Source organism: Anabrus simplex, chromosome 2, assembly GCF_040414725.1.
Source record: "Anabrus simplex isolate iqAnaSimp1 chromosome 2, ASM4041472v1, whole genome shotgun sequence".
NCBI lineage: Eukaryota > Metazoa > Arthropoda > Insecta > Orthoptera > Tettigoniidae > Anabrus > Anabrus simplex.
Window position 1 is genome coordinate 777,438,467 of NC_090266.1, and position 72,089 is coordinate 777,510,555.

A 72,089-nucleotide genomic window follows, 5' to 3' on the forward strand; every position below is an offset into this window, starting at 1 on the left:
ATTAAGGCCACGATCACTTCCTTCCCACTTCTAGCCATTTTATCTCCCGTCGTCAGCTTAAGGCCTATCTGAGTCGGTGCGACGTAAAGTACACGCGGAGAGTGACAGAGAAAGTGCATGTGTGTGTTCTCTAACCTCATCAGGAAAGATTCCCACATATTCCTTACATTAAATGCGTGACAAGAAGGGCTGAGAAATACAATTGGCGAGACGCCTGCCTCCTGCGCTCAAAGACGTGAAAAGTCGGTTGTTGGTTAAATTCGAAAATCTGCAGCCAGTATAAGTATTGTGGCTTGTAGAAGAACCTACCTTTAGAGAAATAATAATAATAATAATAATAATAATAATAATAATAATAATAATAATAATAATAATAATAATAATAATAATGTCCGTTAGCTTTTCTTGAAATCATTTATGAACAGTTTGTAAACATAATGTGGAATATCAATATGAAATGTCTTCTCCACAACTATAAAGAGTGAAAATTTAGGTACGAATTTATACACAGAATTGATGGCGTATTCCTGTGTCACAGCTGCAGTACGTCTGTCTACGAAAATCATTTCTTACATCTGAACAATCACGGCTAACACCGACTTCAGTGATGTACTACATTCACTCTAGTAATGAATTATTATGATACTGGATTCATCACGACCGCTGTACGATGGTTGAAATGGTTGTTAAGATAGCACTAGGTTATAATTGCTTTATCGTGTATGTAGTTACGATAACGTAGGCCTGACCACCAAACTAGAAGTAGGGGAGGGTTTCAATCAGCACACGCTTCTCCCTCGTCTGCAACCAGTCGGGCGTGCACTAAAAGAGGGTAGGAAAAATGAACGCAATCTATATTCCCCGGAAAACTAAAGCGGACTGTGGGGGCAGGTCAGGATGCGAAGCGTGCGCCTGCTTATGTGGAGACCGCTGGCTTAGATGCTCACCAGCCACGCACGCAAAACAAGTTCCTCTCCTTCAGATTGCATTATCACTTTGGGGTGTCAGGCCAACAAACGTGATTCGGGTTTTGATATGCGGAGGTCATGAAACAAGACAACGCGTCTCTACTCTTTATTAGAAAACAATGGATTCCTCATTCGATATGAATGACTACCTGAGTTAACTTCGTCGTTGATTGCACAGTATGCTGTCCTGTGAATGATTACGTGTCTCCTGTTAACCACAATCAATGATAGGAATGGTTGACACAAGTACTAACATTCATATACGGGAAGGACGATATGAATGTAAGGGAATGTAGTTAAGACAGGTTTAAAATGCTACTTTCAGCAATTTTAATCGTGACTTTCCATAGATTCTCATCATCAATTCTTGATGAGGGATGACAAGGTCGCAGTCGCTTAAGTGCGGCCAGTATCCAGTATTCGGGAGATAGTAGGTTCGAAACCCACTGTCGGCAGCCCTGAAGATGGTTTTCCGTGGTTTCCCATTTTCACACCAGGCAAATGCTGGGGCTGTACCTTAATTAAGGCCACGGCCGCTTCCTTCCCACTCCCAGCCCTTCCCTGTCCCATCGTCGCCATAAGACCTATCTGTGTCAGTGCGACGTAAAGCAACTAGCAAAAAAAAAAAAAAAAGACCTTAAAACTACGATGTGAAACGACTCCAACGTAGCGCGCGGAGTACCTGCCTGTTTTTCGTGTATGTTCTAATAAAAACAAAGTACGTCAGCGTCGGGGCGTACTAGTCAACTTGCATCGTGACACTCTCAAGCATTCGCGTTTGCATTAAAATGGACTTCCTTTGGAAATATCACACAATGCTTAGGAAACGGGTTTTAGGCGTCACGTGTGTTAATAATTTACTTGTATTTTTTCACGAAATATCATGAAATACAGTAGGACAGTAAGTGCGATTAAGTGAAAATTGTCAGTTTAATGCAAATAACTGCGCTAAATCACAATGATTGGACATGCATTTTAAACAGTTTGTGCCCTTATACTTATTAACTTATAATTATCATTTCTTATGAAGAAGAATAATGCGCTTCTTTGTTTTCAATTCCTTTTTCTCAGTCAGTGTCCTTCAGCGAAGCATCATTCTGATCCTGTGATGATTCAGTGATCATAAAAGGGTAAAGTGAAATTCAAAATCAAACCAATGAAACTGTGTTGCAAGATGGAAAGAATAATACTTCGAAAGTTCTGACTGGTTCATTTGAAAGTGATTGTGAGTTTAGTGTCAGAGCACTTCAGTCAGTTTGGTATCCGTGTGGAAAATTCCACATCAAATGGGATAAAATTAACTTGGTTTTCTAAATTACACAAATTTCAGAATATATATATATTACAAAGCCCATATTTCAGTTATATGTAGAGATGGAAAATAGAATGAGGTTATATTTTCAAACATATAATACAGTATATATAAACTGTGCATTGTTCACGATATTATTGATATATTCATTAAAATGTTAATTTTATTTATTATTTCACAAGGCAAAGAATATTTGAATACTTCAGTCCTTTTAGTTTTGACAGTTGAATAAATCTTCGTGGTCAAATTTATGGGGCCTAGAATGATACACGAGTACAGCTTAGCTATGTCGTTGGTATTTAGCTGAAAGTGGGCGAAGCGAATTTTAGGGTTACGAATTATTTGTGTTACTTTGTTCTTTAGTCCTTTGTAAGACTCAAAATTTACAATTGAACTATCTTTACGGTTGATTTTATATGCCTTATCTCTATGAGTCACCTGTTCGCGAATGTATTGGACTATCCAGGAACTGCTGGGCGAGTGACCCGTGCTATTTTCAGTGGAGCGTGTCTATCCTACAGTGAAAACAAAAGGTGACTAAAGTGATGAGCTTTATCATTAACATCATTCAGATGCTGAATAGTGTGCCATGGCGTAGAAAGAGCATCATCAATGAAGGCATCCATCTTAATGTTTTTAAAATCTCTGGAAGTGACAGTATTCGGTTTATATTTGCGGATTTGGAGTGAATATACAACATATACTGCGTCATGATGGTCCGCCTCCGTAGCGTAACGGTTAGTGTTGTTAGCTTCCGTCCTCGGGAGCCCGGATTCGATTCCCCGTACTGCCAGAAATTTAAGAATGGCAGGAGGGCTGGTATGTGGTTGAAATGGTACATGCAGCTCACCACCAATGGGGGTGTGCCTCAAAAGAGCTGCACGATGAGGACACGAGTTTGCATTGCATTACTGCGTCATGATGGGAAATTCCAAGAACAGGAAGTCGTCCATGAGCTATGATCTTGTCGGAATTGTTTGTTACTATCAAATGCAATTAACTGTGGGATGTAGGTAGTGTGGGGGCAATATCGTCCTTGTGCAAGGTCTAAAAATGTTGGTCAGTTGCGTGGTCACATTGCTCCCACTAGCTACATTTTTACGGTTCGCGGAGACGCCTAGATGCTGGAATTTAGTTCCGCATGAGTTCTTTTACGTACCAGTAAATCTACCGACACGAGGCTGACGTTTGTTGGGTGATGAATTCGTGCATTAAATAAATTGATCTTAATGAATACACAGGAAGTTATCAGAAAATGTACTGGAAAGCGATAATGAACGGGACAGAAAAGGTAAATTCCGATCCTCTCGAACTATGTGTCCTTGAGGATGCAATTGCTACGGAAAGACATGTAGAATAGTCTACCCGTTAGTCCTGCTTCTTGATACGGCGTCAGGAATGAGGTGAGATCAATTTACATAGCATGGTTTTACAGCCGGATTCCCTTCCTGCCGCCAACCTAAGTTAAGGAGCTAATGAAGATGAAATGAATGATGAATGGAATTGGTTAAGGAACTGCAAGGAATCGGCTGTGCCCTGTGAACAGGAACTGTCCCAGCATTTGCAAGGAAGTTAAAAGTCGTAAGCTGCGCGTAGAGGCGCGCGGCTCTGAGCTTGCATCCGGGAGATAGTAGGTTCGAATCGCACTATCGGCAGCCCTGAAGATGGTTTTACGTGGTTTCCCATTTTCACACCAGGCAAATGCTGGGGCTGTACCGTAATTAAGGCCACGGCCGCTTCCTTCCAACTCCTAGGCCTTTCCTATCCCATCGTCGCCGTAAGACCTATCTGTGTCGGTGCGACGTAAAGCCCCTAGCAAAAAAAGTCGTAAGCCACAGAAATCAGAACAGTCGACGGTGGGATTCGAACCCACGCGTCTCCGGAATGCAGAGTTCAATTCAATAGATATACCGCGTTAACGCGTGGCCACTCTACTCAGTCATGTAATGTAGTAATGATGATATTTGTATAACATTTTATTTGGGGTCAGCCCAGCCAAGATAGTAAAGATGAGACTTGATCCAGTCAAAAGGATAAGGGTTTGATTTCTCATCAACAAGTCGAAACATTTCGAAATGCGACATCTATTTCTGGAGAGGCACATAGCCTTGGGGTCAATACAGCTTGTTGATTCCCTGCAGCAAAGGAGAAAGGCCTAGGTTACGAATGGGGTAAGCCATTACCTTCCATTCCTCCAACGGCCTTCATGGCCAATATGGATATCGCTTTCTTCCTTTCAGTTGCTATAGATTTTAAGAGACCACGGAGTGGTGGTATTTTACCCCACAGGGGGTCCTCAACGTTCCAGAGACCAATGATTGTAAATTTTAACACCTTCAATTGCCAACGACACCTCACCTGGGATTTCACCTACTATCTTTGGAACAGAAGGCCAGTCACGGACCCACTGCGCCACTACGCTGTCTTTGGAGACTTCTTGCTGGCAGGGATTTTATTACTGTGACAAAAGATGATACCCAGAGTGCTCTGTACTGGCCGAAGACAAACTCAAAGTTGTAAATATTTGAAATTTGGCCGAACGAGTTTCTACGTGATTTGGGTCACGTAGCTGTTAGCTTGTATTCGAGAGAAATAGTGGATTCGAACCCCACTCCCAGCTGTCCTCAACGTGGTTTTCTGTGGTTTCCCATTTTCACTCCAGGCCAAGGCTGGGGCTGTACTTTATTTAAGGCTACGGTCGCCTTCATCGCAGTCCTATTCCTGTCCTATCTCATCGTCGCCATAAGACCAGTGTCGGTGTGACGCAAAGCAAATGCTACAAAAATGAAGTCTTTGGAACTTAGAAATGGTTTTCGAAAATGACTTCTCTTAAAGTGGTTGCGATTCCAAAACAAAGGAGATGAAAATGTGATCACTCACGGAACAAATTATGTGAAAAATAGCAGAAATGTACAAAGTGTATTCTGATTATGTTCTATGTCATTTTTATATTAACGGTTTAATGATCAGTTAAGACTCTACTAGAATCTTATTACGAGGAACAATGAAGAATATATGATGCTTACTGCCATGACTGAACGGTCGAGGGCAGCGTGATCCGATAGTGTGCCCGTATTTCTACCTCTGCCATACGGGCGTTAATGTTGACCGCTGTGCGGTATCTGATAAGGAAGACGGGTGGGCTGAGGGGGAGAACAACGTTCGGCTTGTGGGGGTGATGGTCAGGATGCTCACTACTATGCTTCTACCGTTCTGATAAGTAATTCACATCATATCCCTGTGTATGAAGTTCGAAGACAATTATAGAATGTACACTATCTGATATATTTTAAACTGAACTTTCGACGACAATGAAGTGCATCTATCTTCGGTGACGAGTGCATTAGTACCACCTCCGCAGAGAGACTGGATCGAACTTGAGCTATTTGTACCACAGGCGTCTATCTGAAGTGTAAATTTCCTAGGTTTTAAAGCTGTTGGTTTATTGAAGGAGCTCGCGACATCGATGTTAATAATCTTATGGAAAGAAAAATAAACAATAACATTTGCTTTACGTCCCACCGAGGTGTAGCAACTTCCCCGCAGGAGTTGTTAAGCTTACCGGTAAATATTCCGACACTATGTTGGCGTATCTGAGCACCTTGAGGTATCACCAGGCCAAGCCGGGGACAAACCCATCAACTTGCACTCAGAACGCCAGTGCTCCAGAGTGTGAGCCATTTAGCTCGGTTGTATAAAGTCAGCCTTTAAAATACACCATACGATCGATCAGTAGTGTGCTATTCAAATCATGGTTGATTGGTTTGAACATAATAGAAATAAAATACACCCAAATAACATACACAAAATGAAAAAGAACACAGCAAAAGAAAAGAATGAACGCTTACTTAGACGTAGAGTTTGGCCAGTTGGCTCCTCGCATTTTTTAAAATCATTCACCACTGATCTACATTTGGGTCAGTCGCCTAGGTGGCAGATTCCCTGTCAGTTGTATGCCTAGACATTTCTTAAATAATTCAATGAATTTGGAAAGTTATCTAACATCTCCCTTGGTAACTTATTCGAATCCCTAACTCCTTTTCCTATAAAAGAATATTTGTCTTCTAGTTGAGTTTTATCATTTCGACTTACTCGATGACTGGTCAGCGTTGAGGCCTTCGGTTTAGAGGGTTCCGGGTTCGATTCCCGGCCCGGTCGGGGATTTTAATCACGTCTGATTAATTCTTCTTGCTCGGGGACTGGGTGTTTGTGTTCGTCCCAACACTCCAACACTCTCTTCTTATTCAGACAACACACACCACATTAAAAACCACCACAGAAGCGACCCTGTTCGCACCCGTAACCCCACAGGTGTGGGAGAAGCGATAGAAAAAGGAGTTGAATTGGATCGCATCATTTCGTATTTTTTCGCACAGCAAGTTAGTGCTGAAAAACATGATTCGAATCAAATTGCATTATGCACCACGGCGAACGGTTAAAACATAATATGTTCACGATATGATCTTTGCACTTAATACGATTTGAAACGATACTCCTCATATGGTAAGGCTGCTCCGTACCGTGCTCCGTACTTCACAGTGCCCCCGAACGTACAGTGATTGATACTTTTCTGTCCATCTGTGGTCTACAATATTAATTAAAATTACGAATGTCAGTATAATGTCCTTTCAGCTGACATATATTTTAAGAGACGACAGGATCTCAGCATATTGTTCCATAATAATTCTTCAACCTAGCTAGAAGTGAACGACACAGATTTGTCAAGCTTCAACACCCTTGAATGGCGCAAACCTAAGCGAGGATTGAACCCGCTATCTTGGGAACAGATGGCCAATGACTAACTGACGTCATCGCTGATTTCGGAAGGAAAGTAAAAATTTATTCACCTTTACTTCGAATAGTTGCCGTGATCCTTCTCAGGTGAGATGTAGTTTTCATAGATCACTATACCTTCTGGTATGGGCTAGTTTGTTAACTTGTTTCACTCTCAGATCATTTGAAAGCGATATGTTCGAGTGATATTATTAACACCATTCCTTCTGCAGCTAGTCCCAGCGATGACCGTATCCACTCGTCGGTAGGTGAATGCATTTTAATGGGCTTGACATATTCTGTCCCCATAACTAAAGCGACAGGAAACTACACCACTCTTAGTTTCCTTAGAACATCTCTTCAGTGATGTCTAGGTTGTAGCAGCTGACTGTGGATCAATCGGAGATCCAACCTAACCTTTGAGCCGAGTACATATCAAATAACCCAAAAATAATATTCCAAGCAGTTATCTGCACCGTTATCTCGTTGAAATTCTTGTTCCTGTGTTTAAAGAAACATGTTATTTTAGCAGCCACTGTAATAAGACAATCCAGAAAGCAAGAGCAAATGATCATAGCTCTTAATCGCACTACCGTCAGTGTTCAACAATGAGCTGAAGTACATCATACCTTTTAGTATTTTCTCGCCACTAATCGTCCTCTGATACCTCATGCTTTATGTACACATCAATATAGGCTACCTCATCCACAATATCGTCCTCACTCCATCTCATCATCATTTCAGAACTCAGTAGTGCGACGATTGGAAGCCCATTAAGAAATAATGAAATGTTCCAACCATACTGCAAGACAAATCATTGCTTATCATTAATTCATAGCTCTCATTACACACATCCATCACTGGAGGCAACCAACAGAACATACTATTGTAGGACTCATGAACTGAGTCACTCTTGAAAATACTCTTTCACAGTGATATTAAGACTTGTAAATACAAGTAAGGAACTGAATGAGTCGTATTATCCTATTTGTCGGAGTTTAATAATGTTATTTGCTTTACGTCTCACTAACTAATTTTTAAGGTCTTCGGAGACGCCGAGGTGCCGGAATTTAGTCCCGCAGGAGTTCTTTAACGTGTCAGTAAATCTACAGACACGGGTCTGTCGTATTTGAGCACCTTCAAACACCACCGGACTGAGTAACAATCGAACCTGCCTAGTTGGGGTTAGAAGGCCAGCGCCTTAACCGTCTGAGCCACTCAGCCCGGCCTTTCGGTGTTTTAGATTCCAGGCTTAAGAAACAGACACTCTTTCAAGTAGACAAAAGTTACTTATTATGCGTACTACTTGGACTTAATATGGACACGAACTATTTAATACTTTTTTACGTCCCTCCAACTAATTTGGACTGTTTTCGGAGTCAAACTTTTTATTTTTACAATTTGCTATATGTTGCGCCGACACAGATTTTATGGCGACGATGGGATAAGAAAAGGGTAAGAGTGGGAAGGATGTGGGCGTGGCCTTAATTTAGGTATAGCCCCGGCATTTGCCTTGTGTGAAAATGGGAAACAGCGGAAAACCATCTTCAAGCTGTCGACAGTGGGGCTCGAACCCATTATCTACCGGATGCAAGCTCACAGCTGTGCGCCCCTAAGCTCACGGTCAATTCGCCCCGAACGAATCATTTAAATCTGGAAAAGAATGTGTGCAAAAACTCGATTCGGCGTCTCCGAAGACCGTAAAAGTAGTTAGTGGGACGTAAAGCAAATAACATTAGTATTTAAAAAGACTCGATTCTACGGTAAAGTTTTTGTTTTTGTATTGCTCTGGGTATATTGTTCTATACTGATGTTTCTGATGATCAAACGGTAATACTTATAGCCAAAAGTCAATAGAGAAAGAAAAAATCCTGCAGAGGTACTGTTTTCTGACGAGGCGTGATTTCATCTGAATAAGCGGGTAAATGCATACAATAACCGGATGTCCCCGGTGAAAACACAATACTATATTCATAATTCACGCCCAAAAATAGGTGTTTGGTGGGCCAGTAATGCAACGAGAATAATGGGGCCGATACTTTTTTCAAGAGACCGTTTTGACGGTTATAGCAGTCTTTTCCTACAACTGACTGAAGATGAGAGGACACTTGGGTACTTTCAACAAGATGGAGCTCAAGCTTATACGGCAGGTAGCTCATTGAGTGCATTACGTAACGGTGTTCGGAGAAGATGTATTTTTTTTTTGCTAGGGGCTTTACGTCGCACCGACACAGATAGGTCTCATGGCGACGATGGGATAGGTAAGGCCTAGGAGTTGGAATGAAGCGGCCGTGGCCTTAATTAAGGTACAGCCCCAGCATTTGCCTGGTGTGAAAATGGGAAACCACGGAAAACCATCTTCAGGGCTGCCGATAATGGGATTCGAATCTACTATCTCCCGGATGCAAGCTCACAGCCGCGCGCCTCTACGCGCACGGCCAACTCGCCCGGTAAGATGTAATTAGAACAGTTTTATGCCCACTCTCGATTTAACGCCCTGTAACTTTTATTCATTGGGAAGTTTCAGGGATAAGGTATATAGAAGTATTCCTCTAATAAGGGAAGAACTCAAAGATGCAATGCGTTGCGAAATTCTAAACATTTCTGCGGCTGAGCTGCAAAGGTAGACAGAAATATTATTTCACGATTCAACGCTTATTTGCAGGCTAATGGAGGGCATTCAGAGCATTTGCTGTAAGTAGTCCGTCGTTTTATTTTAAAGTAGCCATATACCGCTGGAAGGCGCGTAGATGGTGTCTGTCGCAGCGCTTGCGATATCCGGCAGTTGTGTGCGAAACCCGAATATAGTCAGCAAATATCACCTAGTATATCTGCCCTTCTCAACAGTTTCTGCCGTTAAATTTACTACGTCACCCCTTGGCTTTCATTTAACTTACAATTTTCATTGTACATTCACTATATCAGATTATTCGTTATTTTTTACACTTCTCATACATATTCAATTGGCTACCGAAGATGAAATAGAAAACTTAATTTCATTGCCGGGACAGTTCCTAGTATAGGCCACGGTCGCCAATCCCCTCACCTTCTCCGAGCACCTCCTTCATTGTAACAAATCTCCCCAGCCTGAGGGATGGCGTCACCCTCTAAGAGGCCCGCCTCCCCCGTCAGGTGAGGAATGAACATATTTTACTAGTAGTAGTAATTACATTTCCTAAATTTAAAATTATGTCCCATTCCCCATGACTTTAACTATTAACTCTGCAAATAGAGGTAAATTATGATTATGCAAAAGCAAAACGCAAAATCATCTCCGCACAATCCATGAAGGCACTCGAAGGGGTGGAAAGCAAAGGCTCCCAATATCCGTAACCTGGGCACTTGGTGGGGTAGAGTGGTTAGCTGTTCACCTTTGCCCCAGGAATTAATCTGGTATTCATTTTTGGTATAGAATGAGTGAACCTCAGGGCCATGTGCAACTCTGAAGGTAGAAACCTCGCTTCTTGAACTTTTCTACTTCCTGACGGAGAATCAAACCCACGTACTTCCGGGTGAACCGAGCACACCTTTACCACCTCGGCCAGGAAGCCCCTAAACCATAATTACAATCACAAGGTTTGGAAACGAGTAATACTCTTCACTCACTATAGATATTTCCTTCGTAAATAGGAGCATAAAGGGAAATTACGAGAGTGCAATCTCTATCCACCTGTCCTCATAGATATGACTGCTTATTTATGTGTTCATTTATTCAATTTTATCCCTTTCCTCTTTCAGTATTGCTGGATTCCTGTCTGTATTGGTGCGATGAGTAACAGATAGCATACAATAATGATTTTCTCTCGTAGGGTTGTGTAAGATTGTTGAATTTCCCTAGAGTCTCTGATACTCCTGTTGTCTTTCCTCTTGAAACAACAGTCACCACTCCCATTACTGTCAAATTTATAAGGGGTAAAATTAAAATAAACCCTAATATATCTTAATCTGAGTCTTATTCAGTCATCTTCCCTTTCCTATCAACAATGTTTCCTGTTGGGTGGTGCGGAACAGTTCCAGGTTTAAATATATCATTTTATGTTAGAAGACTAATTTACTAGTGGAATTTTCGAAAATACGCCATAATGGTGATTATTATCATTATTATTATTATTATTATTATTACTATTATTATTATTACTATTATTATTATTACTATTATTATTATTATTATTATTATTATTATTATTATTATTAATCTTAGCCATGGAAATAAGGCCTTTGTATAGAATTTGCGAATGTGCATGAAACTAGGTAAAACTGATACAACCGCGACAATCTTAAGGTATGTAGAGAGTCGTACTCTCGCTGATAGTCCTATAAATATGAAATAAATAAGAAAAGAAAAGAATAAGAAATGAATATGAATACACGATATCTACCAGCTCTCTATATATTAATGTCGTTAATTTACTTGTCACTTTATTCCTAGCCGAGGTACAGGAAGCCACGCTCCTCTTGCCACTAATGTTAAATGTAGCAGTGACCTCTCAGGTTATCCGCCCAAGTGAGAGGCATGTGAAGGTAATCGCCCACTGCAGGGAACCGCGCCGCGCCGCGCGGAACAAGCTTGTGAAACATTCCACGGGCCATTTTCCGAGACTTCGCCCATACAGCACACCTCACCGCGCCGCGCCGCCTCTCTCCAGTTGGAGAAGTGCAGCTCACACAGAAATATGAGTTCCATTTCCGAGGAGGACTTATTATTTGCGGTTGCGATACTTGCAAATGAGGAAGAAGAAAAACGCGAAAGAAAAGTTTGGGCCCACAACATTTATGAGAAAATGGAAACGAACGGAGAGTTTCACCATTTATTTCCTGATCTACTAAAGGACCGAAGTAAATTTTCCCACTGCTTTCGTATGTCCCAAGAAAAATTCTATGAACTATTGAACCTAGTTAAGCCGTGTGTACCGAGCTCGATAGCTGCAGTCGCTTAAGTGCGGCCAATATCTAGTGTTCGGGAGATAGTAGGTTCGAACCCCACCGTCGGCACCCTTGAAAAGGGTTTTCCGTGGTTTCCCATTTTCACACCAGGCAATGCTGGGGCTGTACCTTAATTAAGGCCACGGCCGCTTCCTTCCCACTCCTAGCCCTTTCCTGTCCCATCGTCGCCATAAGACCTATCTGTGTCGGTGCGACGTAAAGCAACTAGCAAATAAAAAAGCCGTATGTAGAGCGAGAAAATATCACCTTTCGCCGAGAAAGACGTACAGTGCACAATACCACTAACCGCGTGAAGGTACGAGCGTGCTGGCACTAGTCGAGGACTCACGAAGACTGCCGAAACGGCACGAAACCACATTCTTTCCATTAATCCTTCCTTCTACCCTCGCCCATACAAGCGCGCCGAAAGGAAAAAGTTCCGTTCCAGAAACCTGGGGACTTCTGGTGCGGAAATTCCACAAGCTTGTTCCGCGCGGCGCGGCGCGGCTCCCTGCAGTGGGCGTTAAGCCATTGCATTTCACAAGAAGCAGACCACGGAAATTTCTTCTCGGCTGCGCTGCGCGGCGCGGCGCGGTGTAGTGGGCGATTACCTTGACTCATTACGGAGAACAGCGTTTGTCACTCTCTCGTAACGTATATCATGAATCGTTAAGTGAAAACAACTACCTAGTCCCCAGGCAAGCCCGCCTGCCTGCCTGTCACCGAGCTTCAATGGTCGGGATTCCCGTCCTCTCGATGTGCTATGTCCTCCCAATAAATTACAAGGAAAGTAATGCTTGACAATTTTCAAGATGAGCTTAAATGTAAATAGTAAATTTCCCAGCATCCGAGTCTTCATTAAACGGTCAATAGTGAAAACAGAAGAGGATATTAAGTCAAGAATAAAATGTTGAAGACCAGATTGCTCACTCTGCCTCTTCTCTCACAACCCCGTGGGGTCGTGGGTGCGAACTTGGCCCTTCCAGACGCCACTCACTATGGCGTGTTACTTAGGCGGTTGCTAGTGTGATGTGTACATGAAGAGTTGTATATTGTAATAAAAACAAACATCCTGTCCCCGGGCTGAGTCGGAATCGAACCCTCCACTTTCGTCTCAGAAATCTAGATGTCTAAATTTTAAGCCACTTAACTCGACGATAAATGAGACTTTAAAATACTATTTGTTCGGGGCGTCGACCTATAGAGATCTTTTGCCCCTACTTGCACCATGTAATTTGAACCTGCGTATAAGTGGAATGGAGGAAGTGTAGAGTGTTGAATTTGAGGAAAGGAACGTTAAGGACGACACAAAACACCCAGTCCACAAGCAAGGGATATTAATCATTTATAATTAAAAACCCGTGACCCAGCCAGGAATCGAACCCGGGCCGCCGGGTGACAGGCGGACGCGTTGCTCCCTATACCGCGAGGCCGGACTAAAAGAGATCTACTCATGGCACATTTGAAATTCTAGAAGAGGCGATGAAAGGTCTGTTGTACGAGCGATTTATTCAGCAGACACATGAACAACCTTCAGTCCCTCTCACATCATTCTCTTGTGTATTTGTGATTTCCCAACGATGTCGGAACCGGAGTCGCCACCTAAGAAGCGAAAGAGCAATAGGCAATGGGCTAGCAGTACGAGGTCGTACCACTGTGCTTCACCGGAACGGGACTTGATTTGCGTGTGATTTATTTTTTGATTTTATGGCATTTTTATTCAGTTTCAAATCTACATTGAAACTGTGAACGATAAATATCAAGGCAGCATTTTATGCTGTAATGTAGCCTATAAGAAAATTTGAATAAATCCATTATTAATGATATATGCAATGCCATGGTACGCATCAAACAAAGGAAAATGCCCAATAAGTTCTCACGGTTTCCTAACAAGAAAATAATCTCACTCAGTATAATGGATGCTGGGGATTGTACGGAATACTGTAAATTCACCAAACTTGCTGGGTACACGTATCTATAATAAATAGTAAGAATTTGATACATTCTGTATATTTACACATAGTACCCTAGTTAGCTGAGTATTTATTTTAAATCATTTCCCAGATGAAGAAAAATTGTACTTATATGAAATATAAGTACATCATTGGTTAATTTCGCTGGCACGGGGGCTGGATGTATGTGTCGTTTCCATCATCATTTCATCCTCATCACGACGCGCAGGTCGCCTACGGGAATCAAATCAAATGACCTCCATCCGACGAACCGAAGTCCTTGAACACCTTTCGGCACTAAAAGCCATACGCCATTTCATTTCATTATTATGTTGTATAGAAAGTACATTAGATCCAAAATATCTACCGGTAAATGTTTTATGATATTAAACAATTTACTGATAAAATCGAGGCGTTTTTCATTATTTCCTTTGTTATACCGGGTGAATCAGCTGCGTCTATTTTCTTGAACACATGCAACCTACCACATATAAACTCCCTCTTAGTCATGTCATACATGACATCTTACCGCTACTTTACGTATAGTCACTCAAGAAGGGAATGAGCATATGTAACGGTATGTTCCTCGCATTTGAATTTTAACAGACTTTATTTCAATTATTATAAAAATATAATTCACCTCTCATGAATATACAAACCTCATGGATACCCACAGCAAACATTAAATATAGGGGGAGTTATGAGTGAGAAAAGTGCACCTGCGAGGAACTTGCACAATACCATGCGCTCATTTTTTCCCTTCAGTGTATATACAGTCTTTTACCAACTACTTTGTACGATGCAAAAATCGTACAAGAGACAGTACGTGAGGCCAATCTTAAAACCACTGTATCCTGTTTTGTAGAGCGGACTACACTCCTCCAATCATGAAATGTTACTGTATTCTAACTATAAGTACCCCAATAGCTGTCGCTGGATAATTGCGGATCTGATTGGTTCAAGAAGCCATTTCTCCTTCAGATACGACAATAATAATAATAATAATACTAATAATAATAATAATAATAATAATAATAATGTGTGGCCTCCAGAGACGACCTGCTCCTCTGTGAGGACGGGGCTCTATCTACGATGAATTCTAATGGTGAAGAAGGCACGCACACCCACCCCCGTGCCATTAGAATGAAGGTTAAAATCCCCGAACCTGGACCCCTTGGAACAAAGACCAGCACGCTATTCTCCGGACCACCTTTTGAGCAGACTAAAGCGGAAGTGAGTGTATAGACCAGGGGATGGCGCGGGCGACAGGGGCAGCGCCTTCGGTGTTGTCACACGGTAGGTGAGGGGGCAAGGGGGGTGCGCTACTCAGAGCGAGTTTTGGCAATGGTGCAGTCAATGCGGAGCTGCCATACTTACTCAGTGGATGTCCTGAACACGTGGGTGCAGTTTCATTCACAGTCTGTTTAAAAAATCAGTGAGAGAATGTTATCAGTGTTTTACAAAAACCGTGTATGTGCGTATTGTGTGCTAATTCATAATTCTTGTAGTCTCTTGTACGTTTGTAGGTTTCTTCTTACTCGTTATTGGATATTATTGTGCAATGGATCCGAACAAAAATTCACCAGACTATTATCAGTTGAAGAAGAAACGCAAGATTTTTACTTCCGGCGAGAGAAATATGATTTCCGAGCGAATAGTATTGACGGCGGGATTAGTTTACCTCGTGTGCTGACCCCGGTTCTGATTCCGACTTGGGTGTGCAGCCACTCGATAGTGACACAGATTAATTACTGCGGCACAAGGTAAGCTGACGCTGAAACCTCCTGCATAATAATAATAATAATAATAATAATAATAATAATAATAATAATAATAATAATAATAATAATAATAATAATAATTTTTTATAAAAATGTATTTGTAATAACTCATTTATTGAAATTGTACTGGACAAAGCGGAGGTGGGACAGGTTTTTGCCTGGATCCCCAACTTCATCTGTCCGTTCCAAGTTAATTCCAGAACGAGTAGGCCCATAATCCTCACTTCTCTCCCTTTTTCATAAATCGCTCGTGAGTAGCAACTCATTTCAATCAGAAATCAGGCCATATATTTAGATAATAATAGTGAATAATAAATAATAAAATGTTATATATATACTGTATATTGATAATAATAATAATAATAATAATAATAATAATAATAATAATAATATGCAATAATATTTTTATAGTCCGCCTCTGTGGTGTAGTGGTTAGCGTGATTAGCTGCTACCCCCGGAGGTCCGGGTTCGATTCCCGTCTCTGCCACGAAATTTGAAAAATGGTACGAGGGCTGGAACGGGGTCCACTCAGCCTCGGAAGGTCAACTGAGTAGAGGTGGGTTTGATTACCACCTCAGCCATCCTCGAAGTGTTTTTCCGTGGTTTCCCACTTCTCCTCCAGGCAAATGCCGGGATGGTACCTCACTTAAGGCCACGGCCGCTTCCTTTCCTCTTCCTTGTCTGTCCCATCCAATCTTCCCATCTCTCCACAAGGCCCCTGTTCAGCATAGCAGGAGAGGCCGCCTGGGCGAGGTACTGGTCATTCTCCCCAGTTGTATCCCCGGACCCAAAGTCTGAAACTCCAGAACACTGCCGTTGAGGCGGTAGAGGTGAGATCCCTTGCTGAGTCCGAGGGAAAAGCCAACCCTGGAGGGTAAACAGATTAAGGAGAAGAAGAAGAATATTTTTATAAAAATATATTTGTAATATCTAATTTTTTGAAATTGTAGTTAGTACATTAAAATTGTGAAAGCCTCCGTGGCTCAGGTGGCAGCGCGTCGGCCTCTCAACGCTGGGTTCCGTGGTTCAAATCCCGGTAACTCCATGTTAGATTTGTGCTGGACAAAACGGAGGCGGGACAGGTTTTTCTCCGGTTACTCCGATTTTCCCTGTCATCTTTCATTCCAGCATCACTCTCCAGTATCATTTATTTCATCTGTCAGTCATTAATCATTCCCCCAGAGGAGTGAAACAGGCTTCGGCAGGCGGCTCAATTCCTGTCCTCGCCGCAAGATGGGGCTTCATTTATTCCATCCCTGACCCGGTCATTGACTGGAAAACAGATTGTAGGTTTTCACATTTAAAATGTAATTCAGTAAATTAATTGTTTAAAGATGTAAGCCGTTAAAAAACTGTATGGGATTCTAACACGCATACGTTAATGTATATGTTGTATGTCCGGCGCTCCCTTCTCGCTCCGCCAGCCAGCTACACGCGCGCCAGTGTGTCATTCTTCTAGCCTCGACGCGCAGCCCTCAGTGCGCGTGCCTGGACCGTCGTGTGTGTACTATAAAGAGGAACTCCTAGCCTGTCCAGATGCCCACTTGCCCCGGTGTCCAGCTCCAGAATACACCTTACGTCGAGCACGGAGGCTACTCCTCTTGAAAATGTGCTTCGGCCAGGTGGACTGAATTTCTGGCAGTACGAGGTCTCACCTCTGGCCACCGCTCCTCTTGCCTATTCCTCTGCACATGTCCAGTCATACTATTACATGCCGTATATTTCCCTAATTAATGCAAGCTCCCTTGGTTTCGCTAAGTAAGAATTCTTCCAACATTGAACTTGCTTTTATGAACTCAGCAAGGAAGGACTTTCAAAGACATTTATGTCAGTGCTTCGGATAGTTTTCGACTATCAACTTTTCATCTCACAAAGACTATCTTTTCGAGATAGTAGTGGATGTAAATACTGCAAACTTGTATATAGTGTACAAAAGATAGACTCTTTCTCAAGATTCCTAATTCATTTTGCTTCAAGTTAAATTTCAGTTTTATTTGTGTAAATAGTGTATTTTGCATTTGAAGCGAATAATAAAGTTGTGTTTTGTAAATCTCAACCTTGGTTACAACAGTATAAATTATTTTAAATTCATTCGAGGTTCAATCCGTGAGCTGTGCTGTATTATAGTGGTTGAGTACAACTTTGAATCGCGCGCCGGCTCATTTGGCAACCACGGCGAGTGTGACGAGACAATGACGTCACTTCCGCTTTAGTCTGCTCAAAAGGTGGTCCGGAGAATAGACATTTGGCAATGGAGCCGGACTTCGGGCACAATGGAAGAGCGGCTCCACAGAAGACACAATAGGCTATGACTAATTACAGACATTGACAGAAAAGTGGGTTGTTTTTTCCTCCAAATTATGTGCAATTCTCATGTTACATTGAATTATATAAAATTTGAATGCACTGCTGTCCGCAACTAACCATATTTTAGTTCATTTCTGAGTAGTCCAATTATTATTTCAAAACGAAAACCACGACAAGAACACGTTGGAATACTAGCGTTTACTTTACGAGAACTAAAATAACATTTTCTTTTGAACTGTACATTTCACAATAATGAGTGAAAAGCGCAAATTCATTTTATATGAAAGATTTAGTACAGATCTTCAGGAACGTTGTCGATTTTGACTGATAGCGGTTTCTTTCCATAAAAGGAAGTTACAAACGTCACAAGGCAAGCCGAACTGCATACTTCAGGAGCGCCACGCAAGACCCAGAGAATAAGGTTAAGTTTACATTGACTCTCCTTTTGATTTCCGAAGCAAAATTACATTGATCGATATACATTTTTAGACTTTCCGTCAAGTTTTCGAGCATTTGCCCACTGTGTGATGCTAGGATGGGGAAGGGCTAAGACAGTGCCTAAACATAGTTCTTGTACAGGCAACTAGTATGTGGAAGGTGATGAGTGCGTCAATGTGATAAAAGTCTATGGAAGAGCAACACGCAATGCATGAGATGCTGGATGCCTGTACCAAGAACGACTTCCTACTTTCGGATACGACCTCATGAGTACGTACAAGCCTTTTCAAACTTTTAAACTGAGAAGATGGAATAGGAAACAATACAAAATTATATGTATATTCTCTCAAAGATGAATAAGGGCATGGCATTGTATATTACTCGCATTTAATATTGTATTAGACTAATTATCAAAAAAATTAATTCACCTCCAACGTACAGCTGATACAAACCCTGTGGATACCCACAAAAAGCATATGTTAAATTGTCTCTGAGAAAAGTGTACCTGCGAGGAACTTGTGCAATGCTACACTCTGATTGTTATTTTGAGCTACTGTACATTATAATAGGCTTCGTGTTTAAAAGGGTTAAGGGTTTACCAAGACAGAAGATATCAGCGTCAAGAGTCTTCACAACACCGCATCATGGATATGCTGAATTTCACCCTGGATAACCAGTCCTCTGTCCATGAAGGTCAACAGTATCACCGTACTAACTCAGGTGTGCGGTTCACTGACAATGGCCTACTGATGTAGTCTTTACAGACAGAAATCGGAACACAGTACGTACATACCTCAATATGTGACCGTATTTCTACTACGTTCAATTTCTTTAACCTCGCACTAACTCTTGCAAATTTTCGACGACGATGGTGCAGGAAAGGGCGGTTAAGCAAGTGGTTTGGGCTTTATTTACGAATGACAGCACTGGAATTTTGGGTGGAATGAAAATGAGAAATCATTGAGAACCATCTCTTGGGCTGCATACCCACCATATCCAGAAAACAAACTTACTGCTCCACGACGGTAATGTATAGCCAGCTCCCTCACTCACCATATGTCGGGATAGTATGACTGTAATGGCCGTGTGTGGAAGTGCTAGTGTACGTACATTGATTTGATAGGAACTGCGAATGAAATCTATGCCAGATGTCGAGTTGTCCTATTATTCTCTCCTCAGCTAACTGTTCCGTTCAAATTTCTCTCTGAATAAGATACTTCATCAGTGTGAGATAGAGAAGGTTAGGAAATACATAATGTACCTGGTTTAGCAGGCTTTTATAGTATTTTAATTTAACTTATGTTTCCTTATGGAGCACTTACAGAAAAATAAGTAATAACGTAGTTAGTGTAACGTGACGCTAACTACTATTATGGAAGTGCTGAATTGTCAGAATTTTGTCACGAAGTTGGGGATCAAACTCATCTTTCCCTGAATCCAACATTACAGCAACATGACACGCCATCTCGCTTGGTTCACTTTTATCGTCCGCTGTATTCAAAACGTTTTTTGGACATAACCATTTCAACTGAAATTCTGGAAGTCTCCATTTTATAGTTCATGATTATTTCCTTCCAAATTAATTGCATAATCGTCGCTGCCGGGACAAAACCTCCTATGTGAAATATTTTAGCTTGGAACTTTGGCCGGTAAGGTTCTGTCATCTAAGGTGCAATATTGTGTGAATACTGCCAAGGCATTCTCGCTCTTCATAATGTATGTGCTGCGGGCCAGTATATCTCCAAAAATATTATCACATAGGAGGTTTTGACGCGGCAACGACGATAATGTATACTTGCGTCACAACAGGTGCCACAATAACACAGACTGTAGACTGATATCGTCCTTGTACTTAATGCAATAGGCTGTTAATCACGATGTTCCAAATCTCTAAACATAGCATCCGGAAAGTCACGCACTTGTATTTTGTAGGATAACGTCACATCATCGGTGGAAAGTGACATCAATCCTGCGGTTTTACGTAGCTGTCGATATCATGATATCAGGTGACGTTCCATTAAAAAAGCCCACATGCGTTTTTTAGGATGTGAACCACGGCCGTATTGATGAGAAGACATTTGGCAAACACACATTCAGTGAAAGAAAAACTAAGAACATGGAACTAAGACTCAATGCAGTTTATCTATTACTATTGCCTATTGATGGAATATCTGCTGTTACGTTATAAAAACCGACCGTATTGTGGCTGCGCGATTCGTGCTGTGTAACAAACGCTGGGGGTGCCGCTTTTCCCTCTGTCGTAGCTCTGCCCAATCCCAAGACCCCTCTCAGTCTATGACGTATAACCTGCTATTTTGCTTTACGACGCACCGACACAGGTCTTATGGCGACGATGGGATAAGGAATGCCTAGGAATGGGAAGAAAGCGACCGTGGCCTTAATTAAGGTACAGCCCCAGCATTTGCCTGGTGTGAAAATGGGAAACCACGGAAAACCATCTTCCGGACTGCCGACAGTGGGATTCGAACCCACTATCTCCCGAACACAAGCTCACAGCTGCGCGACTCTAACCGCACGGCCAAGTCGCACGGTGACGTATAACCAATGGAACATAATCTTAAAATGTCCACATTTGTAGGCCGAATGCGACAAAATACGCTCTACGTTAGGACAGGAAAAATGCACCGTTTGTATATCTGAGGCTTCAATCATAAACCAACCTAGCTCTTCAGTCCATGGATACAGGGTATAAATCCCTTCACTCTGATTTACTCCTGTTTGTAGTTTTCCGACCCACCGGCATGTAAAGGGATCTGACGTAAGGCATTTGTGTTAGTATATTTAATATCGTGTTAGAAATGCCGTTTCAGTACTCTGATTCGCCATTCGATGGTGGCGTACGATCTCTCCTATCGTTTGTTTCATGGCAGCCTCTGCTTTATCCGCACGAGGAAAGGAACTGTTGGTGGATGAGTGCAACTAACGACTTCAATATATAGACTACATTCCGCTTTGTGTAGACTGCTGAAGATCGTGGCCTTCCAGGTTGACAGCTGCCCAACGAGAATTGTGGATGTTGGAGAATCACGTGGTCAGTACGACGACTTTCTCAGCCAAATTGCTTGGCTTCTTGACCGCATCGGCTGCCTATAATATAATTCGGTTCCTCAGACGACCTTAAAAGGCTGAGCCAATCTCGCGAGACCGAACAGAATTCGAGACCTGGGTCTCCGAGTACATGGCTGGCAGGGTAGGAGAGGTGGTGGTAGTGTGTACAATTTCTAATCACTAGACTGCGTGCCTAAAGCCCGGATTAAATTCTAAACCTCTCCGCACTGCTCATATGGAGTGAGGGCATATGACGCTGTTGATGGTGATTCGTGAAGATTTTAAGCATTGAGCAGACTCCTTGGTGCTATTCGACAGGAGTATGCTAAGTGCCAGCACCGGGTTTTACCCTCTATATTCCTGTCATTTACCGCGTCATTCATCTCACCTCATACCCGACCCCGTAGAGAAACGGGACAAGGGTTGAAAAAACATTATTATTATTATTATTATTATTATTATTATTATTATGTCCGGATCCATGGCTAAATGGTTAGCGTGCTGGCCTTTTTTTTTTGTAGTTGCTTTACGTCGCACCGACACAGATAGGTCTTATGGCGACGATGGGACAGGGAAGGGCTGGGAGTGGGAAGGAAGCGGCCGTGGCCTTAATTAAGGTACAGCCCCAGCATTTGCCTGGTATGAAAATGGGAAACCACGGAAAACCATTTTCAGGGCTGCCGACAGTGGGATTCGAACCTCGTGCTGGCCTTTGGTCACAGGGGTCCCGGGTTCGGTTCCCGGCAGGGTCGGGAATTTTAACCATCATTGATTAATTTCGCTGGCACAGAGGCTGGGTGTATGTGTCGGCTTCATCATCATTTCACCCTCATCCTGACGCGCATGTCGACTACGGGAGTCAAATCAAAAGACCTGCACCTGGCGAGCCGAACATGTTCTCGGACACTCCCGGCACTACCGAGCTCGATAGCTGCAGTCGCTTAAGTGCGGCCAGTATCCAGTAATCGGGAGATCGTGGGTTCGAGTCCCACTGTCGGCAGCCTTGAAGATGGTTTTCCGTGGTTTCCCATTTTCACACCAGGCAAATTTCGGGGATGTACCATAATTAAGGCTACGGCCGCTTCCTTCCAACTCCTAGGCCTTTCCTATCCCATCGTCGCCATAAGACCTGTCTGTGTCAATGCGACATAAAGCAAATAGCAAAAAAAACTCCCGGGACTAAAAGCCATACGCCATTTCATTTCATTTCATTATTATTATTATTATTATTATTATTATTATTATTTTATTATTATTATTATTATCCAATTACAGTACAAAGTTCACTCTAGTCCCACTTCACACGCGCGTAACGAGGACAGCTCATTAGAAGTTCAAGGCCAACCTTAAATTCCTGGCCTGAACCATTCATACTTAACGTCCAATACAAATCGTATGTTCCTTCCTAATGCTTCCCCTGAGTGTTCAAGATTTTAGGTATCTCCTACGTATTCACTGACGTGTTTAGGGCCATTTTTCTTGGTCACGTAGTGGCATCTCTTAGGATTTACTGGAATTAAAACACAAGTAATCAACAACTTAGGCCAGGATGAGTGTCTTAGACGGTTGAGGCGTTGGCCTTATGACACCAACTTGGCAGGTTCGATCCTGACTCAGTCCGGTGGTATTTGAAGGTGCTCAAATACGACATTCTCATGACGGTATATTTACTGGCACGTAAAAGAACTCCTGCAGGACTAAATTTCGGCAGCTCGGCGTCTCCGAAAACCTTAAAAAGTAGTTAGTAGGACGTAAAGCAAATAACTTTATTATTTTTCTTTTTCAACGTCTGGAAAACATGGCTGAACATGTACCGGGTGCATCAGTCACAATTTTCTTTAGATTCCGTATGTAAATACATGTTATTTAATATTGATGAACGGATATAATACACCTTTTGGCTCGGTTCCTTGGCTGAATGGTCAGCGTAGGTGCTTTCAGTTAATAAGGCTCCGAGCTGAGTTCCTGACGACGGACCGGGAATTTCAATAATGTTCGGTTAATTCTTGTGACGCAGAGGCTACGTGTTTGTAATCGTCTTAATACACATCTTCATTTATACACAACATATCGCTTACTATATACGACAGAAACACTCAACAGTGAATACTTGACACAGGGTTGGCGTCAGGATCGGTATCCGGTCGTAAAACTAGGCTTATATATAGTACATTAGTACCGACGCAAGATAACTGGGAATGGGTCAAGAAAAAACGAAAGATGCCTCTTGTTCATCGTATAGCCATAAGTCTTCTTGGCGAATGGGCTATTTTTGCGTTTGTGTCTTGACACAGGGCAAAGGAAAATGTAATAATAATGTTACTGTATTTTTACGTTCCACTAATTATTTTTCGATTTTAGGAGACAATAAGGTGCCGGAATTTAGTCCCGCAGGAGTTATTTTACGTACCACTAAATCTACTAACTCGAGGCTGAGGTGTTTGAGCACCTTCAAATACAACCGGACTGATCTAGGATTGAATTTGGCATGTTAGGCTCAGAAGGCCAGTGCTCTACCGTCTGAGTTACTCAGCACAGCAGCAAAATGTTTTCTTTTTTTTTTTTTTTTTTTTTGCTAGTTGCTTTACGTCGCACCGACACAGATAGGTCTTATGGCGGCGATGGGATAGGAAAGGCCTAGGAGTTGGAAGGAAGCGGCCATGGCCTTCATTAAGGTACAGCCCCAGCATTTGCCTGGTGTGAAAATGGGAAAGCACGGAAAACCATCTTCAGGGCTGCCGATAGTGGGATTCGAACCTACTATCTCCCGGATGCAAGCTCACAGCCGCGCGCCTCTACGCGCACGGCCAACTCGCCCGGTGCAGCAAAATGTAGCTTCCACCAAAGTCACAGTCTCATTTATGACTGTGTCGTATTAAAACAGCTGAGTTATGGGTAGTGCTGAAAAACATGGCATTCAGACCGTGACTAGTGCGTCTGTGAGTTATGAAAGGTGCTCTACATAGTGCCGGCCATACTGAAACAGCACTCTCTGGGCCGGTGAGGAAATCAGTGCCAAAATACCTCAGCTTAATAATGCCTTGTATGCCTAATTACGGCGCAGCCATCTGTTCTTGCGGTTTCCTTATAACTGCGTAACCTTTGGTGGTGCTATTTGAGGATCCAACAAGCCTATAGGTGAAGACATAACAGTCATAATCATGAGTGCTGAAAATTAAACCGATGGCACCGTTCATTACAAATTTTGTTTCATACCTCAAACCCCATCGCACTACAGCCCATAAAGGGCCTTTGCCTACCAAGCTACCGCTGCTCAGCCCGAAGGCCTGCAGATTACGAGGTGTCGTGTGGTCAGCACGACGAATCCTCTCGGCCGTTATTGTTGGTTTCCTAGACCTGGGCCGCTAACTCGCCGTCAGATAGCTCCTCAATTCTAATCACGTAGGCTGAGTGGACTTCGAACCAGCCCTCAGGTCCAGGTAAAAATCCCTGACCTGGCCCGGAATCGAACCCGGAGCCTCCGGGTAAGAGGCAGGCACGCTACCCCTACACCACGGGGCCGGCTTTGTTTCATACATTTAAAAAATAATTTCTCCTATTGTGATCATATTCCATACGTATATTACATTCATGAGGCCACATCGGTAGAGATTCGACGTGTGGTCGTCTTGGTGAGAAGTCTGTGACACTGCCACTCAGCTATCACACCCCGCCTAATTAATTACCGATGGCTACAAGAGCATGCCAGGCTCCTCATTCCTATACAGACACAGGTACGCAATTTACTCTATCATGATGTCCCCAGTTCCCTAAAATTAAGCTGCAACTACAAAAGTAAATTTATTAAGACTTAAGAATTTATAACTCAAAAGAAAAATGAAACTTTGCAATACGTTATCGGTAAATGCTCGTGCTGAGTTAAAACGTTTTAAAGTGAGAAAGGAATTGCTTTAACCCGGTCGCTGAAGCCCATTGTTATCTGCTTTGTATTCGAGACGCCTGCGACTGAAATCACCGTCAGACGCGAACAGTTCTCCCAAGTGAACGCCGGAACATGATGTAAAAATAAGACGAACTTGTTTTTTGCCAGGCAAGTATGAAGATACGCCCTTGTTAGTAGGTATTCTGTGAAGTTATAGGCTTCCATAAGTGAATATCATATTACATGGCATTCGTTATTTTTCGAATAGAACTCATTTCTATTAAGATAATTAAGTTAGAGAAATTATGATACAGCACTAAAATCTCAAGCAAGTATAATCGCTTGTATAGTAACGGTGATCGCAAACTTCAAATGAATCAGAAAGATTATTCTTTTCGTTTTCTAGTTGCTTTACATTTGCGCTAAAACAGACGCTTACAGTGAAGTTGGTATGGGAAGGCGACAGCTGAAGGTGCAGTGTTCCAACCGTAGAGTGCTTTTAGATCAGCGAGTCCCACTGTAACTGCGAGTCTGAGTTCATCCACCTCTGTACTGGGATAACCAAAAAGAATGTTAACTCATGAGTACCAAGCAGTGAATTACATCAATCTCCTCACACATAGGGAATAATAGTTTTTGCCTCCTGGAAATGATTATAATAAACGCTGAGTAAACTCAGGAGCCAAATGTTTCTCCATAACTGACGGCCTCATTTCTACAATGTCCGACTCGCTGGCTGAATGGTCGGCGTACTGGCCTTTGGTTCGGAAGGTCCCGGGTTCGATTCCCGGCAGTGTTGGGGATTTTAACCTTCATTGGTTAATTCCAATGACCCGGGGCTGGGTGTTTGTGCTGTCCCCAAAATCCCTGCAATTCACACACCACACACAACACTATCCTCCACCACAATAACATGCAGTTACTTACACATGGCAGATACCGCCCACCCTCATCGGATGGTCTGCCTTTCAAGGGCTGCACTCGGATAGAAATAGCCACATGAAATTATTATTTCTACATTTTGCGGCATACTGGCATGAAACCGAATTCGCATCCTTCAGGTTGGACCAGTTACACAACATTATAAACATCACAGTAATATCATATAGTACAGAGTGATTTTATATTTAACACTAGTGACATACAATAATTAAACGAAAACCAAGCAGTACGGCTGTGCATGTCATTCCGTTGACCACGACACACCACCCTAATATATGCAGGCCTTCTGGCTGGATATCAAGGTCTTTGCAGGACACGATATTTTTGTGCCATTATAAAAATTGGCCTGCCTGCTGTCATTTCTTGATGGATGCAGTACTTTTGCATCCATCTCTTGGCACAGGCCAGAGTAAAATGTAGCTTCCACCGAAGTCCCAGTCAACATCCATGGCTGTGACAATATGGATGATGCTGGGGTATGGGTAGTGCTGAGTAATGGCATTCAGAGCACGACTAGTGCATCTGAGTGTTATGAAAGGTGCTGCTCATAGGGTCAGCCGTGCTGCAATAGTACTTTCTGACCCAGTGAGGAAAGCAATGGCAAACTACCTCACTCCTCATCTTGCCTAGTACGCCTCATTTTGGTGCTGCCGTTGGTTTTGGGGGTTTCCTTATAACCGCATAACCTTTGGTGGTGCTATTTGAGGATCCAACCAGCCTCTGGGCTGATGACCTGACCTAACAGACAGACATAAAATTTGACAGGATTTAACAGAGAAAGAAATAATGCTATATAAAAATTTCGTGTGGCTATTTCTAGCCGAGTGCAGCCCTTGTAAGGCAGACCCTCCGATGAAGGTGGGCGGCATCTGCCATGTGTAGGTAACTGCGTGTTATTGTGGTGGAGGACAGTGTTATGTGTGGTGTGTGAGTTGCAGGGATGTTGGGGACAGCACAAACACCTAGCCCCCGGGCCACTGGAATTAACCAATGAAGGTTAAAATCCCCGACCCGGGACCCTCTGAACCGAAAGCCAGTACGCTGGCCATTCAGCCAACGAGTCGGACAGAAATAATGCTGACGTGAAGGGAATTGCTTAAGACGTAGTTCCGATGTGCAGGAGTAAGTATCGTATATACACTGGCGAAAATTGAAATTCCAACAATAAGAATACATTAGGGGAATGGAGTTTAGGCTAAGCAATTGTCTTTTCTTGCTAGTTGTTTTACGTCGCACCGACACAGATAGGTCTTACGGCGACGATGGGAGAGGAAAGTGCTAGGAGTGGGAAGGAAGCGGCCGTGGCCTTAATTAAGGTACAGCCCCAGCATTTACCTGGTGTGAAAATGGGAAACCACGGAAAACCATTTTCAGGGCTGCCGACAGTGGGGTTCGAACCTACTATCTCCCGAATACTGAATACTGGCCGCACTTAAGCGACTGCAGCTATCGAGCTCGGTAAGCAATTGTCTAGGTAATATATTTATTCGATTAAAATTTCTAGGTCACAGGTTCAAGTATACGTGAGAAGATATGCGACATGGTGGTACATTAATAACCGCTGTAGTCACCGCGATTTCGAATGCAAGCATGCAAACGTGCATGCATTGTGTCATACAGGTGCCGTGTGTCATTTTGTGGGATGCAATCCCGCGCCTGTTTTACTTGTCAGTCTAAACAGCAAGGGATAATGGTGGTATTGGTCCCATATGTGCTCAATGGGCGAAAGGTCTGGTGGTCTTGCAGGCCAAAGCAACTGGTCGACACTAAGGCACGTTGGGTGACAGCAGCGGTACGAGGACGAGCGTTATCCTGTTGTAAAACAAGCCCTTGAACATTGCCAATGAATGGCGGTACAACCGGCTCAACTACCAGTCTGACGTACAAATCCGCTGACAAAATTCTTGGGATAAGTACGGGAGTGCTCCTGCTGTAAAACGAAATCGTTCCCCAGACCATAACTCCTGGTGTAGGTCCAGTGTGGCGACGCCGCAGACAGCTTGGACTAAGCGGTCACCTGGCCTCCTCCTTACCAAACAATGGCCATCAATAACAATAATTTCGTGTGGCTATTTCTAGCCGAGTGCAGCCCTTGTAAGGCAGACCCTCCGACGAGGGTGGGCGGCATCTGCCATGTGTAGGTAACTGCGTGTTATTGTGGCGGAGGATAGTGTTATGTGTGATGTGTGAGTTGCAGGGATGTTGGGGACAGCACAAACACCCAGCCCCCGGGCCAAACCAATGAAGGTTAAAATCCCCGACCCGGCCGGGAATCGAACCCGGGACCCTGTGTACCGAAGGCCAGTACGCTGTCCATTCAGCCAACGAGTCGGACATGGACATCAATGGCACCAAGACAGAAACGACTCTTACCTGAGAACACAACAGATCTTCACTCTGACCTCCATTGAGCTCTAGCTGGACACGACTAAAAGCGCAGATGACAATGATTCTTAGTTATTAGCATGAGCGCTACAGGACGTCTGGTTCGGAGTTGTTACAGTTGTTACAGTTCGCTGTGTCACTGATGCCAACTGAAATTCTAATGACTGCTGCAGATGCAGTACGATCCACCACAGCCATGCGGTGAATACGGCGCTCTTCCATCTCGGGACAGTTACCTTGTCTTGATCATTGTTTCCAACACCAGCTCACCGTGGATACATCCCTGCCTAGTCTTTCTGCAATATCGCGGAACAAACATCCACCTTCTCGTAGCCCCCTCACACGGCCTGGTTAAAACTCATAGTTGCACTACTAGTACCTCTCTTTGCCGGCTAGCGAGCAAATTTCAATAGGCGCCTTCTCTTAGATGTGCAAACACGTTCCCGAATTTCGTTTATCCAGCACAACTCCGTATTGGTGTTGGAATTTTATTTTCTGCCAGTGAAACTAGGGGTGTAAATTCTCAACTTTTTATCGTCGCACTGAGCAGGAGAGTAGCCCTGTACGCTCATTTGGCAGCTGAAGAGGGAAAGGGCTCTGTGAAAGGATGAGGGCATGAAGATTATGAAATATGAGCATCTATCACCATCTGTCTTCGAATTGGTTCGGCAATTCTGATCATACATATTACATGGTACTTCCATCATGCCACATCTGCTTCCCGAGGACCTCCTTGAACTATATCCTGCACCTGGCCTATTGGTGAAACAAAACCAGACTATCTCATGATAAGCTAAGATTGTTATCGCCATTTCTATTTAGAGTCTTGCAATATTATCACTCAATAATCACTGCCATTTGTGTTGGTAGAAACTGTCTGATGAATTGTATTGGTACACTTATCCCACGTAAGTGCTCTGGTAAGTTCTGTCACAGTAGCATTAACGTTTTAAACTACCCATTATTCACTCTGGATTCTTGTATGGAAAAGTCAGAGTCAAACGTTGTACACTTCGCTCCCTGCTGTAGTGTTTCGAAATATAATATTGTATTAGTCTCTTAATGAACTTTTTCCAATAAATTAGACTCCTTTCGAGGCGGTGTAGCTCTTTTCAGACACACTCCCAACGGAGATGATCTGCATGTACCATTCTAATCACATACAAACCCTCCTCCCATTCTTAAATCTCTGGCAGTGTCGGGAATCTAACGCGGGTCTCCGTGGTCGGCAACTAATAGCGCTAAACGTTACGCTATGGTAATGGACACTTTTGCCAATAAACCTGTGAATTTCTATTAGGTTAGGAAAGTAAAAATTTAGTTCTTAGAAAAAAAAAACGTGAAGCAAATACTATCTTTCTGACTCATCTTAGAGTCATATAAGTCACCGTTCTTATTGGCTTAAAATAGTTACTAACTCTCTGCGACAACCTATTTCTTTCTTTCGGTCGTGCTTATATTCAGCGACATAGCAATTTTCAGTCCAACACGTTTTGCATCAAGAAATGCGCATTCTTTTTAATAACTGATCGCCGATCAGAATTATCATGACCGCCGACGGTTTTATGCTTACTTTCTGATATAACTTGGTCTTTGTAAGGAAGTAGGCCTACGTAGGCTATTACCGATAAATAAATACACGTGTTGCCTATGAATTGTGTCACTTATGTTCAGAACTCATTAAATTCGTTAAAACTATTGTGAATATTGCCGTTAAATCTTATTTTAAAACTAGTTTCATTAATATTCGTTTAGCGTAAAATATTGTATAAGAATATAGTCACGTCCCAAAAACTGAAATTTGGTTAAACAAGAAATATATTTCAGAATGTTTTATTATGTCTGTGTTAATTCTGGTATCAATATAATAGTCTGATATTGCGGTACGGTATATTTTGCTACGTGTTCAAAGAATCTATAAAAAGAAGTAGTTGAAATGGAGAATTAGTAGTGTGAGTCTTCAAATAGAATTTTTAATTTTGTGAGGAAGAGATACATAACAGAGTATATTATTTTCGTTCATATCACTTAATCTAAGGAGATGTAAACTAAGTCTTTGACTAGATGACTTCCTAGGACATATATTGTTGTGATGACGCTTGCTGTTTAAAAGGACCTAACATCTAGGTCCCTCTGTCACCACACCTGCCTCTTAAAGTTTTCTAAGGTAACAAATAAATAGTAATCGCTAACCGATAATTTTCAGCATTTCCTTCCTTCTAATTATACAAGGTGTTACAGAAAGATGCAGACACAATCTACGCGTACGCTAAGACGACGGGAATCTTAGAAATTTGTCCTCATCTCCGACTACTTCTTGGACCTGTAAGTACATACTGTAACATGGTGGTGAGCACAGTCTGAGAAACCCATACAGTCCTATGCTTTAATTTAATACAGTTATTGTATGACTTCCTCAACAACGACCAAGCGAAACTTACATCGGTGGATCCCACGGGGTTACTAGCTCCCAACGTTTCAGCAGAAACTTCGCACAACATTTTCGAGGGCCCAGTCTCTCCGAATGTCAATAGTCCAGTAGTCCCCGTTCCCAGAATAATATGTTTCTCACAATGTTTTAACATTAAAACAATAAAAATTCCAACGATATTTTGTTCTAAAAGTTTAGTGGACTTCCTCTTGATATAAGTGTTGTGTATTAAAATTATATATATTTTTTGCTAGTTGTTTTACGTCGCACCGACATAGACAGGTCTTACGGCGACGATGGGACAGGAAAGGGCTAGGAGTGGGAAGGAAGCGGCCGTGGCCTTAATTAAGGTACAGCCCCAGCATTTGCCTGGTGTGAAAATGGGAAACCACGGAAAACCATTTTCAGGGCTGCAGACAGTGGGATTCGAACCTACTATCTCCCGAATACTGAATACTGGTCGCACTTAAGCGACTGCAGCTATCGAGATCCGATATAGACCTTTCTCACCATATTAAAAACTCTAATGGAAAAGAGACACAATTAACCCGGTGTTTCAATTACTTCTTTTTAAATACTTCTTTTAAACGCCAAGAAAATATATTACTACATTAGATTATTGATCCCAAAATGACCACAGAGGTAATACAAACAAAATAAAATAATCAACAGAATATTGATCTAGGGAGGTAAGTCCCTCCAGACCGCTCATGGGAATCGATGTGTGATTTATATCATATTATTAGTTAATATAAACTGAATTTCAGCTGCACTTCAGAGTTTAAACGATGCCGAGAGGGAAACGTACGCGTCTGTCCGATTAACGTGATCGGGAGAAAACTATGATCTTCAATTCGCAGCTTCCTGAGTGGATGCGATTGTGCTCAGACGCTGTTCAGAGAGCTCAATTTTTACTATAACAATAGATAAAAAAATTAAACGCTCTCTATGTACCCGTAATGTATGTGTAAGGAATAATTTATGCCCCTGTGTGAGATAAATATCTTCAGGATCTCCCTACTGGGACACGCCATTTGATAATTAGTCGTTTAGTAACCCATCATAACCGACCCCGCAGAAAAAAAGGGGTTGGGGTTTGGACATGCGAAGTTAAAAATATAGAGGAACAAAACATTTTTATTAAATATATACTGTATATACCTGCATGGAAAAGTGCCGTAAGTTTTGTAGGTGTTAAGTGCATGAACCATGTCCTAAATAATTTAATTACTTTCAAGTACGTGTATCAGGTATTATTAATAATGTACTTCCTAAACACATGCCTCTTAATTTTCAATTGTGGGAGGAAACAAGGAGTTCAAGGTAGAAAAACCGCAAAAATATTTCACCATGGCTGGATCCTACTGTTCTTCAGCTCACAAGTAACTTCCCCTCCCAGTGATTAATAAGATATTTGGTCTGGTCAAATTCTAGAGCACCAAACTCGACCTTCTGTGTGAGGTAAGTATAGGAAAGCAAGACAACGTTCGTCCCCGTCTACGATGATAACGAATGCACTTTTATTAAGCATTTTATACACAATGTATATTGTTATTAGCTTCCGGAATCCGCACGAATCTACCACTCTTACTTGGAGCCAAGGATACTCATTTCCTTCTAAGGTATTCTATACCACCTAAACTCTCTGGAAGTTTGGACAGCCACCAAAATAAAATTCTGGATGAAGACCTACCTTAATGCAACCCACCTAAGTAAAACAACCTGAAAATCTGCCTGTTCCACTGGGATACTTTGTAGGAGGGATACTGAATAGACGGTAATTGGGGATTTAAATGAGACTATGGATTGGGTATGTGGGGAAATTGGGAGTGAGATTTGTAGATCCCAATAGGTTGGTAGGAGATAGGGATCTACGCTCAAGTGACCTTCATTTCAACCGCAGTGGTTCGTACCAGGCTGGCTATAGAAACAGGAAATTTTTATTATTATTATTATTATTATTATTATTATTATTATTATTATTATTATTAGCCAGCCCTGTGGTGTAGGGTAACGCGTCTGCCCCTTTCCCAGAGGTCAAGGTTCGCTTTCCGGGTCGTCCCGGGATTTTAATTCTGGACTTACTCTATTCCGAGCGAGTTGGCTACGCGGCTGGCGTCACGTAAGTTTGAGCGTGCATTCGGAGATGGTGGGTTCGAGCCCCAATGTTTGCTTCCTTCCTAGTCCTAGCCCTGTCCTAACCCATCGTCGCCGTGAGACCTGTGTACCGTGCGATGTAAAACAAATAGCGAAATGAATACTGGCGTTATGGCTGAAATGGGCGTCACAGAGCACAGAGAGGCAGCGGATAGTCAAGAAATCTCAGCAATGCGGCTGAGGGTATTATTACGCTGACACCGTGACACTCCACGAACTCCAGGCCTTCTGGCTGGGAAGCTGTTTCCTTGGTAGGCTAAGACTATTAATAAACTTTATTGTCCGCGGTAATTTTATTTAGAATATATATATATAATTTCGTGTGGCTATTTCTAGCCGAGTGCAGCCCTTGTAAGGCAGACCGTCCGATAAGGGTGGGCGGCATGTGCCATGCGTAGGTAACTGCGTGTTATTGCGGTGGAGGATAGTGGTATGTGTGATGTGTGAGTTGCAGGGATGTTGGGGACAGCACAAACACACAGCTCCCAGGCCATTGGAATTAACCAATGAAGGTTAAAGTCCCTCATCCGGCCGTGAATCGAATCCGGGACCCTCTGAACCGAAGGCCAGTACGCTGACCATTCAGTCAGCGGGTCGAGCATTTTTCTTTATTACTATGAGTACTTGGGAGCTGCCTAGCTGAGGCGGTGAAGGCTTGTTCGGTTCACTAGGCAGGACGTGGGTTCAATTCCCTGTCAGAAAGCCGAAAATTATAGGATACGGGATTTGCACATACTGAGATGCACATGGCCCTGAGGTTCACTCGGCCTACACCAAAAATGAATACCTTGTTAATACCTGCTATCAAACGTGGATAGGCATGGGGTTACGAACAATGGAAGCCTTTACTTTCCACTTCCGCTTCTCCGAGATGTGTTTTTTTTCTTTTACAATTTGTTTACGTCGCACCGACACAGATAGGTATTATGGCAGCGGTGGGATAGGAAAGTGTTAGGAGTGGGAAGGAAGTGGACACTTCCTTAATTGAGAAACTGGGAAACCACGGAAATCCATCTTCAGAGCTGCCAGAAGTAGGGTTCGAACACACCATCTGCAGAATGCAAGCTCACAGCTGCACGCCCCTAACCGCACTGCAAATCCAAGAGTCTTCATGACCTGCGTGGGGATGACTTTGCTTTTACCTTACTATAACTACTTGGAAACTTGATTTTCTTAAAGGTGACTTTTTTTACTTCTCAAAGTCTCTATTTAAATGGAATTGCTGTTTTCCCTCTTACGAAATGGAGGTAAAATACAACAATGGTGGAGTGTGATATACCAGCGGAAAACTCGACGAGTGATTGTCGGAATACCGGTTTACAAAAAATATGGTTGGGGTGGTAAAGATGGTTATGCCTCACTCTGTCGTGGAAAAATATTTTATAATATTTCTTGTGGCTCTATTAATAGGAGGACATTCTCATTTGCAAACAAGAATTACATTTCTTGAATTCACTTCGAAAGCTGGCACATTTAGCCTCTTTACCTGAGCACACTCATAGGTCAGGTAAGTAAAGGCTAGGTGGTTATTTATTGTTTGTTGTTGGAAGTATAATCGTATAATATCTCAAGTTCTATAGAGCTAATGATCACTGCATGTGATAGCCTCAGTCAGCTCCCTCAATGTGAAGAGGTTTTCATACCCACATGCGACCACACGAAATGCTCACCGTCAAGAGAATAATGTGTTTCCGGAGCTTAAAGCTGTGAAGTGGAAGTGTATGGTCATGTAAAAGGGCATTTCATATGAGAGGAATTATACAGAACAACATTACACGATGCGAGCACTATTCATTATTAGATTTCCTTGATGTGCTACCTGAAATTCGCAGAGTACTGTTCAGCACGGTCTTCCGCAAATAGATGTTTGTGTACTTATAAAGCTCCCACGCATAGGTTTAGACAATTCAACATCGTACTTCACATACTGGGATAAACTTCCATCCATGTTGCAATGCTAGTATGGTAGGATTTAACTGCTAGAATTAATCATGGATACTTAAGGGAGGAAGTAATTTATATTTATGAGTATATATGAACGTAATCCTCCCTTGCAAACCATGTGACCTTGCCGCGGTGGGAGGGCTTGCCTGACCCAATGAAGCAGATAGCCGAGCTGCAGGTGCAACCATATCAGATGGGTATCTGTTGAGAGACCATACTAACGAATGGTTAATCGAAAGGCGGGTAGCAGACTTTCGGAAGTTGCAAGGGCAGCAGTCTAGATGAATAACTGATATGGCCTTGTAATAATACTCAATATGGCTTAGCTGTGTTGATACTGCTACACGGCTGAAGGCAACGGGAAACTACAGCCGTAACTAACTCCTGAGGATATGAAGCTTTCTCTGTATGAATGATGTACTGATGATGGCTTCCTCCCGGGTAAAATATTCTGGAGGTAAACTAGTCCTCCATTCGGATCTCCGGGTGGGGACTACACGAGAGGGGGCGATCATCAGGAAGATGGATACTGACATTCTGCGAGTCGTGGAGTGGAACGTTAGAAGTTTGAATCGTTGTGGTAGGTTAGAGAATCTGAAAAGGGAGATGGATAGACTAATGTTATATGTAGTTGGTACAAGTGAAGTACGTTGGCAGGAAGAAGAGGATTTTTGGTCGGACCACTACCGAATTATCAACACAAAATCAAACAAGGGAAATGCAGGAGTTGATTTAATAATAAATAAGAAAATAGGGCAGCGGGTAAGCTAATACGACCAGCATAGTGAAATAAATATTGTGGTCAAGATAGACACCAAACCAATGCCCACCACAATTGTGCAGGTCTATATGCCTACTAGTTCAGCGGATGAGAAGGAAATCGATAGAATATAAGAAAAGATAGAAGATTTAATACAATATGTAAATGGTGACGAGAACCTAATTTTGATGGGAGACTGGAATGCAGTGGTAGGCCAAGGAAGAGAAGGTAATACAGTACGAGAATTCGGATTGGGACAAAGGAACGAAAGAGGAAGTCGGCTGGTTGAATTCTGCACTGATCATAATTTAGTCCTTGCTAAAACAAACGACGGCTGTATACGTGGACGAGACCTGGAGACACTGGAAGGCATCAAATAGACTTCATTATGATTGCGCAGAAATTCAGAAACCAGGTGTTGGATTTCAAGACATTCCCAGGAGCAGACGTGGAATCTGACCACAACTTGTTGGACATGAAATGCGATCTGAAGTTGAAGAAATTGAAGAAAGGAAGGAATGCAAGGAGATGGGATCTAGACAAATAGAAACAAAAGAGTGTGAAGGATTGTTTAAAGGAACATGTTGCACAGGGACTAAATAAAAAGGCTGAAGGAAACACAATGGAGGAAGAGTGGATAGTCATGAAAAATGAAGGCAGTAGAGCTGCTGAAGGAATGTTAGTAAAGAAGAAATGATTAACTAAGAAACAATTGATAAATCAGGAGATACTGGGACTGATTGATGAACGACAAAAGTACAAGAATGCTAGAAACGAAGGGTGCAGAAAAGAATACAGGCGATTAAAGAATGAAGTGGGAAGAAAGTGCAAGATTGCTAAGGAAGAATGGCCGAAGGAGAAGTTCAAGGATGTCGAAGGTTGTATGGTCTTAGGAAAGGTAGATGCTGCATACAGGAAAATCAAGGAAACCTTTGGGGAAAGTAAATCTAGGTGTATGAATATTAAGAGCTCAGATGGAAAGCCACTTCTAGAGAAAGAAGACAAAGCAGAAATATGGAAGAAACATATCCAACAGCTGTATCAAGGTAAAGATGTAGATGATATGGTCCTGGAACAAGATGAGGCTGTTTATGCTTATGATATGGGAGACATAGTTTTTAGGTGAATTTTGACAGAGCTGTGAGAGACCTAATTAGGAATAAGACACCAGGAATCGATGACATTTCCCCTGAATTACTTAATGCCTTAGGAGAAAACAGCATGGCAAGGTTATTCTATTTAGTGTGCAAGATGTATGAGACAGGAGAAATGGCATCCGATTTCCGGCAGGATGTTGTTATACCTATTCCCAAGAGAGCCGGTGCTGATAGGAGTGAAAACTACTGCGCCATTATTGGCTTCAGAAGAAATGTAGGCACACGTGAATCAATCCTGACTTTACGTCTGATCTTAGAGGATTGAATTAAGTAGGACATGCCCACGTACATTGTGTTCGTGGATCTAGGTAAGGCATTCGATAATGTTGATTGGACGAAGCAATTTAAGATTCTGAATGTGATTGTAATCAGATACCGAGAACCAAGAATTATCTACAATCTGCATAAAAATCACTCTGCACTGATAAGAATCAAGGACTTTGTAAAAGGTGCAACAATCCAGAAAGGAGTGAGGTAAGGCTGCAGTCTGTCCTCCCTCCTTTTTAATGTTTACATAGAACAGGCACTAAAGGAAATCAAAGAGGAATTTGGAAAGGGAATCACAATCCAAGGAGAGTAAATGAAAACCTTGAGAGTTGCCGATGATATAGTTATTTTATTTGAGACTGCAGAAGATATCGAGAAGAGGCTGAATGGTATGATCGAAGTCTTGGGTAAGGAGTACAGGGTGAAAACAAATAAGTCCAAAACAAAAGTAGTGGTGTGCAGTCAAACGAAGGCAGGTGATGCAGGAAGTCTTTAAGGAAGTACATGAATATTGTAAATAGGGTAGTAAAATAAGTAATGATGGCAGACGTAAGGAGGACATAAAATGCAGACTAGCACAAGCAAGGAAGAGCTTTCTTAAGAAGAGAAATTTGCTCACTTCAAACGTTGGTGTAGGAATTAGAAGGATGTTTCTTAAGATTTTCACCTGGAGCGTGGCATTGTATGGAAGTGAAACATGGACGATAACTAGCTCAGAAAGAAAGAGAATAGAAGATTTTGAAACGTGCTGTTACAGAAGAATGCTGATGGTGAGATGGATAGATCGATTCACGAATGAAGAGGTACTGAATCGAATTGGTGAGAGTAGATCGATTTGGCTAAATTCGACGAGAAGAAAAGATAGAATGATAGGACATATCTTAAGAAACCCAGGACTTTTTAAGTTGGTTTTTGAAGGAAGTGTAGGTGGTAAGAACGATAGGGGTAGACCAAGGTATGAATATGACAAGCAGATTAGAGCAGACGTAGAATGCATTAGTTACGCAGAAATGAAAAGGTTAGCACAGGATTGGGTGGGATGGAGAGCTCAATCAAACCAACCTATGGACTGATGACTCCAACGACAACAATGAACATAATCGCATGATAAGACACGGGATAGGATTCGAACCACGGTTAACCTACTTAACGCTACTCATCCACAATATCCCCTATCCAAGATGCACTTGCAACGATGTCGAGTGCAACCAATAATAATACTAATAAATATAATAGCGTCCAGGTGAATTGCCGTCCGGGTCGCGTGGCTTTGAGTTTGCATTCGGGAGATGGTGGGTTTGAATACCACTGTCGGCAGCCATGAAGAAGTTTCTTGTGGTTTCCCACTTTCACGCTGTGCAAAAGCTAGCGGGCTATATCTTAATTAGGGACACGGATGCTACCTTCATATCGCAGCCATTTCCCATCTTTGCATCGCCGAAAACTTACCATCTGTTAGTGTGACGTTAAACGACTAGCAAATAATAATAATAATAAATAATAATAATAATAATAAAAAATTAATAATAATAATAATAATAATAACTACAACATGCATTTTTCCGCCCCTGCGGTGTAGTGGTTAGTGTGATTAGCAGCCAGCCCCGGAGGCCCGGGTTCAATTCGTGGCTTGTCACGAAATTTGAAAAGTGGTAGAGTACTGGAATGGGGTCCATTCAGCCTCAGGAGGTCAACTGAGTAGATGGGGTTTCAATTCCCACCTCAGCCATCCTCGAAGTGTTTTTCCGTGGTTTTTCACACCTCCAGGCAAATGCCGGGATGGTACCTAATTTAATGCCACGGCCGCTTCCTTGCCTCTTCATTGTCTTTCTCCTCCAATCTTCAGCATTGCAAGTGAGGCAGCAGAGACGAGGCACTGGTCCTCTTCTCTAGTTGTATCCCCCGACCCAAAAGTCTCACGCTGCAGGACACTGCCCTTGAGGCGCTAAGGTTGGGATCCCTCACTTAGTCCGAGGGGAAAACAAATCCTGGAGGGCAAACGGATTAAGAAAGAAAGAAAGACAGAAAGAAAGAAAGAAAGAAAGAATGACCATGCATTTACTGACTCCTGACTGACTTTGGCGATATCCACTGGTAATATTTCCGCTCTGAATTACGTTTTTAATGTTTCAGTGAATCAACTGAATATATGTTTACACTTAAGCTTGACCGACGGTGTTAGGAAAATGTGTTGTAACTTTGGACACAGGTGACGTGTCCGAGCTCCAGCGCCGTATATAGCCGCCACAAATGAAAGGACGAAAGAAGACGAGAACTCAGCCATTCCTACCGTGAATTAGTGTTAGCTACTGAACTGAACACTCTAGACTACTTCATTTTCTGAATTAATAATATATTTTTAATAATAATGACCTTGGCTCCTGGACTGAAAACCGTAAAAGTAGTTAGTGGGACGTAAAGCAAATAACATTATTATTATTATTATTATTATTATTATTATTATTATTATTATTATTATTATTATTATTATTATTATTACTATTATTATTATCCTGGGCTAAATGATCAGCGTACTGGCCTTTGGTTCAGAGGGCACGGGTGGGTACGGATGAACGAAGTGGAAGAAATATCCACTTTCATGGAACGTTAGGACGCGTCAACAAAGCATAGTATTATATTTCCCTAGTATCAAATCCCGTGCTAAAAGTGCTAAGTGCTCGAGTGTTTTTCACTACTCGTGGGCAACTATTACTTAAGCATTCACATAAAGAGTATTGCCGGAAATCACTCTAGAGATCGTGATATTTCCTATCCCATCGTCGTCATAAGGCCTATCTGTGTTATTGCGACGTAAAGCAAGTTGTAAAGAAAATCTAGCTCCGAAACAATCTCGGTGCAAGGTATTCACTAGAAGCAAAGATGTAAAGACTAAATCGTACTGTGATTGCTTTTGTTAAGTGATGAAACTGAAACATGTGTGTGAAAAATATTAATAAGTTTCAGGTGAACTACAAAGTGATATAGACTAAGTTTCCAACCTTGTGTTGTGTTGAGAGCATTGTTACATGCCCTTAATTCAACTTGATAAGAGAAACAGTAGGTGGAATTAAAAAATATTCATATACTAGCAAGATACCCGTGCTTCGCTACGGTATTACACTGAAATTTATAATTGAATGCTTATTGTTTTAGATATATAATCCGCCGAAATTCGCGGTCTGACTCGTTTTCTGCGAGAACCCACCAAAATTCCCGATCTGACTCGTTTTCTATTAGATTACGGCATGTTTCCTCCCATTTTTCAATCTTCTTTTCCAGCAATCGATTTCGTTCTTCCCGGGCTAGGCTCAGGTATTCCTCCCGGTCAGTTGGGTCCGTAAATCTTTGCCATCTTTTCCTATAATCATTTTTAATATGGATAAAATCCTTCAGGAGATCCGGCGTGGTGTCATATTGGGTGCCTAGAAGGCACTGAACCCGCGGCCGGACTGCATTCTTAGTCATTACCCGCCCAGGAGCCGTTTCCAGCGCGCTCCGCACATTTGACGACGGTCCGGAACATCATTATTATTATTATTATTATTATTATTATTATTATTATTATTATTATTATTATTATTATTATTATGTGTTGCTGGAATGGATGATGACAGGAAAACCGGAGTATCCGGAGAAAAACCTGTCCCGCCTCCGTTTTGTCCAGCACGAATGTCACATGGAGTGAACGGGATTTGAACCACGGAACCCAGCTGTGAGAGGCCGGCGCGCTGCCGAGGATCCTTATAAGTACATTAAGAACAGTAAAATCAATTGGTCTCACCTCCTTCTACACCCCACCGCCGTTAAGTTTATTTACCGGCACCCCCCCCCCCCCCCCAAAAAAAATTAAAAGAAGGCTTGTTTCTTATGTTTAAGGAAGATTTCAAACACCAATGTTCACGTCTATTACCTTCAGTTTTGAGATATAAGTATCCCCATAAAAATAATTTACTTTTTTCACTTCATTTCACACTACTCCCCTCCCCCCTAAGTGAATTTTCCCGCAAAAAATACCTGTTTCTTTAATAGTAAAGGATCTTCTAAATACCAATTATCACGACTCTAACTTCTTCAGTTTTTGATTTATGTGTCCTCATGAAAGGAATTCAACTCCTTTACACTCCCGCCCTCCAAGATGGTTTCCCCCCAAAACGCGTTTTTCTTTGTTTTTAAAGGAGATCCAAATACGAATTTTCACGTCTGTAACAACTTTAGTTTTTATTAGATGTATGTATTCTCATTCAATTAATTTAATTAATTTTTCAATTCTTTCACCCCCCCCCCCTCATTGGATTTTCCGAGAATACGTGTTTCTTTATTTTTAAAGCAGATTGCAAATATCAAATTTCACGTCTGTAACATCTTCATTTTTGAGATATCAGTAGCCTAATTAAAAGAATTCAACACCATTTTCAGTCACTTTTACCCCCCCCCTCCACCCAAGGGGTATTTCCGAAAGCTAAAAATACACGTTTCTTTATGTTTAATAGAGATAAAAAATACCATTTTTCACTTCTGTAACATGTTAAGTTTTTTGAGATAAACTGTAAAAATTCTCATTTTAAAATTTCACCCCTTTTGAGTTCCCCTTAAGTGGAGTTTCCAAACACAAATCACCTATGTTTCTTTAGATTTACAGGAGATACAAACACCCACTTTTTACGTCTGTAACATTTTACGTTTTCAAGATATTCTGTAGATATAGTCTTTTAAAAATTCACCCAATTTGTCACTCCTGTTTAACCGCCATTAATTGGATTTTCCAAAACTAAAAAATACGTGTTTATTTTTATAGGAGATCCCATATACAAATTTTCAGTTCTGTAATATCTTTCGTTTCTGAGATATATGTATCCTCATTCAAGGCATTGAACCCATTTTTCACCCTTTTACACCCCTCCTATTGGGATTTACAGGAAACAAAAAATACGTTTTCCTTTATTTTTAGACGAGATTCTAACTACCAATTTTTACATCTGTAAATTTTAAAGTTTTAAGATGTATACACACTCATTTAAAAAAATTTACCCTCCCCCCTTTTAACCCCCCAATATTTGGATTTTCCAAAAACGAAAAAATACGCGTGTTTATTTATTTTTAAAGGATATTCTATATACCAATTTTCACATATATAACCTTTAAAAATTTTGAGATAGATACACTCATTTTAAAATATTACTCCCTTTTCACACCCCCCTAAATTGGATTTTTCCAGAAACAAAAAAATACGTGTTTCTTTATTTTTAACGGAGATCTCAAACCCCAATTTTCAGGTCTGTAATATCTTCAGTTTCTGATATATAAGTAGCCTCATTAAAGGCATTCAACCACTTTTTAGCCCCTTTTCACTCCTCCTATTGCGATTTTCCGAAAACAAAAAAATACGTGTTCCTTTATTTTTAATGAAGGTTCTAAATACCAATGTTTACATCTGCAAACTTTAAAAGTTTGGAGATATAGATTCCTTCATTTTAAAAATTCACCCCCTTTTCACCCTCCCATTAATGGGATTTTCCAAAAACAAAAAATTACGTGTTTCTTTATTTTTCACAGCGATCAAAAGTACCAATTTTGAGGTCTGTAATATCTTCAGTTTCTGAGATATAAGTAGCGTATCCGGATTAAAGGCATTCAACCCCTTTTTCACCCTTTTTCACCCCTCCTATTGGGATTGTCTGAAAACAAAAAAATACGTGTTTCCTTATTTTTAAAGAAGATTCTAAATACCAATTTTCACATCTGTAAACTTTTAAAGTTTTGAGATATAGACACACTCATTTTAAAATTTCACCCCCCTTTTCACCCCCTTAGCGACGGAATATCCAAAAATCCTCTCTTAGCGAGCACCTACATCTTAATATGAATATATCCCCAAAATTTCATTTCTTTATGTCCAGTAGTTTTGGCTCGGCGATGATGAATCAGTCAGTCAGTCAGTCAGTCAGTCAGTCAGTCAGGACAAGCTACTTTATATATATAGATTTATTTATTGTGTACTGAAAGGCGGAAATTATGAAATTTTTGTTATTACTAACAAATACATCACAATTGGGAAATATCCCGGTGGCAATGGTCACTTACAGTACTGTGATAATAAAGTTAACATAATTACCCAACGACGACAACAACAACAGTACAATAAGCAATTCCATAGAAAGACAATATTACTAGTTTAACGTTATTAAGTTTATTCAGTGCTTAATATTACGGTTTACAATACTATACGTATGTTGAGATTACTACCAGCTTTAACATTACAAGTGATAATAAAGTTAAAACCTAACTACCCAACAACACCACTACAACAACTAGAGTATAATAAGAAATTCCATTGATAGGAAATACGACAAGAAATATTACTAGTTTAACATTCTATATCCACGAACCTGCTACGCTGGCGTAGCAGGGGGAGAGGTGATACTCCCACGTGGCGCGTCCCAGGTGGCGGATAGGGGCGTCCTAACCGGCTTGCCGGAGGACTTGAGGGACATAAATTACCTCTCGCGGACCAAACACACTACCCCCTGCGGGTGGGGGACGCACATGTGGAATACACCCGCGGTATCCCCTGCCTGTCGTAAGAGGCGACTAGAAGGGGCGACCAAGGGATGATTGAATTAGAACCATGAAACTACTCTTGATTCGTACCATCATGCGGGGAACACCATGGGTTGCATGTACTTGCGAGTAGTATCACTAAATTGGTACGAAATAGGTTTGTGATTAGTTGCAGTAAAAAGCCCTGCCTGGTGGATTCCAGTACCCGTGCGTTGTACCCATGTGAGCAACACCGCGGGTCTGGGCGTAGCCTGTGAGTTGTACCGCTATATGAGCGGCACCGTGGGTCAGCGTTGCCTATGATTGGTACCCACTATGTGAGGAACACCACGGGAATACCGGCGCCCGTGACTAGTACACCTAGGTGAGGAACCTTACCGGTTTGCGTTGGCTATGAGTGGCGCCATTGTGTGAGAAACACCATAGGTCTGCGTTCCCTGTACGAATTACAATACTTGTGAGTAGTACCACCTTGTGTGGACCACCGTGAGTCTTCGCTACTTTTGATCAGTACCCCAAAATGACAAATATCATGGTTCTACTTTACTCGCGACATGTACCATTCTGTGGGGCCTTAGACGTGAATTTAGCACCCCTTCAGACATCAAGCATCACTGTGCTTTATAAATGGTCCCTTGGTCAGTAATACCTTCTTTTTGAGTCTGATCCACTGTTTTTGTTTTTTGTAGGGTTCATGTCCATCCATTCATTCTTCATGACATTTTTTATTTTATTTTAGTCAGTGGATGAATTTGATTTTTTTGTTATTTCATTACGTACCATTAGGGGCCGATGAGCTCGATGTTAGGCCCCTTTAAACAACAAGCATCATCATCATCAACATTCTATATCCAGCATCATCACATACAATTTCACACACAACTTAAATATTTCCAGTGCTTAACACTACGGCTTATAATAATATACGTTGAGCTTACTACTAGCTTAATATTACAATGATAATAAAGTATACTTGAAACAACAATTATAACAAGAGTACAACAAGCAAATCCACGGAAAGAATATATTACAGAAATACTACTAGTTTAACTTTCTAAATCCAGCATCATCACATAAAAATTCACACACAACTTAAATATTTCCAGGTCTTAACACTACAGCTTACAGTACTATAGACTGAGCTTACTACTAGCTTCAAATTACAAGTGATAATAATAAAGTACACTTAAAACATAGATATGTACCCACCAACAATAACATTCTAATTCTAAATAAACCAGAAAATCACATATTCAGTGTCCGCAATTTACAACTTTTACTTTTCACTTTACACTAGCACTAATGGTTTTCTTAAATGACTTGATACCGGAAGGAAATCGATCTATCAAAGACTGCAGGTTATTTATTCCAGCAGCAGGTAATTTATTCCTCCCGGGAGATAGTGGGTTCGAACCTCAATGTCGGCAGTCCTGAAAATGTTTTTCCATTTTCACACCAGGCAAATGCTGGGGCTGTACCTTAATTTAGACCACGGCTGCTTCCTTCCCATTCCTAGGCCTTTCCTATCCTATCATCGCCATAAGACCTATTTGTGTCCGTGCGATGCAAAGCGAATAGCAACAACAACAATTTATTCCAATCCCTTATATTTCTGTTTACGAAGGAAAACTTGCCCTAATTTTATGCTTTTGATCATTTCTCGATAAGTACGAGGCAGGTTCCAACCTATTCCAAATACTACTCCAGGCAGTCCTTCCCGTATAGCTCTTATAAAGACCACACAGGCGAGCTCTAAATCTTCTAGATTGAAGACTTTCCCAGTTAACGTACTCCACCTATTCCCGGTTACGAAACGCATCGCTCTTCTTAGAACTTTATGCAGGGAATTGATTAAACCTACCTTGTACGGATCCCAGCACGCAGATCCAAATTCGAGAATAGGTCTTAAAAATTTATAATTTTTACTTTTGACACCAGAATTAGCTTTCTTGAGATTCCGCATTATAAACTGTAACGATCTCCAGCATTTCTTAACGACATTTTCTACTTGCTTTGACCAGTTTAAGTCTTTTCTAATAGTAACACCTAAGTACTTCCAACTATCAACTTCAACAACACATTCCCTCCAAGTTCGTAATCCTTCTTTCCTGTCCTTTGTATTTTACTGACCAAAATATCTTGCTTTTTTCCTCTGTGGATTTTCATTCGATTTTCACGCGGCCATTTTACAGTCGTATCTAAATCCTGCTGAAGCAATAGTTCGTCCTCCTCTGTCTTTATTTCCCGGCATATGACGCAATCATCAGGAAAGAGGCGCACTTCCGATTTCATCAAATCAGGCATATCATTAATGAAAAGTCTGAAAAGAATTGGCCAAATAACAACACCCTGAGTCACGCCAGACGTAACGCTTATTGGAGAATATAGCGTTTCACCCACGCGCAAGCGATGCAGTTTTTTTTATATGCCGTTGTAGATCTATGTATTACACATTTAATAATTTTCATACGCTAATCTCTTTTGTAAGTCCATATTACACATAAACAAATATTTTTTGGAAATATTTATCGTTAGGTAGGTGGAGATGAATGACTGGCTGTAGGGGCGAGTGCGAAGTTTGGTGCTTGAGACACGTTAGTACTATGAAATGAGAGTTGGGATATTGTCAACACCCCAAACGACTACTAACGTTAAAAATGTGAAGGCGACTCCGTAAGGGTTACGCAGTAATTAATAACATAATAACTAGTGGGTGGATGTTGTTGACCTGAAAAATACCTGAAAATGATTAATAAAATGCCCTTACATATATGGAAAACTGCTATAAAGTAAGTAAAAAGATTTAAAATAGCAGATCAAACTGAATTCTGGTGACAGTGTAAGAATGACTTTACAAGTAATATAACCCCTGTTCTAATCATTGCACAGCTCTTTTTGTTACAGAAATAATTATCTCCTAATTTACTTGGAAGTGTATATGATATGGGTAAAATGATTTTCTGGATGTAGTGCTAGCACTCTGCCCCCACATAACCTGGAAAAGTCATGTTGTTCTCCGCACTCGTTACAGATTTAAGATGTTTTGCTCATTTAATGCGCTGCTGTACAATAAACGCCCTTTTTGCACTCACAGTAACATTGCACAGTTTACAAAATACAACACGCCCACCTGTAGTTAACACGTCTCTTCCATACTCATTCGCTAGCTGATTTAATGGTACAATTTGCGGTGGTTTCACTTTCACATATTTCTTGCAGTGAAATATAGTATACACTTCGGAGGATAATTCTGTACCGTAGTGGAAAGTTAACTGTTGCTTCCAATCCCTTCTCTTTTCTATTTTTCTTGGCCTTGAGGAACTTTGAGATGAATTACTGGCTCTAGGGGCGAGTGCGAAGTTTGGTGCTTGAGACACGTTACAAAACAGTTTCTCCTAATTATAAGAGTTCTGTGCGTTTTTGCACATATCTCGGATACAGAAGTTTTACCCTTTTTAGTCACCAACAACTGCTGGTCTTTTAGGTTCGCCATGAAAGATAGTCTGAAAATTTAGTTCTAGGCTATGTAAGAAAAAAATCATAACTTTTTATCTTGTCATTTGTGGATTTTTATCAGTCCGACAATGAAGAATACAGGGTTAAATTAAACAACCACTTTAAAATGATCCAAACATTCTTCAAAATGTTATATAAAGCAAAGTAGTCTTATACAGGCCACGAAGGCCTTTAGAGGAATGGAAGGCATAAAGGCTTCCACTATCCGTAACCGCGACACTTGGTGGGGTAGCTTTACGCCCGGCCGATCTTGTTCCCAGGAATTAACTTTGAACTCATTCTTGGTGCAAAATGCTATATATTGACCCAAATCTCCCCTGAAAGACGAAATAATGACACATCATCCCAAATTAGTAAAAGCATCAAAATTGGCAAAAATGCAAAATAATGCAAAATATAAACATGTTATTATCCTCCGTTATACCACAGAATGAATTTATATTCTAGTGAGCAACGTTCTAATGCAAAGGAAGAAAAGATGACATTTCAACAACATCCGCCCCCAACAATAACAAAATACCAATGGTGCAAATAAGCTATCAGTCTGACAAGACAGGTACTGCCCAAATATATGGCCTGCAAATTTCGGACTGTTATGCGATCAGCGTGACGACATACTCAGCTATATTTCTTGGATATCTTGACCGAGTCGACTGCCTCTTTTATCAGGTAGCTTCTCAGTTCTTTCCAAGTGCCTAACTGAAACCGTTCCAGCCTTCGATACAGAAATAAAATTCTTTGACATTCCAGCAATCGAACTTGGGGCTTACACGTAAGAAGTAGGCACTATGGAGCTAGCACAAAAAAAAATACAGGCATAGTGCCAGGTTCCTTAGTAGAATAGCCAGCGAAGTGGTCGTGGGTTCAGAAGATTCTGGACTCGATTCCAGGCTGAGATGACACTTTTAACCGAGCATAGTTAATTACTGTGGCTCGGGGACTATGCATTCGTATTAATGCACAGCTCGTCATATACACACAGCACACCACACAAACATACCTTATTGAAAACATGGCTATACATAGGATTGACATCAGGAAGGACATCCGGTCGTGAAATTGAGTCCAATCCACGAAGTGCCGACCCGAAGATATTGGAAAAGAATGCATAGAATAGCCCGAGCGATTTTTGGAGAATAACTTTATCGGGTTATAATTCAATGTACAACGTGGAAGCTTTTACACATAGATACATGTAACACTGAAGATTCGAGGATACGGTAGAATTTCCAGCTCCTTTCCCCACAAACCTTGGTAAGAGGTGAGTTAGGTACGACTGTGTCAAGTACCGAAATATACCGAGCCAATGACCACATCTGGTGCAAATCAATACCATTCTCACTTCATGAATAAAAAAAGTCATTGTAGCTAAGAGCACATCTGAACCATGATAATGTTTAAAAACATCACATTTACAGGTTACACGATACTGAAACCCCTCAAAATTTGGAAGTTACGCAATAGCAAGGGCAGAAAATCTTGTAACTGCCCATAACAAGAAGAACTGCAGGACTACCGTCACAAGAAGAAGGTTGTCTGACTCAACATACTGTACATACCGTACACTGTATAACTGCGGGATTATCTGACCGTTAACCTATGGTTGAGCTCCCAGTACTACTCCTTGTACCATAAAATTGACGTTCCACTTGAGTCCACTGTACGGAACCATGGAGAGAACTAACTGCGGTCAGGTAACTCCTTCAAGTGCCATTTTCTTAGCTCTTCAGATTGGAACTACAATTTGGGAACTACGCCAGAGCTAACTCTCTGATAATAAAACGGCTTCGCAGTTACGGGCCGTGTATCTGTAGGCTTGCATTCCGCAGACGTTGGCTTCGAAAATGACTGCCGACAATCCTCAGGGTGATATTCCCTATTTTAACAAGCGATCTGGCCACTACATTCGCAGTTGTGCACTTTTCCTCTCAGTGTCACCACCTGTACTAGTGAAATATACGGCAAGAGTCGGCCTTACATCCTGTGTCCTGCTGATCGGATACATTATGAAAGGGGACAAATGTTGGTTTATTTTGGAGATGTTCATTTGGTATATGTAAAATGATCTATTTGCATGAGTTGATTGATCTTCACGTTTACACATATTTCAGAGATAAGATATCCATTGATGTACCTTCGTTACTCAGAAGAAGAAAGATTAACATTTTTTTTGTAAATATTGAGTATAAAATATATGACTACTTACACAAACTCACAAACGAAGACCACAATCATATTTAATGGCGTATAACCTCCGAAGAGGCCTGGTGCAGGTTTATCGAGTTGACGCTCTATAGGCGATCTGCGCGTCTGTCAAGATGTGGCCCTGTCTACGATTAATTATAATTACGAAAACGGCACAAATACCAAGCCCCCAAGTTAGGGAAAGTAACCAATGAAGGTAAAAATGGACCCGGGACTCCTCGCACCAAAGGCCGGCACGCTAGACACTTAGCCATGGCGCCGGACAAGACAATCAAGGATGTTTAGGAGGAAGAGTAAATATGCCAGGCGCAGCCTCCTACTCGTAGTACCAATGCAAACTCTATTAGAAGTAAAACATTCACTATTCGTATGCAAGTCAGTTTTTTAATTAAGTCCTCTCCATGTTGCTCGGATATTGAAGTTTTGCTGCTCTACAAGAACCCCCTGTCACAGCTACGACACTTCCACAAATTAAGTACTGTACATATATGTCCCACAATGACCATAATCACCGAACTTCTTAGACATTCCATGGAAGACAAAAGTGCCAAACACCTGACGTCAGTCATGACGGCTCACTGAACACCGTCGATACCCAAACCTAAAAAGGTTAATTTATTTTACGTCTCACTGACTACATTTTGAAAGGTTTTCGGAGACGGAGAGGTGCCAGAATTTTGTCCCACATGAGTTCTTTTACGAGCAGGTAAATCTAATTAGATATGAGGACCTTGAAATACCACCGGACTGAGCTAGGATCGATCCTGCCATGTTAGCCTCAGAAGGCCAGCGGTCTAGCGCCTGAGCTAATCAGACCGGTGACACCTAATCCTCTTAACGTATATGCTTCCATTAATGACCCAAAATGATGAATATAAGTCGTTATTTGCTCAGGGTAGAATGATCTTGTACCTTTCGAAGGCAGTGCTGTAGCAACCCACGTGTGGGCTGGCTTAGTTTGACAGGTTTTATCGTGTAGTAGTAACATGACGCCTGTTTGCGGCAATTCAGGTCGTTCTCTACGATTCCTTCAAATGTATGGGTGCTCTCTAGATTCACAAATCTGATCACATTATCCACCTCAATGTTCGTTCACTTCTTTACGCCAGCCTCACCACCTTAAAAACGATGTTCGAAAACTTTACGTCTGCGGTACGATAACTATGAGTATGTCCCCTCTGGTTCTCAGGGAAATTGATATGACATAGATAGGTAATACACATGTAGGAAGCTTAGTTAACCTACTCTGTAAATCACCTGCATAGTATATTTTTCCCACGTGTCTCCACACTTTAGTGAATTGCGAATATAAAACTATTTCAGATCAAGGAACCGCAATTAAATCCTAGGTCCAAATCATTGCGGACAACAACATGAACCAGTAGAATTTAATATTGGCAACATAATGTAGAGGTTGATGACGACTGCGGTTTTCTTCTTTCTGGTGGTATATATAAATTCCTCTTCTGTGAGAACTGGCCATTCAGATATGGTATTCAAATTCCTTCCCAGCATTTGGAGTCATAATCGTGGTTTCGTTCCATCGATTCCCAGCTTGATGGCAAAACAGAAAGTAAGCACGTATTTTTTTTTTTTTTTTTGCTCTTTGCTTTACGTTGCACCGACACTGATATGTCTTATGGCGACGATGGGATGGGGAAGGCCTAGGAATGGGAAGGAAGCGGCCGTGGCCTTAATTAAGGTACAGCCCCAGCATTAGCCTGGTATGCAAATGGGAAACAACGGAAAACCATCTTCAGGGCTGCCGACAGTGGGGCTCGAACCCACTATCACCCGATTACTGGATATTGGCCGCACTTAAGCGACTGCATCTATCGAGCTCGGTAGCATGTATTTTTAAGCGACTCACTCAACAGCTGTATGATATGACAGACAACGGAACTGATCACACAAAATGAAAGCAATAGGCCTATAGCGAATGATGCCTTTACGCTGGCGACGTAGCACTCCAATACCTCCAGCCCATATAGCTGGGCAGTACTCACCTTGGCAGGCCAGTCTTTAAAATGGTCTCTTCTTGCCATAGATTTTTAATTAAATAATAATAATAATAATAATAATAATAATAATAATAATAATAATAATAATAATAATAATAATAATAATAATAACGACGATGATCATCATAACTCATCACGACATCCCCAATAAAGATAATGGTAGCAGTGGCTAAAAGTATACAGGTTTCTAAGAAAATGTCCACTCACATTGAGTAAATCTGATATTGATGGTAATCATCGAATGTCATTTTCTATCTAGCACTGTCAATGTTCCTTCGCCAGGGAACATGCTGTAAAACTTGTAACTCTTTGAACTTATGAATATCTGCTTAACGCACTCTCCATAATGAACAAGGGCACACTCCGTGGTAGACTGAGTTAGTAGGAATGTTATATTCAAAAGATTGTACATCCTGGCAATGCTTTTAGATGCCAAATAAACAATGTCCTTGAGTGAAGCCATCTAATTAATTAGAGTTTTGATACACGAAGTTTGTCATAAGTTGTTTTAATATAATAACGAACTACGAGGTAATTCGTAACATGTAGCACGTGGAGAATTCGATGCTCCCTAGAGGCCTAATGAGAAACTTTACGAACTGATACAGCAGACCAAGAATACCAGGAAATTGTTATGAACAACCACTTTGGTAGAAATCTCTATCCGATTGCCTTTCGAGATTGGACTGATAATGGAAGTAAAAATAAGAATATTAAGAATATGATTACAAGAATACGAGCAGACAAATAACAAGGAGAATAACCGGGTTCAGCGGTTCAGAAATTGGTGGGCTTGACTTCGCCTCAGTACGGTGGTATTTTGAAGGTACTCAAATACGCGGTCGGCGGATGCAGAGTAAATTTCGGTCTACAAGCGGCCACGGTTGGTCCATGGTCTGACAGTTCTACATTCCGCCCGACCAACCGAGCAGAGGAGGGGTAGCCGAGGTCTACCGTGGCTCTTCGCCTCTGTATTCGGAAGAGGCCGAGGGGCTGGTCCCCACCGTTGGCCGTCCTGAGAATTGTTTTCCGCGGTTTTCCAATTTCCTGCACTAAGGCGAATGCAGGGACAGTTCCTAATATAGGTCACGGCCAGCAACCCCCTCATATTCTTTCAACATCTCCTTCACAGAATCAAATCTCCCTGGCCTGAGAGACGACGTTATCGTCTAGGAGACCCGCGCCTCCTTCAGGGAAGGAATGGACACTTGTGTAGATAGATAGATGAAATACGTCACCTCGTGTTTGTAGATTTACCGGCTCATAAACGAATATTTGCGGTACAAAGTTACACCACTTCGTCGTCTCCGAAAATGTTAAAAGTAGTCAGTGGGACCTGAACTAATAATAATAATAATAATAATAATAATAATAATAATAATAATAATAATAATAATAATGATTTTACGTCACACTAACCACTTTTACGATTTTCGGAGACACCGAGGTGCCGGAATCTCGTCCGCAGGACTTCTTTTACGTGCCAATACATCTACCGGCACGAGGCTGACGTATTTGAGGACATTCAAATACCAGCGGACTGAGCCAGGGTCGACCCTGCCAAGTTGGGCTCAAAGGGTTAGCGCTCTTACGTCTGAGCTGCTCAGTCCGGCTATTATTATTATTATTATTATTATTATTATTATTATTATTATTGTTATTATTGACTGACTGATTCATCATCGCCGAGCCAAAACTACTGGACATAAAGAAATTAAATTTTGGGGATAAATTCATATTAACATGTAGGTGCTCGGAAAGAGAGGATTTTTGGATATTCCGTCGCTAAGTGGGTGAAAAAGGGGGGGGGGTTAAATTTTAAAATCAGTGTATCTATATCTCAAACCTTTGAAAGTTTACAGGTGTAAAAATTGGTACTTGGAATCTTCTTTGAAAATCAAGAAACACGTAATTTTTGTTTTCGGAAAATCCCAAAAGGAGGGGTGAAAAGGGGTGAAAAATGGTTGAATGCCTTTAATGAGGATACTTATATCTCAGAAACTGAAAATATTACACACACGAAAACTGGTATTTGGAATCTCCTTTAGAAATAAAGAAATACGTATTTCATGTTTTTGGAAAATCCAATTAATGGGGGTTAAACAGGAGTGACAAACTGGAGTGAATTGTTAGAAAGACTAGATCTACAGTATATCTCAGAAACGTAAAATGTTACAGATGTAAAAATTGGTATTTGGAATCTCCTGTAAATGTAAAGAAACATAGGTGATATTTTTTGGAAACTCCACTTAAGGGGAACTAAAAAGGGAGCGAAATTTAAAATGAGTATTTCTACAGTATACCTCAAAAACTTAACATGTTACAGAAGTGAAAAATAGTATTTTTAGCTCTAGTAAAAATAAAGAAACATGTATGTTTTATTTTCTGAAAAAAAAAAAAACACTTGGGTGGCGGGGTAAAACTGATTGAAAATGGGAATGAATTCTTTTAGTTAGAATACTGATATCTCAAAAGCTGAAGATGTTACAGACGTGACGTTTGGTATTTGGAATCTCCTTTAAAAATAAATGAATACGTATTTTTTGTTTTCGGAAATCCACCTAATGAGGGGAGGGACACTGAGAAATTATTAGAATGATGTGCATGATTTTGTAGACATGAAAAATGGTATTTGGATCTCCTTTAAAAACAAAGAAAAAAGCGTTTTCGGGGGAAATCATCTTGGGGGCGGCGGTGAAAAGCAGTTGAATTCCTTTTATGAGGACACATATCTCAAAAACTGAAGATGTTAGAGTCGTGATAGTTTGTATTTGGAAGATCCTTTACTATTCAAGAAAAAGGTATTTTTAACGGGAAATTCACTTATGGGAGGGTGAAAGGAAGTGAATAAAAGTGAATTCTTTTTACGGGGATACTTATATCTCAGAACTGAAGGTAACAGACGTGAACATTAGTAATTGGAATCTCCTTTAAACATAAGGAAACATGCCTTCTTTTTTTTGGGGGGGGGGGTTAAATCAACTTAACGGCGGTGGGGTGAAAAAGGAGTTGAGACCAATTGATTTTACTGTTCATAATATACTTATTCTGATCATAAACTGATCATTTCTAATCTTTCCTGTGTTCGTTTTCGAGAACCATCTTTTCCTTTGGAGAACATAAAGTTAGATTACAGTAGATTCTCCTGGTATATAAATAAAAATTTAAACACATTTGAAATAAATGATAGGTATGAAATTGACCGTGCAATTGTTCACCTCTTTAATAAGGTCAATAATACACGGGAGTATATCATTCGTGTCGCCAGTAATCTCGCCCACTTGCCTACGCGCGACGATGGTGCTGGTCACATTGTCAGCAATGACAACGGCAGCAGATGTAATTTACCGCCAAGTAGCGGTCCTGCATTTTGCTGTGGGTTCCAGACCATCATTAATAATAATTGTACCGGGCGGTACACCTCTACACCGTTTATTTAAAAGTTGCGCCAGTTGAAACTCCTCTTCTGGAGGAAGGTTGAACTTTATCTACTCTATTAATTCTCTACTTTCTCAGAAGATGTCACCACGTGGAAAATTTTGAGTTTTTGAACTGTGTCACTTTTGATGTGTTTTTGTTTAGCTTGAAGTAAGAAGTGTGAACTTTCTCTTCTAGAGGACACTACTGAAGATCAACAATAGTGCAACCTAGTGCGGAGTCAAAGAACTATTTTGTTGAAGAAATTTTTATTTCAAATGTTTGTTCTTTGCTAAATCTCTTTCTGTTATTGTTTAAGTTGGCTGTATACCCCTCTCTTTCCCCTTGTTTTGCATGTAGCCAATCCCGAATTTCTTAAATTAATTTCTATCCAATCAGATGTATCTTCCCCCAACTTGAATCGATTGCGGGGTCCTAGCCAATAAAATAATTGTGGGCGGGTGTTTTCATTCCCCTAACGCCTAGAACCTTCCACGAGAGGTTATAAACTGCTGATTTTTGGGTCTCCGTGCCACTTCTGTTCCATCTTTCAGTGTATTAAGTACATCGCAGGAGGCGGGTAGCGCCTCTTTCTTCTGCAGCGGTCAACAATAAGGTAATGGCCGATTAATAAATTCTTTCTTTTCTTGCTCAGCAGTTTAACTCTCGGGGCGGGTGCGAAGCGTTCTACCATGTAACATTTTCCTAAAATGTAACTACTCTTTTCTTCGATTCTCTTGTAAAGCTACATTCTGGGATAGAGAGTGCTAACCCTCTCGAGCTCCCACTCATATTGTTTTGAGGTGAACTTATTTTTCTCAACCTATTCTTCGATAATGTAAAACAAATTGTTCTTTTCTAAGTCACCTCTGTAGTATGGGATTAGCCCTTGCATCTGTGGCCTAAGAGCCAAAGGAGGTCTTAAAATCAAAGTGTATTAGGAGTGCAAGCTCGCCTCCTCCAAAATTGTTTTAGAGGTCATTTAATTAACCTGCTTTTCATTTAATAGACCTCAGTAGATTGGGTATTTTACCCCTGTGTTTATGTCCGTTGACGGACAACTTGAAGGTGGAGTTTGGTGTGGCCTGGGAAAGGCTTAAATGAAAGAGCGAGTGGCTCTTTTGGAAAAGGAGTGTTGTGTGCCTCGAGGAGGCTTTACTGTGTAATTTGGAGCAAGTGCTCCAGGGTTTGATTGGGGTCTTCTGCCCCTTTGTTAAAATTTGTATATCGGAAAGTTGGGCTAGTTGCTCAAAAATTGTGAACTCAGGGCTCGAAGCCCAAACTCTGTAACCCCTGCAATTGTACATTTCAAATTGTGTTTCGGCTACTAAGTACCTGTTCTTTGTTATTACTTAATATTGAAAAGAAAATATAACCTTGTTAAATTTTACGTTAACTTTGATTCCGTAGTTTGAGACCCATTCATGCCCGCACCTTCTTACACCTCTACCTACCATCAAAACACGGTAACAATAATAATAATAATAATAATAATAATAATAATAATAATAATAATAATGTTCTGGACCGTCGTAAAAATCTGCGGACCGCGCTGGAAACAGGTCCAGGCCGGTAATGACTACGATTGCAGTCCGGCCGCGGGTTCAATACCGCCAAGGCACCAAAGAAGACACGACGCCGGATCTCCTCTAGGATTTGATCCATATTAAAAATGCTTACCCTATAGGAAATGATGGTAAAGATTTAGGGACCCAACTGAGGGAGTGGAATACCTGGACCTAGCCCGGGAAGTACAAAATCGATTGCTGGAAAGAAATATTGAAAAATGGGAGGAACTTTCCGTAACCTCTCAGAAAACGAGTCAGATCACGAACTTTGGCCGATTCTCTCAGAAAACGAGTTGGATTGCGAGTTTCTGTGGATTATGTATAAAACGTTAAGCATTCAATTATAAATTTCATTATAATACAGTAGCGAAGCACGGATATCTTGCTAGTATTGTATAAAGATATTCCTAACACACTTCTAGGGCAAGTGCGAGGAACTAAATAATTTTCTCTTGGAAATGACTTCAAGGGACAACTAATAACCAGGAAAAAATGTTTCATAAATGAATATGCTATTCATAATAAACCACGCGCTGTCGACGGTTAGCGTTCTTGGTGTGTCTTTGTGTGTGGGTGTGTGTGAGAGAGAAAGAATGACTGTAGCGGTGGGAACATGATTATTATTAACCTGAGAATTATTTTGCGGTTTTACTCATGTATGCATAAGACAGAACACAAATACAAATACAAATAATAATAATAATAATAATAATAATAATAATAATAATAATAATAATAATAATAATAATAATAAATGTTCGAGTGGCTACCAGAGCACGCAGCCCTCATTGGCAGACACTAGGGAGTATGTGGTGGGGTGACAGACCCTTAGCACGATGCAAATTCCGAGAGTGGTCGGGTGATAGATTTTATACTAATGCGGGATGTCTAAGTCCTTTATGGTAATGTAAATTTGTATCCTGTAGTCCAAACAAACGTGGGTATTAGATCTTTGAAAAATAAAGCTCACTGGGAAGTGGCTGCGCTGCTTGCGTCACGTAGCTATCAGCTTGCATTCGGGAGATAGTGGGTTCATGGTTTCCCAATTTTTACACCAGGAAAATGCTTGGACTGTGCCTTAAGTCCACGGTCGCTTCGTTCCCACTCCTAGCCCATTTCTATCCCATCGTCGCCATAAAACCTATCTGTGTCAGTGCGACGTAAAACAAATTGTAAAAAAAAGTTAAAGCTCATTGTGTAAGCTACGAAGTTTTTTCTTTTCAACGCATCAAACACTTGAAATAAAAAACAACTTTAAATATTTCATTAAAAATGTTATAAAAATACTTAAGCCCTACTCACGTGCTAAATAAATTTTCTGTTACTCTGGCAAATTTTATCTATGTTGTTCAGGCAATAACGTATCTCACCTCCGGAAAGATACTCCTTTCTTTAGGAAATGTATTATTGAATTGATATTTTTGCTATCGATACATCGAAGTTTGAATATGTTTCGCCAGATATTCGTTCCATTGTGCTCATGGTCGAGGGATAATTACCAATAAAACTAAATCTAAAAGCTATTAGCCAGATACTAAATGGAAGTTCGGTGGGGTCTGCTATGTGAGATACTGCGACCAGTTATTGCAGTAAATCATATTCTGTGGAATTAATAATCTGTTGTAAAATGTCCACAGTCTGACTGGGAGTCATATCGAAGACAGTGCTGGTCAATGTTCTTTTTTGTTTACAATTTGCTTCACGTCGCATCGACCGGTCTTATGGCAGTGATGGGATAGAAAATGGCTAGGAGTGGGTAGAAAGCGGCCGTGGCCTTGATTAAGGTACAGCATTTGCTTAGTGTGAAAATGAGAAACAACGGAAAGCCATCTTCAGGGCTGCCGACAGTGGGGATCTAATCCATTATATCCCGGGTGCAAACTCACAGCTGTGTGGCCCTAACCGCATGGCCAACTCGCCCGGAATTCAATGTTCGGTGCACTACCATACAGCCGAAGAATCGAACTACGTGACTGTTGAAATCATGGTCATAGCCACAATACCTTCAGTTTTACATTGAGTACACATCGCACAAAAGTGAAATATCATTTAATAAATTCCATATGCAATGGTCAGAATTCCAACTTGACCACCTTGGTGAGAAACAAGTGCCTGCATTATTCAGATATCACACTCCTGTCGTAGAATTGTGAAAGGGTGAACAGCAGATATCGAGGAGGGAAATGTGCATTATCTGCGATATCAGCACAGATCTTTACGTCGCCAAATACTTCCTTAGGACATACACACCCTGTAGGAGGTCTGGAGGTCTACGCTAATCTTCACTCGAGGAGTAATTTTCACGTTACTTGACTTATTTGGTTGTGTCCAGCTTTTTCTGGAGAATGAATTGCCGCAACCAACAGTAGCAACAGCCATTAAGGTGTTAGTCCCTAGCCAGCCCGTCCCTTATACACATGAATCTCCCCCCCCCCCCCCACCTTACATAATACACGGGACATTTTATGTTGATTGTTCTGTCTCAGACGAGGGGCTCAGACCACAACTTTTATTACTGACAGACGGGTGTCGCTCGGCTATCAGCCCCATCACTCCATCTGGCACTCAAATGAAAGGACTTTATAGGGAACTATTTCATTTTATTTCTAAGTAACGCTGGGAGTGGAGCCGTGGTTATTGTGCAGGCTCTAGTAAACCAAAGGTGAATGGTCGTATGAGACACACAGTAAGTTTTCGTGCTTGCACTGGGCAAAATACTTAATCTCTACCATTTGAGACAAATGTTCTGATGATTTTGTTTTTAAGATAGATTGAGAACAATTACGTCAGCCGGCCCTTTGACCGAACAGTTCTTCCGTTCCGAGGGCCCGGATTCGATCCCGGCCCGGCCGGAGTTTTATCAGTGTCTGGTTATTTCCTCTGGCTCTGATTCCGGGTCTCTGTGCTTCTCTTAATGTCAATATTTTCATTTGTATACATCACATCACAATAGTGAATACATCCCTCCACACAGAAATGGTATCCGGAAGGACACCAGGCTCTAAAACTAGCCTATATTCGCGTACAGTGCCGGCCTCAAAAACTGGGAAAATGTCAGGAAGATGAAAAACATGAAGCACAAAAAGAAGAAAAATAAGATGATGATTCAAAATGTGTCCTATGTTACTCTACATTAACATATTATTAACAATTCGTACTTTTCCACACTACTTCCCCACATTAATTTGGGATCAGGGGGGAATCCAAGAGCCGGCCCGGTGGTGTAGGGGTAGCTTGCCTGCCTCTTACCCGAAGGCCGCGAGTTTGATTACCGGCCAGGTCAGGGATTTTTACCTGGACCTGTGGGCTGGCTCGAGATTCACTCAGCCTACATGATTACAATTGAGGAGCTATCTGACGGTGAGATGGCGGCCCCGGTCTAGGAAGCCAAGAATAACGGCCGAGAGGATCCTCCGTGCTGACCACACGACCCTTCATAAACCGCAAGCTTTCGAGATGAGCAGCAGTCACTTGGTAGGGTCGTACCCAGTGACAGCACAAGAGGAACAGTTAGTATTTCCAGTAGCGGTGAGTGAGGCGGCTGTACGACTAGCGTGAGAGAGCACGGTGCACTACAAGGCAACGCGTCTAGGGAAGATCGAGCTCGATAGCTGCAGTCATTTAAGTGCGGCCTGTATCCAGTATTCGGGAGATAGTGGGTACCTTAAATAAGGCTACGGCCGCTTTCTTCCCACCTCTAGCCCTTTCCATCGTCGCCGTAAGACCTATGTGAGTCTGTGACGTAAAGCAACTTGTGCCTAAGGAAACTGTACTGTCACCGTCAATAAATATTCGTAATCGGAATGTCGAACTAGACTAACTTGAGGCTGCTCTATCGATTGGACACATGAAATTACATTATAAAAAACATTATGTTTGCAGTGAGAAACTAGAAACTTAACGACGTTTTTCTTTGACACTGGACGTCGAATGACGTATAGGATGAGCAGTTTTCTTTGAGCCGACTCTACCTACACATTACAAAACGAAATTGAAAATATCTTCCGAAACACCAGCGAAAAGGCGTCTGACGACACTTAAGTGCGGCACCCGGTATACTTATTTAATGAAGCACTGAATTAGAAACCAAGCACCTCATTCTAGGTCGTCATCATGGAAAAATTATTTGGAACCAGTTTCTTAATAAAGGATAGGCTACGCCAATTTAACCAGGAAATTATCAATTTATTTATGGGGAAAAACACTTAATTGAATTTTGGGGTCCCAAATCTCCTTCCACGGTCGTATGGAAGCAGCCGTGGCTTACGTATTACTCGTTACGTATCACCGCGATATTTCCTGGGAGCTGAACTACGGACACCACAGAAAAAGACATATGGTATGGCTAAGCATTCCTGTTTAAATCATGTCGTATTTTTATTACCTAAGTTTAAGGGAGACCAAACAGTCAAACTCACAACAACAGAGATTCTTCTGCGTAATTCCGAAGTTCAAATTCACTCAGTGTGCATATCAGTAATTCACTGTACTTATCATTAGTTACGATGGGACACGACAAAGTTAGGAAATGATTTGCTATGAATTTCTAGAACTGTTGCCGGTTTCTAGGTCATACCCACGGAGGAAGTGAGTTGCATGTAACACTTAAGTACGAGGGTTGATTGAAAAGTCATCGCAGCTACAATTTTTCACTCTAAGAAGCTCCAACATAGGAAATTCACAAAGTACATTTGAAAGTGTACGACGAGGCCTTGTTGAAGGTGGCACCACATGGCGTACGGATGCAGAATCTCAGGCAGGGTAAACGGACAAACATGGCATTTTGAAATCATTGTTTTATTTGTTTAATTCTCGTTCTGGCTGTACGTACCGTACACGCTGTTTAACATCCTTCAGAGCAGTCTATGGTATATGGTTGTATGTGGTTCATTTCCATCGACGAGAAACAAGGAAAATAAGATTGACTCCATGAGATACCTCAATGCGCGCTACCTCACGTCAAAATACTCGTACGATTTTTATTTGTTGGCAAAATGTTTCCGATGCAATGGCTACTTCACTTTTGGAATAAGATCGAAGCCACTCGGACTAAGATGTACGAACGCTGGTCGACTTTGTTACTTCCATTACGCAAAACCAAAGTCATCTCCCTACAGGCCATGAAGGTCATTGGAGGGGTGGAAGGTAAAGGCTTCCACTATCCGTAACCCCGGCACTTGCTGGGGTAGAGTGGCTAGTTCTACGCCCGGCTGCCTTTTCAACAGAAATTAACCTGGTACTCATTTGAGGTGCAGACTTAATGAACCTCAGGACCACATGCACCTCCGAAAGTGGAAATCTCGTTTCTGAAATTTTTCGGCTTCCTGACGGGGAATCGAAACGACGTATTTCCGGATGAACCGAGCACACCTTTACCGCCTCGGACAGGCAGCCCCTACTTCCATTACGCACCGCTGTCATCTGACAATTGACATTGGGGAACGTAATCACTGCCAGAATGGTTCACCCATATCCAATCTGCCGGCAGCATTACGAAGTTCAAGTAACATACATTCATGTGTGTATGTTAGATGTTCGTCAATGGGATATATTAGGGAAATGAAATATCGTTGCCGTGACTTCTGAATCAAGCCTCGTACATACCAGTCCTCCTGTCAATTTTAAATCTCTAGAAGTACACGCAATCAAACCCAAACCACCGTTAATGATAGTTAATAGTGCTAAGGTTACACCATGGAGGTGGACAAACTTTTGTCCTTGTATCCCTCGAGATGGTCCAGCTCTTCTCAGGCACACCCACAAAGGGGGCGAGTTGCATGTACCTTTTTAAACACAAACCGGCCTTCCTGCCAACCTTAATTCTCTGGCAGTACCAGGAATTTAACCCGGGCCTGGGAAGACGATAGCTAATATCACTAACCAATACACCACAGAGGTGGACGTATACATATTGCAAACTATTTTTTTTTACAATTAACTTTACGTCGCATCAACACAGATAGGTTTTATGTCGACGACGGGATAGGAAAGGCATAAAATTGGGAAGGAAGGGAAGGTGGCCTTAATTAAGGCACAGCCCCAGCATTAGCCTGGTGTGAAAATGGGAAAAACGGAAAACCATTTTCAGGGCTGCCGACAGTGGGGTTCGAACCCACTATCTCCAGGATGGAAGCTCGCAGCTGCGCGGCATTAACCGCACGGCCAGCTCGCCCAGTCATATTGCATACTAAAGAAACGATTATCCGATAACACACCAAGCAACTCACGTAAAAGTGGAAACGTTTTTCTCAGATATCTCCGGTTTCTCCTGGATTTCCCCTGCAAGTAATGCAATGAAAAAGCAGAAACTCAGGTTCCAGTTAGGGCGTCAGTCCCCGAGCCGACGCGACGCTCGGTTGGTGGGTAGGAGATTAAATGTTACACGGACTAGCCAACAAGGAGAGCGCCGTAAATTGTTCCACTCAGACAACCCGCAACACTGCCGAGTTCGGCGTATTGCACGTGTGAGGAGTTCATAAGTAAGACTTGCTGATAGCATGAATATACCAACAGAACACTGCAAAACATGGAAGCGAGAAGGAAAGTAATTTCTGTTCATGTTATTTCATGTTCGAGCTAGAGACAGCATGTATAAAAATGTAGTGAAGATTTTTTTTTTTTCAGATTCTGTCTGAATGAGGTCGCCTAAAAGACAGAGCGAGATGGATGATCATTAGCGTGAATATGTTAAATGTTTACTAACACGATATTATATATCTCGCCCCAAGTATTCACGAAAAAACGACACATAATAATTTCAACGCTCATTTAAGTGTACATTAATGTGATTTACTATCATATTAATGCAGCCTCTTTGGCTCAGGCGGCAGCGCGCCGGCCCCTCACCGCTGGATACCGTGGTTCAAATCCCGGTTACTCAATGTGAGATTTGTGCTGGACAAAGCGGAGGCGGGACAGTTTTTTCTCCGGGCACTCCGTTTTTCCTAGTCATCGTTCATTCCAGTAACATTTTAATTAACATTTCATTTCATCTGTCAGTCATTTATCATTGCCTCCAGAGGAGTGCGACAGGCTTCGGCAGCCGGCACATTTCCTAACCTCGCCGCTAGATAGGGGCTTCATTCATTCCATCCCTGACCCGGTCGAATGACTGGAAGCAGGCTGTGGATTTCCATTTCACTATCATTTTTATTCATGAATAATAATTTCAGCACAAAATTCTAGAAATCACAGTGTTCATCAAATCCTCTAGCGATTTGAAGATTTTTAAACGTAGATTATTATTATTATTATTATTATTATTATTATTATTATTATTATTATTATTAATCTGTTTACCCTCCACGGTTGGCTTTTCCCTCGGACTCAGCGAGGGACCCCACCTCTGTCACCTCAAGGGCAGTGTACTGGAGCGTGAGACATTGGGTTTGGGGTTACAACTAGTGAGAATGACCAGTACCTCGCCCAGGCGGCCTCACCTGCTATGCTGAATAGGGGCCTTGCGGGGGGCTGGGAAAATAGGAAGGGATAGACAGGGGAGAGGGAAGGAAGCGGCCGTGGCCTTAAGTTAGGTACCATTCCGCATTTGCCTGGAGGAGAAGTGGGAAACCACGGAAAACCACTTCCAGGATGGCTGAGGTGTGAATCGAACCCACCTCTACTCATTTTACCTCCCGAGGCTAAATGGACCCCGTTCCAGCCCTCGTACCAATTTTCAAATTTCGTGGCAGATCCGGGAATCGAACCTGGGGCTCCGGGGGTGGCAGCTAATCACACTATCCACTACACCACATAGGCGGACATTATTATTATTATTATTATTATTATTATTATTATTATTATTATTATTATAGCTCACGAGGGAACATAGGCAGTGGTTAAGTCTCCGATCGCGACGAAACTTGGAAAACACGTTGAGGTACACGTAAAAAAGATGTCGGCATCAATTTGGGTTGCCGACATTCATTAGGGCGTTAACTAAGGGCCCTAAAAGTTGCGAAATTTCTAGTTCCGCGCGAACAGAGATGAATACCTACTGGCTAGTGTTAGGCTGGCACACTGTCTCCTTCGTGCCACACCTCCGCACCTCCTCCCCACCCAACTCCTATTGGTTCCACGCCGCACGTTTCCCTTCTCCCCGCGCCTGCCGGCTGCTGAGTTGCTTAACGGGACCGGTGCTACACTTTGCGTACTCTATCAGCCTTCCTCATAGCTCTCCTTTGTAATTCCCTCATTTTATTTGTCATTTTACATTTTTGAAATGTTTATGAAAATGTTTGCGACGATTCCTTAAGCGTAATGTCATTGTGCGTGTCAAAAATTATTTTCATCTTCAAGGAAGTGACGGAAGTCATGGTGAAGAAAGTCCGCTGAAATTTCGGGAGCTGCAGCTTTATGACGCCATTGAGGGTGAGTGTTAAGCAGTCAGCTGTTTCCAGATAGGTTTCGACGCTCACGGGCTGATGTCACACTGCATGACATAGGCCGTAATAACGTAGATTGAAGCGTGGTCTTTTGCGCTACATGTGGAATTTTAGGTTTTAATTTTCAGTACTGGATCGTCTGATATGTTGATACCGATAACACACTCGTTTGTTTTTAACAATCATTTGTGTTTTCCGTTGTTTCTCTCAATGAATATACATATAACAACATGTATTTTAATTATTTTTAAGTTATTTTTCAGAGCTTATAAGATGACAGTCTCTATTTGGAGGACGTTACAAGTTTGATGTACAGGTCTGATCAGTCGAAGGAAAACGAAAAGGATATTGACTCTAGAGAGCCAGAATCGGGAAAAAGCCAAGACAGTGCCAATTTGATTTACACCGCGGACTTACAGTATGAAAAAAAGAAATTAACTACTGGAGGAGTGGAAAACGGAAAAAATCTGAAATTTGCAACTGTGCAAAAGAAATTCCGTCATTTGCATAGTGAGGCACAGCTTCCCGCCTGGAAAAAACGTAGTGGATGAAGGAGGCTCTCTCCGAGACAAATTTGGTATTATTGTGATATATCGCAAGGAAAATTTGACGCGGAGTACCGCACGTCCACCATCCACAACGTCACAATCAAACAGTGGGCAATGCAAAGTGCCCGCTCTCGAGAGATCCATAACTATAAAGCGTCCTCAGGCTGGTTGTACGACTTAAAAAAAAATTTGGAATCACATCCCGAAAAATTTCTATCGTGACAACAACGAAAAAACTTGATAGGGAAACTGACGTTATGGCGGAATCCGAAATGTTTGTGGGAAACGTAAGAGCATAAATAGCGTTACACAATCCAACACATGTTTTTATCAGCGACCAAAGCGGCTTTAATTTGGAAATGTACAACGGCAGAACGTTAGCACGCCGAGGAGAAACGTCGATTAGCACGGTGGTCAAATCAATTCCCTCTACTGCACACAGCTACACGATTATGCCTACCGTGTCAGCAGAAGGTGAGCTACTCTCCCCGTTGCTAACTTTTAGAGGAAATAAATTGTGTTTTTTGTTCCCTTGTTAAGAAAAGGATATTTTCATATGAAACTATTAATGTCGTGTGCATCATGTCTGGAAAGATGGGCAAAGCAGAAGTTCAGAGCTGGTATAATGACATCTTGAAACCAAGTGTACCCGATGGACAAAACATTTTATTGTTAGATGCTTTCTTTGAACACAAGGCGCTTGTTCATGGCACGGAAGTAGAAGTTATGACGTTTCCAGCCGGCCCTACAGCAGTTTGTCAGCCATCTGACGTGTAGTCTATGGGTTTCGGATTTGGAAAACGTATAGGCTACAAGACGAATTTATTCCGAGCTGCGACTTATGAACACCGGCATCGTGATGCACTACCGTAACACCATCTTAAAATTGCAATCACTTTTGCGTTCCGGTTGACATCTCCTCGATGCAAATGCATGTGGAAGTACTCGTAGCACCGCAATGGGTACCTTGAAGATCATCCTGGACAATTTGAACACCTGGTAGGGTATTCCTTTGACAGTATAGGTTTGGTATGTTCTTTGTGCCCGAATACAGGTTTCGTCAAATGTGCTTGGTGTACAAAGGGCATGTGCGTCAAACACGTCTACGAGGAACACCAGTATTGCAAAGCATAGGCTACGTCCCGTGATAAAAGTACGGTGTCTGTTGTTAACTGTGTTTTGATTCAGTTTCCTTTTCATTATTTTTCATGTTTCGAATAGACTAAAGATTGTATTTGTTTACTGTGAGTTATTGACGGGGATTTTGCCCGGTGTAATGTATACGGAGTCATTTATTGTGTTGACTTGTAATGTTTTTTGTAGTACCAGTTCGTACAATAGCCATTCTAAATTGTACGTATACAACTGCCATTGTACCCAGAAGACTGTATGAGATAGTTTAATATCGGTACCTGTTGAATACATAGACCTTCGTCAGCAAGAATGCAAAATTATCGGTAAAGTAAGACTACAGGTCTGCCTGTGATTACTGTATATCTACTGCATATATAAATGCATACTTTTTTTTATTTTTCAAGGATTTTCTTATTACGTCAAGCTTTACTATATTCCATGTCATACTGGAATCAAAGTCGTCTATGCATTAAATTAACTTATACAGTATTCGGCACCCATTGCTGCAACTGAAATTTATTGTGTCTGTCACTGCAAAACATAAATAAATCATTCAGTACAAGCAAAAAAAAAAAACATTCTAACTATACTCCTTATACGGGAGTACGCAAGACGGAAAATACCAGTAGTTTCAAAGTTGGAGTTTATAATTGTTGTTGTCTACGATTTCGTTATGACACAACTGATAGCGTACACAAAGTAGGGGGGGGGGGGTGCGTAAAGAGGTCTGGACCTGTAACCAGGTTCTGGTATCCCGAGGTACCGAATCTCATTACATTCATTGATCCTCTTCCTGGGCACGTAATTTCTTCAAATAAAAAGATATTTAACGTTGTTTAAAGGTGGGTGATTTATTTAATGGTGTGTGATTTGATTTAATTTAATTAATTTCATATGTATGTCCATTCTAAAGGACACTACCGACAGCTTTAAGGCAGTTGTAGAAGTAAATAATCATTTAAGCGTAGGTCGGACGCAATACCCCATCCCACGTTTGACCACGCCCAACGGTGCTTAACTCGGGGTTGTACCCATGAATGTGACAACTCGCTGGAATTAGCAGGAATGTAGGTATAACATTGGAATAAAATATGGGTATATTACTTTAGATTATTTATTATCATTATGTGTGAAAAGGACCGTTATTTAAAGGATTTTAATAATTGTAGTACGAAAAGAAGCAAAGTATAGCGTCGGTCCCGTTCAACAGCTAAGGAGACTGGCAGCCGCGGGGAAAAGGGAAACGTGCGTAGCGGAACCAATGGAAGTGGGGTGGGGAGCAGGTGCAGAGGTGTGGCACGAGGGAAACAGTGTGCCGGCTTAGCACTGGTCAGCAGGTATTCATCTCTGTTCGCGCGGACCTTGAAATGTCGCATTTTTAAGCCCCTTTGTTAACTCCCTAATGAATGTCGGCACCCAAAATTGATGCTGGTATCTTTTTCACGTGTACCTCAGTGTATTTTCCAAGTTTCATCACGATCGGAGATTTAACCATTGCCAATGTTCCCTCGTCAGTGAATATTCGTGACTTTCTGTCATTTAATTCTACGAGACATTGCAGTTATCAGACTTAGACAATAACTTTGTTAGCATCGTGTCCTATAATTTGACCACTGGTGTATTTTACATACTTAAAACATACGCCATGATTGGGCAAGGCATTCAAAGTTGTGTGAATAAATTTGGAGCTACTATAATTCGTAGAGATAATTGTGAGTGGGAGTCTACCTAACCAAGTCAGTAAAATAATGCTTGGTTCACTCAGTGTGACCTGTGTTCTGTTCCTCGTTAGGGAGTCGGCGAAGTTGGAATGAGAATTCCACTTTTGGAGAGGTTGATGATCTGGGAGTTATTTTAGCTTACCATAGAAATCACTACCAGGGTATTTCATGAGTTCAGAAGAGGTTGGGCATAGAACAAATCACTATCCCATTTACTGTCGATGTCACAGAGAGTGGAAGCCTTCTTGTCCATCGATGTCCAGTTCGAAGATGGCTTTGCTTTCAGTGTATATCTTGAGTGTAGAATCTTAGTCTTCTTCTCCCTCAGCCTTGCGTATTTCAAATGCTGGGATAATATCCAAATCTATTCCTTCGGCACATGTTACCCAGTTGTACTTCCTTTTGAAATAATAAAGTTCACTACCATATGTCGCATTCAGTCGCTTTCATTTTTTTTTGCTAGTTGCTTCACGTCGCACCGACACAGATAGGTCTTATGGCGACGATGTGACAGGGAAGGGCTAGGAGTGGGAAGGAAGCGGCTGTGGCCTTAATTAAGGTACAGTCCCAGCATTTGCCTGGTGTGAAAATGGGAAACCACGGAAAACCATTTTCAGAGCTGCCGACAGTGGGGTTCGAACCTACTATCTCCCGAATACTGGATACTGGCCGCACTTAAGCGACTGCAGCTATCGAGCTCGGTCAGTCGCTTTCAAACAATAATCTATTGGAGTGGGATTCTACTCCGTAACAGTGGTTACCAGGCACTCTACGCAGTCGATCAGATCATGACACCAGATTTTACGGAGCAATGTAACGTTGGAGACTTTTCACCCTCTCAGCTTACATCTGAATTAGGTTATGTGGACCTTCGGCGGAAGATTCAGTTCAATATTTTCATTATGTAAGGTAGATCAGACAGTCTTAACACCCTGCCATAACACAGTACTCTTTGAAATCGTTCAACGATGAGACAGTAACAAATCAGACGCACTTTATATTTTTGTGAAACACACAGACTGACAACAAATCAAATTGTTCTATGCTTGTATTAATGAAGCAGAGCCAGTTTATTGTCACCTTTAGGTATGTCAGCCTGCATCACACAATGTTCCCTGAAAATCGGAAGTAACATCGCAGCATCACTTTGGAACAAATATCTGAGAAAAAGGAACTCAAGAAGGCACAGCACACCTGGGATGGCCACTGAAATTCACGAAGGACACACTACGAGTTTATATACCATATCATCATATGCGCGTTGCATTTTTATGTATTACAGATTCCGAGAGTAATTTTAATGTTTTGTCTCCACCTGGTCTAATAAAGAATTGTTTACAGTAAACGGTGAAAAAGATAGTGAGACAATCATAGTTAGAATCACGAGTTATTTTTCGGTTTGACTTCGTAGTCAAGTCTTGCGTGTGACCACCATGTGAAGAGAGTATAATAGACCCGCAAGGGAACAGTCCATTATTAACGAATTTACTTGCCCTATACCCCACATTTTAATCCCAATGGTTTAGTCGGTCCCGCGACAGAATAGTTGCTTACATACCGGTACTCGAGATTGAATTCTTGGCACTCAGAATATATCGTTTTATCGCACCCTCATTCACAGCAAACTCCAGGTCAATCTACTCAAATGTTGAGATAAGTTAGACCAAACGTCCGACAGACTGCTCCACCGCCACCACGAAAGCTACTATGTGCTTAATAAGTAGGCCATTCAATATTTAAGTTTCATTACTGTAATTTGTTACTACGGTAGTGGAGTAATAGTACATAAACTCACGTTAATAAAAAGCATAACACTTTGAAATACTAGAGATAGGAAGTTCATATTCACAGGACATGTTCAATAGTATGTTCTACAGAAACGATTAGCATTTTAGTCACCTAGGTTCAGCTTGTGTCCTGTTGCCTAGTAGACACTGGGTACTCCATGGGCACTGATAACTTATTCCATGCGTGATGGCACCGACGCATATAATGTTCGAATGGCATTCTGGGGTATAGCCATACATGCTGCATCCAACTGGTTGCACAGTTCATCGTTGGTGGTTGGCATTGTGTCAGAGCGCCGCACCCGTCGTTTCACTATATCCCACACATTTTCGATTGGCGACAAGTCCGGTGATGGGGCGGGCCAGGGCAACAGTCTGACATCCTGTGACAACAAGAAGGCAGGTGTTCGTGCAGCAACGTATGGTCGCCCATTTTCCTGCTGAAATATGGCGTCTGGGTTGTCGTGGAGAAAGGTATGGCTACGGGTCACAGGAAGTCGTTCACATAAGTCACACTAGTCACAGTGCCATGGACACGCACCAACTGTGATTTGTGGTTGTACCCAATAACACCCCACACCATAAGGCCTTGAGTTGGCGCTGTACGTTCTGTGCGAATGCAGTCAATGTGATGCCTCTTCACCTGTCTGCGGCGAACCAAAATGCGGCCATCATTTTAAAACAAACAGAACCCGGATTCATCAGGAAACACTATCTGCTGCCATTCCTGTCCCCAGTGACGTCGTTCGATACGCCATTGCAGGTTAGCATATTTGTGCACATTAGTCAAAGGTAGGCGGGGAAGTGAACGACGCGCTGGTAACCCAGACCGTAATAAACAGCAACAAACTGTCACTCCTGATACTTAACGATGTGTTACACTGTTACACTGTTGCACTAGAGCCGAGGAGGACGCTGATCTGTCCTGCAATGCCATTCGGATGAGGTGTCGATCTTCTCTGGGGGGGGGGGGGGGGGGGGTTGCGACCAGACCCATCTCGTCGTGTTCTACGGCCTTCTGTGAACCATTCTGTACACACCCGTTGCACTTCCGACACACTTCGTCCCACACGAGCAGCAATTTCCCGGATGGATGCATCACGTTCTCTCACTCCAAAATGCGCCCTCTTTCAAATTCACTCATTTGACGGTACGGTTCTCGCATACGTCTGGGAGGCATCCAACCGTCTGCTCAAATCGCACTGATCAATTACCTTCGGCTTATAGCAACAGCGAGAGCCGCAGGCACATTTTACCAGTCGGTGGTGGTGGGCCGATATATCGATGTGGACCTTGAACCTGAGGGCCGACATGGTTCAAATGCTAATCATTTCTTCAGAACATATTAGTGCATATGTCATGTTAATATTAACTTCCTATCTCTAGTCTTTCAAGGTGTTCTGGTTTTTATGAACATGGGTGTACATGTCCTTATCTAGCGGTGTCTAATCCTGACTACCAACAGTCCCAGTCTCGCGTAGACACGAGGTGTAGTCGCTGCGATAAGCGCAGCTAAGGCGCGATGGAAAAATCAGGGATACCCCCCCACCCCCGTAGGATATGATGTAATGGCTAGTGCTCCTGTGTTGGAGACTGTTGCTGAGTGGATAAATGGCGAAAAACAATACAAAACAATGAAATCCATACACAACTCGTTTTTGTGCATGGTGATTCCGTAATCCCAGTGAAAATGGTGGAACGGTGGTGTAGACATTTTTGCTGACGGAAGAGTGGACACTTTTGACGAAGAAATAAAGATTAAGTTCAAGTTCGGTGTTTAT